The following is a 72089-nucleotide window of genomic DNA, read 5'->3' as shown; positions in this document are numbered from 1 at the left end:
CCATTTTTGGTGTAACGTCGTGTTGTAGGAACATCGTGCACAACGTATTATCCACTGAGTCGGTGTACAGAAAGGCGCTGGCCTAATGGGCATTGAGTGTTGAGGTTCACAAAAACCAAATTCGATAGGGTTTGCTTATATTTGATACTGCGTGATTATAATGTGTTAGTCGTTTAAAGATCTTCACAGAGGTCATGTTCTGATTTGTTATAATGTACAAATATGCCGACTTAAAATACAATTTACGTCATTGCTTATTTATTGATTTTTGTTATTTAAATTCATAATACTGAAAACGCTGGTGACCCAGTTAATTATTGTCTATTAAAAGTCTCCATGATTTAGTATCGACACAAACAATCCCTAATCGATATCAACAATTTCAACATGTCAGGTAAGTAAGAAATAAAATATATATCAAAATAGTTATGGTCCATTTTTAAACCATGCAAATATTAAAATTGATAATTTATCGTATGAAATACATATACTGATAAAATTACAATATGTATAACTTGAATGGGCACGGTTTGTAAATACTTATTTCTACACCGTTATAAGGTATTTATATTGTAATTATCATGTTAATGTACAGGTAAAAATTGTGAAAATTGCAAAACTTGTGGCGCCAATTTTGAATGTTATCATTCGATTTTGTCTTATAAATGCATAAAACTTATAAGACAAAATACTCCATTAAACTTTAGTCTGCAGTTATTATGGTGATAATATTCTGTATCCAACTGTTTTCAGAACTCTTGAGTCGGGTTGCTAAATTCAGGAAATACGATTGCTCAACTCAGTATAACAGTTGGAATCACAAGTGTGCAATCTTAATATGTGTAATATGTAGTAACTGATAATTTATTTCTCTTGAACATTTTGTAAGTGAAACCGCGTAATATAGGTATTTATACATCAAGAGGAAACGTAAAACGGATTCCGAAGCACAATTAGCATGGGTTTTACTATTGGACAAGGGAAGTAAATATATATATACACGGTAGGTGTAGTGTCCGACGGAGATCGTGTTTTTTTTCAAGTCAAACTTTTTCGAGTGTAAATCAGGTTTTTTCGAGTGAATTTACATGCGATCAGATCGATTAACTGCTATTTCGCGAGTATTATAGTTTTATTCGTGACTGTTCATCTTATTCTAAAGCTATACATGTTTTGAAAACAAACGACATAGAATTTCCTTGTAGTTCACTTACAATATAGTGTTTTATATTGAACGTGTTTTTTTCGAGAGCAACTTTTAAAACGCGTCCGGGTTTTTCAACAAATGGTCCGGAATTTTTGTAGAAAATGTGAATAAGAAAAAAGACATTATTCGGCTTAAAAACTGACTTTTTCTAGTTTGTAACTGTAGTTTATCGAAGGACAGTAATATATAGTTTTATTCTTCGTAAGTCACAAAAACAGATTGCTATGTTGATCAAATTTAACCATTTTCAATTTAATGATAGCTTTTCGTTCTGAAAACATTTTACCATAACCTTGCAGTACTACGATATATAAGAAATCAATGGGTCCTTTTTAAAACGGTCTTAAAATCGAGTACAGGGACTCATAATCTTTTTAATTCCATTGCATGCTACCTTTTTTTTACAGTCAATAATATTTTATGATTGATATATAGTACTGTGCTGAAAAAACATAGGAGCAAAAAAACTAAGGAAAAGGAGTAAACAATCAGAAAAAAACAATATACATGTCATTTCGAGGCCTTTTATAACTGACTATGCGGTATGGGCTTTGCTCATTGTTGAAGGCCGTACGGTCACCTATAGTTGTTAATTTCTGTGTCATTTGGTCTCTTGTGAAGAATTGTCTCATTGGCAATCATACCACATCTTCTTTTTTTTTAATTAATCTATATTTTGGAATAAAGTATCGTAAGGCAAAATTAAACGTTTTTAACTTAACAAAATAATGTGGGGTTGATAATATCTTTTTATCAAAAATACTAATCTACCTTCTATGATCTTGTATATAAGGATCTAGCATATTTTTTACATTTATAACCAGAAAGGAAGTCTGTTTGTTTACATTTTTTATCATATTCACTCGAAAAAAGTGGTCACACTTGAAAAAACCCGATCAAATCACTCGAAAACCACGATCCCAGACGGACACTATACCTACCGTGATATATATATATATATAAACAAGTCTTAATTGAAAACAACGTTCAAACCTTTGATTGCGTTGGATAAAAACCGCAATTTTTAGACGTGTGCATGCAAAACAAATTTCTTGGTAGAGGGGTCTAAATACAGTACAAACAACATTTTCCAAAAGACCAAAAAAGTGAAAAAGTATATTTTAACAAAACGCATTTGACTAACAAGTCGAACAACGGATGTTCTAAAATCCTGCTGACTGCCATGGCGATTGCAAAATACACGGATTACCAGACCTAACAAACTGGATCTTAATTATTAATTTAATACCAAACAGAAAACAATAAACTTGCGGAAAAGTTGGTATACCGCAAACATGAGGTGCAAAAATTTGTACACCATATCTGGATTTCGACAATTAATGTCTCTTTAGTGATGTTAGGGATCGAAACGGTATTTGGAAAGCCATATAATTTTCCTCAATTAAGGATAGACTCTTGAACTTTGAAGAGTCGAAATAGGATGAACGGATCATATAAACCCGAAGGAAAATACAATACAAGCCCAGACGAAAAAAATATAAACAAGTCTAAATTGAAAACAGCGTTCAAACCTATGATTACGTTGGATAAAAACCGTAATTTTTATACGTGTGCATGCAAAACAAATTTCTTGGTAGAGGGGTCTAAATACAGCACAAACAGCATTTTCCAAAAGACCAAAAAAGTGAAAAAGTATATTTTAACAAAAAGCATTTGACTAACAGGTCCTGACTGAAGACCGGAGTAAATCTATAATATAAAAATAAGATGTGCATGGTATGAGACAACTCTCCACAACATTTTAATGCTGTAGAAGTTAGCAACTATGGGTCGTCACCGTTCGGCCTATAATACCGATAAATACACACACACACAAAAAACTAAACACAGATACATATAAAACAAAACTAAACCTGAAGAAACTGTATCAACTAGTGAACTAACATATGCCCCTTCGTCTATAGAAGCCACGCCAGTAATGAAAATTTAAAACAAATGTATGTCTGTTCTGTTAGGTCCCCCTTATTATGTTTCCAATGGTTTGTGTGTATATCAATGCTCATGAATCTGTTATTTGAATTGTTGTTGCACTATTAACAAGATAAAAGTATCACACTCATCACGTGACGTTACATTTGTGCCCTGACAGAGATATTGTACAGAATATCTACCCGATTGAATCATCTGATTTTTTTATTTTTTTATTTTGTAGACGTACGAATAACACTCAACCCAAATCAGGCATCGAAAATGCTTGAAGTTTTGTCAGCATTTCCAAATTTTAAGAGGCCAACAGACTTACCAGGTTTGTAAATAGTATGGTCCGTTCAAAAATCACACGAAGCGTATAGTTAAATTGTAAAATTGTATAATCTTCTACAGTAAAGAGGGTCTGGATAGGGGTCCTTCGTTTCTGTATTCTTCATTAGTTACTCTTCTTTATTCTTGATACCTTTGCCCATTATTCTCTATTCTTTCTGTTTTATGCCTTTTTTTCTCTATTCTTTATTTTTCAACCCATTTTTCTGGAGTATTGGCCCATTTTTCTCTATTCTGTAAACCCCTTCCAGACCCTCAGTAAAGTACGGTAAAGTAATACACCTATAGACAGCTATTAACGTTAACAATTGGCTGGTAACATTTGATATTTTATTGTATCCACTTATTAAAACTAATAGAAGATTTGTTGATATTCAGTAAGTTGTACCAAGTTTTCATTTATGTGTAAGATGAATTGTGGCATCAAAAGACCTTATTAAAGGATATATGAAAATAACCTTTTTACATTCGCCTAGAGTATATGTTATTTACTTTCTTCTTTGGTTTGCCTAATGCTAATGATTTGTATAGTGAGAAGGATTGGAATCTCGCGGGCAGTTTGCATAGATTGTATATAAAAAGCTGCGTATGATGAGATTTTGGCGAGATTAACCGTGATGCATCTCGTTTATCGTTTTAAGACATCCATTACCCGTTGAATCCGTGTCACTTCAAGATTAAAGTCAATATGTTGTGAGTATAATATATATATTTGCATGATAATGATACTTTTATATGTAAGTTTATGTCAGTTCTGATTAAGAAATCAGTAAACATCGTTACAATACACATTATTTGCAACAAAATTGACTATGCATTTTCTCTCCTGGTCATCGTCATAATCCTGCTCAAAAAGGCTGTCCAAACCCCAACTTTGAGTTCAATCTCCTCCTTCAAAATTAGGAATTGTGTTAAAAAACTTTGATAATATGAAATAACTATGTTTGATACTTGAACTTTTCAAATTATATAGTGAAAGGTGCTTTTGTTGTTGTTATTTTGATGACTGTTTCTCACTATACAAATCCTTGGTTTAAACCCTATTTTAAAAAGTGAAATTTGAAGAGTAAAATGACTACGCATGCAATTATTTCAAATATTTCGCAAAAGAGAGGCGGAAGATATCAAAAAGATAGTCAAACTCATTAGTCGAAAATAACAGACTACAAAACACAACATAGAAATCTAAAGATTAAACAACAGTCTACAAAACACAGCATAGAAATCTAAAGATTAAACAACAGTCTACAAAACACAGGATAGAAATCTAAAGATTAAACAACAGTCTACAAAACACAGCATAGAAATCTAAAGATTAAACAACAGTCTACAAAACACAACATAGAAATCTAAAGATTAAACAACAGTCTACAAAACACAGCATAGAAATCTAAAGATTAAACAACAGTCTACAAAACACAGCATAGAAATATAAAGATTAAACAACAGTCTGTAAAACACAGCATAGAAATATAAAGATTAAACAACAGTCTACAAAACACAGGATAGAAATATAAAGATTAAACAACAGTCTATAAAACACAGCATAGAAATATAAAGATTAAACTACAGTCTATAAAACACAGCATAGAAATATAAAGATTAAACAACAGTCTACAAAACACAGCATAGAAATATAAAGATTAAACAACAGTCTACAAAACACAGCATAGAAATATAAAGATTGAACAACAGTCTACAAAACACAGCATAGAAATATAAAGATTAAACAACATTCTACAAAACACAGCATAGAAATCTAAAGATTAAACAACAGTCTACAAAACACAGCATAGAAATCTTAAGATTAAACAACAGTCTACAAAACACAGGATAGAAATCTAAAGATTAAACAACAGTCTACAAAACACAGGATAGAAATATAAAGATTAAACAACAGTCTACAAAACACAGCATAGAAATCTAAAGATTAAACAACAGTCTACAAAACACAGCATAGAAATCTAAAGATTAAACAACAGTCTACAAAACACAACATAGAAATCTAAAGATTAAACAACAGTCTACAAAACACAGCATAGAAATATAAAGATTAAACAACACGAACCCTAACAAAACCCGGCGGTGATCTCAGGCGCCCCGGAGAGGTAAGCAGATCCTGCTCTACATTTGACTTGACATGAAAGATGTCAATATGAAAATGTTAGTTATCATTTTGCTTATTTTATATATAAACATACTTATCTATTATTCTGTTGTTATATGTGATGTCTCAGCGACGTGTCAATCGTCTCCTATACTTGTGTAATTTCTTTTTGAAGTAAAGAATGTTGCGGAAATATATGACACAATGCCTTCTGTAATTTGCGTAGATTTAAATTTTTCTGTTGATCGTCGTAGGAAAATATTCAATCATAACAAGCAGTCCATAGCGGCTTCAGCTTTTCTAATGAATTTTACAACGAATTAATCATGTTAGTATTTAAGACAAAAGATAAAAGTGCCTTTGTAATAACATTTACATTTTTTTTTCAATTATGTGTTGGAATTTGTGTCATGAAGTTATGTTTCCCGTCTTTTCCATCACAATTAAAAACCAAGGTCAATTACCATTGCATTTTTTTCATAAACTATAATTCTTTAAATCTTATCTAACAATCAAAACATCACAACTTTGCTTGAATCAAGTCGAAGGTTGTGTTAAAAAATGTACAATTCGTACAATTGTCAAATTTGTTTTACAAACATTGAATATGTATACTGGTACTCAATATCGTTTTGATTTTGGACGATTGTAAAACTTAAAAAAAAAACCCGGTACCTCTAATGTTGACTCTTTGGATGAAATAAATACGAAGACAATTGCTATTCCTCTTTCAGATCATTTAAGACTATCTAAAAAACAAATCAAAAGGATAAGGACATGGCAGAAAACGGCGGCAGAGAATGCGGAGAATGCAAGTATTTATAACTGTGTGTTTGCAGAGCGAGCAACATCATGTTACTATATTCTTACAAAGTAACTCATTTTTAATACAAATTGAGTTATAATGTAGATCGATGACTTGCACTTAGAGCGGACTTTCGAGTTTCAAAGAATGCTCTAATATTGTAGAAGTCCAAGTTGTAATATCTGTTATATCTAAAGTCTAATACTATTGGTAAAAAATATTATATAAAGTTGTTTTTTCTTTCAAAATTAGTGTGTAATCTGAATACATGGACAACGTTGTCTTTCAAAAATAGTGTGTAACTTTATACATGAATAATATCTGAAACCTACGCATATTTGTCTATATTGTCATATTGTGTTGGTATACTACTAGTAATATGAAAATAAGATGTGGTATGATATCCAAATCAGACAACTCTCAACCAGAGACCAAATGACACCAGAAGTTAGCATTTATGTCATTCTATATTCAATTATAGCCATCATTTTCTCGGACAAATAAATTAACAGCTGGAGCTTTCAGAATATTCCAAGACAAGCAGTTACTCAGTGATGACGATGACAAAAAAAGTGAAGAAAAAGAGAAAAAAAGCGACAAGAAGACGGATTCACAAGTTGACGATGACGCGGATGACTCTGATGAAGATTTCGATGGCGATTTTGGAAAACTTTTCGGTGGTTTGGCAGGTCCTTCTGGAAAAATAAATTTAACTACAACGGTTGGAGGCAAACCCAAAGGTAACATATGCCATCTATTACCGTTTGTTCAAAATATAAATTCAAAAGATAAAATCAACGTCCTACTTTCTGCTTATTATAATAAACGAAACATTTATGGCAGACAGCAACCAACTTCAAAACGAAAATAGCACTTTTTCAATTTTGTGCATCCGAAGCGCCTTTATTTTTACTTTCAATGGGAACGTTCAACCCCCCCCCCCCCTTTTGTGGGCAAAAGGAAATATGGAGTATACATCAATTGGAAGTTGGTAAGACATGAATCAACAGTTGAAGCATGACACTTTTGAATCGTATTCTAACGTGTGGTCATTATTTAGGTAAGCTCGATGACAAACAATCACATGATTTAATTGACTGGCTTAGCCATTGCATGGTAGTTGAAATACAAAACGGAATTCATTTTTTGTAAATATTGAAATGATAACTGATATAATTCCTAATTCAGTTCCAAGCAACCATGAGACTTAATACAAATGATATTGCATAAATCCAAAACACTGTGTTCAATGACAGGGTAAGTGTCTACTGTCATGTATGCGATGCCTGTCCTGCAATTCCAAAGTCATTTCTAGTGGATAACAGTACAAAAAGCCAATCATGAAAGGTCTTCATTGAAACTTTCCTGTTTTTTCAGTGGACAAAGACACACCTCCAGAAGTTATCCCTTTGATGACGAGTATGGTCAATAAGAATTTGATGTACGCACCATACAAAGCTAATGCAGAAGCAGTAAGATTCTAATTTTTTTAATACAATTTCATAAGTAATTATTTCCCTGCCTTTTTGTCCCTTGAACTGACTTTGACGCCAGATTTATTATTACTTATTTTATTCTTCAGAAGAAAACAATAATTTTTTGCTCAAACTTTTTAAAAAAATATTTTTTTAATAATAAAGAGGACGTAATTTACTGAAACTTTTGGACGGTGGCGTAAGAGATATCTTGTAGGACTAAACCATTAGACTTCCAGCTATATGGCTTTAAAAAGACTTGCATGAAATAGTATTGAATAATCATATTAAGTTGATAAATACGCAAATTCTAAATTTTAATTTCTAATCAAATTAATCTCTTTTCGTCAGTGTTTGGCTAGTAATAACCCTAACAGTAGAAAAAAATAAACTTTCAACTCTGTGTTATGGACTTCACATTTTCAACTAAATTGAATGATTAAATGAGGATAGCTTATTGTCCGGTAGCACATATTACATGCATATTCTGAATTATAACTTTCTTTATATATAAAATACACTGCTTAGTTCTTGGGTGAAACGCTGACTTGAATTTAACGTTCACCGTAAAATATCACATGAATATTCGGGACGATAACATGCTGTTTACCTATATCATACGCTGAATCTTACTAGACTGAAACCCTAAGTCGAATTCAAATGTGCTAGCTTACACATTAACAGTCCGCAGAAATATATATCACTCTATTCAACCAATCTCTGCTCCTACTCATAAACACTGTATGTCTAACGGATAACAGTAGTTAACAATTCTAAAGTTTTGTTTTGAATCCACAATGTTCATCAAACGATTAAATTAAAAAAAGATGTTGTTTGCTCGACCTCCAGTCGCATATGTAACGTGCATTTACAGGACAAAAACAAAATCACGACAAAGTGGTTCGACCGGAATGAAGGACGGGAAATTTGTACTGCCACTTATTGTAGAAGGAATATTGAATAGGGGCAGAAACTTTACCTTGCAAAAGGCCAACTACGAACCCCTTTAAATAGTTGTTGCAATGTATCTTTAACATTTAGACCGCAAGGAACTCTTCCTCGACGAGGCATCTGATTTAACGTCACACATCTTACTGGATTATTCTGTTTTTTTACCACTCACACCGACAAAAGCACCTATTTAGCACGATGGATGAACTCCATATGATATGTTTCTATTTTCAAGTCATCGGTGGCATCACACGCTTCTTATCTTTTGTAGTGGTATAATATTACTATGATATATTGAACTTGAAAACTTTTATGTTAAAAGAAAAAATATAGGAATATTATAAGGTTTAGTCTTCCAATGTAAGTAGGTAACTACGGATAAGATTAATTTTCGGAAGTTAATGTACAAGATTTCAAAAATATATGAAATAAAAATGTAAGAACAAATTCTGAGTCAGTTGTTTTCAATACTGTCTAGTTTAAACATTTTCAATAGCTAATAAGGCCACATATTCATATCATGTTCAGACAGGAATCAAAATTGCAAATTATATAGCCAGGGCATTCTGAATGTAAGTTATACAATGGTATTGTAATACACAATTTATGTTATCCTTTCTTAGCTCGAAGAATGGATTGCAGAAAACAGACACACAGTTACTACGCAAGAAATACAAAAAAGAGAAAAACAGTTAAAGATCATTAAACGCATATTAATGTTGTATGATCAAGAGAAAGAAGGTGAAACACGTAAAATCAAAGAAGCAAGGAATATGAAAATTTTAGAACTCAATGCCGCATTCGACGATCTGGGAGATTTGCCACCTGAAGTTGAAACAAAATCTGTAAGTAAAATAAATGCCTTGTTTGTTCAATTACATACCATAAAGAATTATTTCGTGCAAATACGATGCAATATTTGGCCTATGAATTACCATAGGAATTAAATGATGAAACAATATATAAAGGAGAAATTTTATAACACAATATTACAGTCAGAGGAACCGTATATATCTGTTTCGTTTCTCTTGAAGTTGTACCGTTTTCATTTTTAACGCATATGCGCACAGCACATGGAATATCCTTCCGGTACGCTAGCTATAGAGGTCGTTAACAAAAGGATGGGAAGCCAAACACATGACACTTCTGTTGGCATCAAAACCAAATAAAAATAATAAGAACAACCAAAATGTCGTAATCGCACAAGACAAAAATGTGCATGTGACATCGATGTGAGTGTTACAATTGATCAGTAAGGAAGCAATATAAGAGCATGTTTCATATGCATTAGTATTTCAATCTTAGCTACTAGGGCAAACTACTTTAAAACTTGAATTCCGTTCTTATACATCGTTGTCTTTCAAATATTCGGCCTTGAGTGTCCCTGATGAAGGTAAATCCAGAAAAGCACCTTGGACGCATGAAATTTATAAAAGTGTTGTTTTCATTTTTTACAGCGGCTTGTGGACTATCAGTCTCCGATGGAATCATCAGCTCATGATTTATAATAAACCTTTCTAAAATTATCCGTTTAGTAATTTATAATTTATTAAGAAAGTAGGGTTTCAACTCCCTCAGACAAAGTTGGCTTAAGATATATTTGTTTATTATTTTATGTCCTTTTTGGTCATATAGCTCTCCGACTGTTTCAGTTCTTATGTCATCCTTGGCTTTCAAATAATCGGCTTTGTGTGTTCTTGATGAAGGTAAATCCAGAAAATCGCTTCGGACGCATGAAATTTATAAATTGTTGTTTTCATGCTTTTAACTAAGCTTACAGATGGATTACAGAAGTTGACGAATTTATTCTTCAAAAGGAGATATTCAAACAAATAAATCACGATTGAATCAGTATCTTTTGAAAGTTAGTTATTGGGAAGACTAGAGAAAAAAATATGTCATGACTACACGAAAAAATCTCAATGAATTTTGTTTTGTTTTGTAGAAAGAGTACTATCAGGAGGCCGATTTTAGCAAACTTATCCCGGGAATGATGGAAACATTACAAGGAACAATGTCATCACTTTTAATGGGTCTCGGGAATTCCTTGAACCCCAAAAAGGCATCAGGAAAAAAGGGAGGAGAAGAAGAATGTGCAGTTATGTGAAAGAAAAAGACATAAAACATTTCTCTATCTTTTTACCTGCATTTATTATGTATGCGACTGACATTTTACCTTTAAAAAGGGGGATAACATGTATCGTAAACTTGTTTCATATACCGTCTAGCATTGTACCTGTCCTAAGGAGAGAATCACATATTCATCGATTGTTTTATACTTTTTTAATATATTCATTTTGTATATTAAATTTTTTTTTGATTTTGTAGTTTTGCTTAAAATATATTATCGCTGTTGTTTATACATTTTTTTTGTACTCGATTTAATTTTGAATTGGTAAGCTCTTTGTTTTATGTGTGAGCTTATGCTTGTTACTAGTTACGAGCGAAACCCTGAGTGCTTGGTAAAGTTATATATTCCCTTAATCTTCTCTTGTCTCACAGCACGACATGCTGATGAGCGCTAGTTTCACTGTGCATAATATATAGGTACATCTTATGAAATATTACTAGATTACCCTGCGTAGGATTTCATCATTTTAGAGTTATATCCCCTTGAACCAATTTCTTTTATTTGCATATATCTTAAACATTGTTACAGATAGAATCGATCTTAAAATGACAACATTACAGGAAAAGATGGCAATGCTAACAAACATAAACAATTATTTTGTTATCAACCCTGATGCGAGTTATTTCCCTTGAAATAATATGCACAATTTTGAAAAATTATATTTCGAGAACTGGAAGTCGTAGAGACAAGGGACCTTCAGATTAATCTGTATGCCCTAGGTACTTCTAAATGTTGCTCATTTTCCTACGCAACCATGATTTTTTTTCTAGAAATATCTTTCCAAATGACCGCAGATATATGGAAGAAATCATGCTAGAGGCAAATACTACCAGCTACTAGAGTTGAAACAGGTACGTATTATTACAAGGAATAGAACAGTTGTAGGACATAAGCATAGATAAGATGACATCTGAAAATTGTAAAGTTATAAAGTTTAAAAGAGGTTTACTTGATGTCTTTTATATTTTTCAGGAAAGACCATCATAAGTATTACAAACAACAGCACACAAACTAAACAAATAAATAAACTAACAAAATCTGGTCCTTTTCGTATAAATCCGTGGTAAGTTAACGCGGTGTAAAATGGCTTTTCGTCTCAAAAACTTTTTTTTCATAAAACGAAGCCATTTTCACTTAGGAATATATATTCGTATATATATACGAATCCGTAAACTTGATAGTCGCATATTCCCACAACAATACTAAATTAAACAAACATCTGGGGTTCAAATGCCAAATTTTGAATGGGGCACTATCACGATAAGATACCTTACTATGGAACGCCACAGCTGTCTTATGTGGAACTCTGATATAACTTTATGTTGTTTTATTATTACTTGATGATATTTTGTCTTTACTTAATATGGTTTTGACATTACGTAATGATGTTTTGATATAACTCAATATGGAATAGTCATTACTTAATGATATTTCGATATTACACGATATGGTTTCGTATTGACTTGATATAGTTTTGTCATTACTCAATATGGTTTTGTCATTACTCGATGTGGTTTCACCATTATTTAATGTGGTTGTGTCATTAGTCAATGTGGTTTTAACATTACTTGATGTGAATGTGACTTGACGTTATGTAGTTGTTTCATTACATGATGTGGTTTTGTTATTTTGTAATGATGATTTGCCTATTCTTTATATGGTTTTAACATTACGTAATGATGTTTCAAAATTTGACGATTTTACACTACATGATGTGTTTGTTTCATTATTTGAAGTGGTCCTGTCATTCTTTGATGTGGTTATCCCATTACTTGATGAGGTAAAATCACGTGACTAGTTCGGAAAAAACCTGTTCTATTTTTAGATAGATTTACATGTTGTATGTGCCTTGGATTAGTGTGGCCATCCATCGAATTAGAGTTCAAAGTTCGGGTTACTGTTTGAGTTAAACTTTGAGTTAGTCTTCGATTTCGAATTCAAGTCATTATTAGAATTAAAGTTTTAATTAGCATTGAGTTTCGAGTTGGACTTCGAGTTTGAGTCACATTTAAAGGTAGAGTTCTAGTTACAACATTAAATTTGAGTCACTTTTTGAGGTAGAGTTTGAGTAAGATTCGAATTTAAGTCTCATTTAGATTAATTAAGATTTTGAGTTGAAATTCGAGCTATCTTATATGAGTTCGTAATTAAATTTTCTATCGCGGAACAAGGACTTTTGCTCGGGCTTCCAAAAAGAGGGCTCCGGGGTATGCGTACAAAAGATAACCAATGTTACAGTATACAAAATGCAACATAGAAGTTGAAATAAAGTTAGATGTGGTGTGATTGACAATGAGACAACTATCCACCAGAGTTTAAATGCAGTGGATGTAAGAAATCATATATAGGCAACCGTACAGCCTTCAACACACCGTATAGTCAGCTACAAAAGGCCACCATGCACCATGTGAAAAAATTCAAACGTAAAAACAAACGGTCTTATTTTTAAATAAACAATCTACAAAAAAAAAATGACACACATTTATACAACGACAACAATTGAACTTCATGCTCCTGACTTGGGGCAGGTACATAAAGAAAGTGCACGTGGCGGCATTTTACATGTATGTGAGCGCTAAATCCTAACCTTACATCGGACTGTTACAGTTGTGTAACAGCACAACACGAGAAAACAAAATGTAAACTAGACAAAGTGATGCCCCGCACTCAACTCATTTAACCGCTTATACCCCAAAAATGACAAAAAAAAAGTTCAATTATCTCCCAAAAGAGCAAAAGATAATAAAAATAAAAACCCTGACCACATGCACACCTTCAATATATGTACAAACAGACAGTAAAGAGAAAACTTCCCAGGATTCAAACTGTAGGAGGAGTTATGCGGAATAACTACAAAATGTATATACCCATAATGGGACGGACGGACGGACGGACGGACGGACGGACGGACAGGGGTAAAACAAAATGCCCCCCAACTTTCAGTTGCGGTGGCATACAAAAGAGTTTCATTTGGCTGATTTAATAGATCGGTATGACTGGGTAATATAAATCCATCGGGGTGATCTCGGATGCTCCAGAAAGGCACCCGTCGTGTTATTTGAGAAAGTACAAACCCAGTGATTTGGTTTTATTTGGTAGTTTACATTCAAGGAAAAGATGACGGTATTATGGTTACGACCACTGGAACATGTCCGTCGTCATATGTGAAAGAGATATTCCAAAAAGTTTATTTTTCAATTAGTGCGAGGTAGATCAGGGAATTCAATTGATTACAAATAAAAGATTGATATTCGTATAAGTTCAAATGATCATTTACGCTAAAAAAAATTCGGAGAATTCTTATTTTATAGTATTGATGCTTGATCGCTTAGTCCGAGCCCCCCTCCCCCCGTTTCCCTGTAACTTTAGTGTGAGTTGATTTGAAGTGTTTCATTTGTTAACAATAAAGTTCAAGTCTTTTGATTTGTGTCGAGCCTGCAATATCAATGTAGCGGCAGTGAGACACAACAAACCTATATTTCGTCGTCGATAGTGGCGTCGGCGTCTCCATCTCCATTTTTTTATTTCTATTGAGTTTAACCTTTCATTATACATGTTACTAAACATGTATGCCATCATAATTTTGTACTTTTAGAATATCATACTGTATTTGTTTACCTCGACTATTGTATCTGTATTTATATTGTATGTTTCTCTGTAAACTTGTATTTAGTTTTTAGAGAATAAAGTATCTCTCTATCTATCTATCTATCTATAGATCGTTAGGTTTCTAGTTTTTTACATTTTTCATTTCGGGACCTTTTATAGCTTACTATAGGGTATGGGTTTTGCTCATTGTTGAAAACCATACAGTTTTGTTTTAGTTAAATAAAACCGATTTAAACTGTTTTGACATGATAAATTTGTAAACCTCCATGAAGTGTTTTAAAACTTGTATAGGAGTTATTCCTCAATTTCATGAAAAAGCATCTACAGAAAAACATTTTTTTTTTTTTTTTTTTTTTTTACCAACAAATTTATACTAGTAGATAAATGTACAACCGATCAACATGACGCTTTTATACTTACAGCAGCAATATCAGGCGAGACACAGGGTTCCGTGGAATATTTTACAAATTTATTACAAAAATACTGCTTCCGTTTGAGAACTTAGGATAAAAACAACAGGACCAAGTGGTTTGGGGATATCTCAATTATGTCCGAAATACTGTAAACTTTTTAATACTTTTTTTCTTATTATTGTCTGCCGTTCCCCTTTTTCATACCAAATAACTCTGAACAACCACTCGAACTTTAATTTGAACTTTAACTCAATGGATAGCGATACCCATCCAAAGCACATTAAACAAACGATATATTGAAATCTGTTTAAAAATAGAACATATTTTTCCGAATTGGTCTCGTAGTTTTACCTCATCAAGTAATGGGATAACCACATCAAAGAATGACAGGACCACATCAAAGAATGACAGGACCACATCAAATAATGAAACAAACACACCATGTAGTGTAAAATCGTCAAATTTTGAAACATCATTACGTAATGTTAAAACCATATAAAGAATAGGCAAATCATCATTACGAAATAACTAACCACATCATGTAATGAAACAACTACATAACGTTAAGTCACATTCACATCAAGTAATGTTAAAACCACATTGACTAATGACACAACCACATTAAATAATTAAATAATGGTGAAACCACATCGAGTAATGACAAAACCATATTGAGTAATGACAAAACTATATCAAGTCAATACAAAACCATATCGTGTAATATCGAAATATCATTAAGTAATGACTATTCCATATTGAGTTATATCAAAACATCATTACGTAATGTCAAAACCATATTAAGTCAAGACAAAATATCATCAAGTAATAATAAAACAACATAAAGTAATATCAGAGTTCCACATAAGACAGCTGTGGCGTTCCATACCTTACGCACACTATTTATTATTATTATCGTCACAATACACATTATAATAATTCTTAATCTCTTCCAATTTACAAATATAATTTGGTATTGTTTTTTCTGCAAATGGTAGAAGAAACTTGTATGTTCTAACTTTTTCAGAGGTCTGTGAAATCTTGAAAATATGACGTTCCCGGAAATCACAAGTCGCTATATAGAATGCTTGTAAAATTCAGAAACTTGCAGTACGCTCATATTTAATACTTTTCTGTTAAAAAAGACAGTGTAAAAATAAGAAGGCGAAAACGGGAAAAGGGGAGGGTTGTTACACGAACACTTTCTTCGCAATTTAATTCTAAACGAATAGTGATTATCTAACTTTTTGTTCAAATATCGAATACACAATCAAATCTCTAACTTATCCACGCTTGCAATAACCTTTTTATTGACAGGTTTCTGCTGGCATTTGATTGGACAACAGTTTAATGTAGGAGTGACAATCTACACATTTATCCAATCAGCTGTCTTGTTAAACAAACCTGTGTGCGATGACCCACTGTCCACATAGTTTAGTTTAGAGAGTTTAGTTGTTTTTTTTATAATGAATTGATCATCAAAAGGACGTTGTTGCTATTGTTGGCCAGGGACTTTCTATACTAATGAAAAAGTTCATGTGTGTGCTTGTCAGATAGAAATAGACAACGCTTATATTTAAGAATAAAAAAGTGATGAAAAAGAAATATTACTATGCATTGGATGGATATTTAGACTAATTCACTAGCTGTGTTATACAGACGGAGAAATAACGCCACGTGTAGCAAGGATAAAAAAAATGATGATTTTAATTATGCTAAAAATGATATATTATCCAATCAAAGGGGAAGCGATATGTCGGCTCCTGAATCCGCCACTGACCAAGCAAATTACGACATAATTAAACAATTAACAACCTTGTAAAAAAAATAATAGAAAAGCGTCTTTTTTATCCCTTATATTTTATGATATTTTGTGGACAATATAAATCTTAAATCAGTGTTTCAAAGTCATATCAGATAAAAAAAAATAATTGCAATTTCTGCCACAAAAAAAAACGTATTTTAGAATCACGAAATAATTGAAATCGAATTTGGATTAGTTTTGTGCTCAATGGAATTTATTAAGACTTTAAAATATCTGTTCCTTTATATTCGCTATTTTGAGATCGAATTTAATGAGGTTCATATATAAGTATGTGCCAAAACAGAAAAAATACAGTTGCAAATCAACGGGTACGTCTAAACAATGCCCAGGACCTCCTGAGTGCACTCAGGACATACAAAGTGCACCCAGGACTCTTTTAAAGTCATCGTATATGCACACAGGAAAAATGTTTAGTACATTCTTTTCACGTTGTCTATTTTAGTGGAAACTTTTGGAATATTTTGAAAACGAACTTAAATAGATATTCAATATTTTTATAAAATAATGAGGGCACGTGTCACTGATTCACAACTACTCAGCCGTGAATAATCCAATCAACAAAATTGATTGGATTATCCTAATTGCTTATGAATATTCAGATTCAATATTTTATTAATCTATCTTATGAATATTATGTTATTAAAACAGTGTTTTTTATTAAAATTTAATAATGCGAAATTTTAAAGTTTTTTCGAAATTGATTTATGTAATTAAATACTTTGTGTATTGACTTTAACGATAATGGAGAAAAAAACCTCAAAAGTCCCATTTAATGTATTTTTATACAGTTTATGTGTAATGAGTCAGCTAAATTAATTTTGTTATTATACGTTCTGCAGTTCTAAAGTAAAAGAAATAACAATTGATATTGTTTTATAGTTTGTCTATTATCAGTTCGTTTTTTTGTTTTTCTTCGTGAATTTTTTCTCCTTTCCAACATCAATTAAATAAACGAATATCATATTTTATTTAATATAAACATACAAAGTGTTTTTTGTTTTGTTTTGATAAGTCTAATATCTGGGTAGAGTACGTGCTTTTATTGGTTTCTTTCTTTGGTTTGGCTTATGGGCAAGTTTTTGTTTTATCTTTATTTAACATCTGTGCATAAGGACTTATTCGTTGTAAGAACGGACTGAGTATCTTTCAACAGTCTGCGAAATAGTCTTTCTCGCTGTTCTTGATTATGAGTCTTGCAAAAACAACATTAAATTGATATGAAATAACATGTTTTCTGTAAGACCAAAAAGTTCATAATTTCTCATGAGCTCGATTTAAAACCAAATCTTACTACCTGAAAATGTTAAGAAAAAAAACCAAATATGATAAATGACGGGAGTTCAATGTACGCATTATTTTAGCCCGTTTGTGAAAGGGGGGTCGGTCTTGATTGGGACAGAAAACTGACAGAAAAATGGAGTCAAATTCATTATTCAGAATTTATTTTCTCATTGAAATTCGTTCAGGCTTGTAATCATGGTAATACTGGAGAAGAACGATTTTAAGGAGAAACAAAACTTTACTGTTTGAGTTTGATTATTTGAAAATCGTATTTTGATAAGTACGGCAACAAATACAGATAAGAACGGGCTTCATTCAAAACCAAATATTGCCTTATTAAAATGTTGATGACAAATTCCTTCTTCAGATTTTATTTCCCTATTCAAACTCGTTTGAGGAATTTATTACTCACTCATCGGTACAGCGGATATAGCTTAATAGGTACTTCGAAGGGTGAAAAGCTATATACCGTACATTCATTTAACTATGCACCGTACAGAAGGATTTATGTGGTCAGCTATACACTGTACACAACGCTTCTTTTCGGAATAAAATATCGAAAAATAACATTTGTATGAAAGATTTCAATGCCAATTATTGAAACAGCTATACTTATTACGTACACACAGTGCATGGCCTTCTATCAGAAAAAGAGTTGCAATATTGAATATAGAATCATATCGGATGAGACGAGCGCCAACTTCTTTGACAAGTATTTGTTTTAGTAAGCGTTCTTGTTTTAGGAAAATAATGAGACTTCTCTAATCATCAACCTACGACCAAATCATTTCTTAAAACAACAATTATGTTTAGATTGAGTACACATTGATATTATGTAAACAAAACAAAGACTTTCTTACCGTGTCAGAAGAAAAATCGATCAGGTTAGTACCTATATCCGCTGTACCGATGATACACGGTGTTACTGGACAAGAACGAGTGAAAAAAGCGACAGTGTCTTGTAAATATGTGGATACACTTTCAATAGTCACACACATATTTTATATACATTTATTTCGGGAATTATTTTTTAATTTATTATGCGCTCTATTGATGCCAGATTTTCCTTTTTTTACTATCAATGTTCAACCACACCTATATATGCATTCTTATATTATAGGACTTTCCTCGTAGATGAAACAGGGGTTTTATCCAAAAAGGACGTCACGTTTTGCAATGAATAAGATCTATATTATTTTTAACGTTTTCAAATGAAATGAATTGAATTGAAAATTTCCCGACTATAGACAAGACAAGACGTATACATGTACATATACGAAGACTTCGTTTGGATGTGACATGTCTTTAAAATTAATACAGTTGAAATAAGACTGAGAATGAAACTTTTTTCTGTTAACTATGTACCATAAATTTAGGTACATCTCTCTACGATTAATCAGTTCAGTTCAGTTCAGTTTCTTGTATATTCCTCCATTAATTGTGGAGCACTACCCATAGGGTATAATTGTAGCAACTATATACACCTTAGAACATAAGGAAACATTTAATTATGTACAGATGACTGAATTTAGGCAATAATAATTACTAAATAATTAATATTATAACTAATTCATAGGATTGTCATCATAAAATTTTAAAAATAATATTCATAATGTGCTGAAGTGTAAGAATAAGTTAAGTAAGAACTGGATATATTTACAAATAAGAATTTAGAATTTAAGTGGTCTTAAATTAAACTTTCTTATAATTGTTAGTTAAAGGTGCTATACGTACATCAGAATTTATAATGAGAAGGTTATTTTATAAGACTTATGTAAAAGGGTTGGGGTTTAGAACGATTCATCATATATACATGTTTTCCTTCACAGTTTAAAGTTACCTTATTTCGGATCTTCTCATTATTCTTTAAAGGTAACTGGATATTTTAAAACTTTGCAAAAAATTTTATTTAATTTAGGTCCTAATACGTCATAAAATAGTAAGATGGTAAAGTAGGGAACTATTTTAAAAAAAAATTTACTTATACTGTACTTGTGTTCAAGTTTTTTATCCTTTTTGTCCTCTGAGTATATGCATGGCTTGGGTGAAAGAAAAGCAATTGATCTATACTCATGCAAATAACCCTTTCAATTATGAATTCTTATAAACTGAACAAGTAATAGCTTTTCTAAAAAGCTAGCCGTCTCATAGCTGATGAAAGTGGAAAATGTTTTCTCTTTGTAGTTCAATTCGTTCAAAATTGTATGTAAATTGTAGTAGATAACAAAAATTATAAAAGGCTTATACCTTTTTTTAGATTTACCAATTTTTTATTTGGGGGGGGGGGGGGGGGGGGGGAGTATTAAAACTGGAAATTGGGGGTAATGTCGTTTTATCGATTATTTTTTTTCAAACAGATATCGGAGTTGATCGTTGGCTTTTTCTTTGGTTGTTTGCTTGTTTTTTGTGTTAGAAAAGTATGGGCGCTTCCACCTGAAAGTTTTTCGTTCATAATAGGCATCGAAAAGTGTAGAGACTAGAGAGTGAAACGTAGTAAAATTTAAACATATAAGAACACAATTAATATATTTCCAACGGTATCTCACATCTTTTCAAAAATGATCCTTAAATGTAAAGCTTCACATATATGTATGGTTATTTTTGTTGTCGATGAAGATTTTGTCTATTCATTGTAGTTGGACTGCAATGTGGAATGCCCCACGCCTTAACAATTAAATGTTTCTTTTTTCAGATTATTTGGTTTTATTGGACTTCTTGATTTTATTTTTTGATGAAAAATACTCAGAGACGTGAGACGGGTAATTTGTTATATAAGACCTATTGTAACCGCCTGAAAACAAAGTAGTTTCGCCGCCATTTTTTTTCAAATCATAATAGACGTCGTTGGTTATAAAGAAGGTGATAAGTTCTGCAAAGCTACTTTAAGTTCACTATGAGGCCATCAACATAAGAGAATCAGCAAATTTGACCAAAACTTAATCAAGCATACAGCTTGATACTGTATCTTTTGTTATTGTTTTACTTGTACATATCTTCATATTTATTTACTATACCATTTAATGTTGGATGACGAATAAGGCCCTTATCATACTTACCCTTAAAAGCTTGACATACTGGATTGACATAATCTTTTGTGGGAGACCGTTCGTATGTTGACATATAAATGTCTTTTTGTTTTATGATCATAGTATATGTATGTTTATACTTGTTTTTACAATTCTTGTAGAAAACATACAATTAAGAATAATCTTTTAAAGTGCCAACAGTATTTTCGTCTTTTAAATTTATAATTTTCTTTTATTTCTCTTTCTCTCATTTAGCATGTCTAGTATAAATAGTCAATAAACCTCAAAACAAACATAAGAAGTTTGTTCCTGACCCTGCTCATAGTTCCAAGTAATATCTGAATTATTTTTTGCTATTAAGATTTTTTTTTGTAACAAAAAAAATGTTCCGGCGTGACATTTGTTCCGCTGGAACTTATTTCATAGGAAATATGTTCCACCGGAATTTATATCACAGAAAATTTTTACCCGGAATATATATTTTAAGAAAATATGTTCCAGCACTGTAAAATTTGTTCCGGAACTAATTTTTTTACTAAATGTTAAATAAGTTCCGGGTGTTATAGATTTACATGATGCATTAACTTTATATCAAGCAAAACATTCTATAGTTGTACCTGACAAGTTTAATATTCAACATTGAAGTCTTTAAACAGCACGACAACGTTCAAAATAAGGTAAATCTTTGAGAAATTCAAATTAAGTCAGCATATATATTGTACGTAGATAATATGATTAAAAAACAAATGCACAACTATGATTAACAACTGCGATAAATATTTAAAACACAATATTTAATTTTTTGTCTCGCCTTGACGGAGTCAAAAAGCGAGACAAAGGTATGCTGTTTCCGGCGTCGGCGGCGGCGGCGTCGTCAACAATGTATTAGTTTGTGATTAGGTCTAGTTTATGGCGAACCACAAGTGGTAGGTCAATCATATTTGGTATGCAGTTGTATTAGCATTGGCACATCTCATTTCCATGGAGATTATTTGGCCCTGCCCCCTCAGTCATGGTCTATTGACTTTGAAACTTTTGCTTATTTTACATGTATTAGTTTGTGATTAGGTCAGTTTATGGGGAACCACTAGTGGTAGGTCAATGATATTTGGTATGCAGTTGTATAAGCATTGGCATATCTTATTTCCATGGAGATTATTTGGCTCCCTTAGTCATGGTCTATTGACTTTGAGAATTTTGCTAAGTTAACATGTATTAGTTTGTAATTAGGTCAGTTCAAGGGGAACCATTTAGGGTAGGCAAATGTTAATTGGTATTCAGTTGTATAAGCATTAGCACATCTCATTACCATGGAGAATATTTGGCCCCGCTCCCTCAGTCATTGTCTATCGACTTAGAAACTTTTGCTTAGTTTACATGTATTAGTTTGTGATTAGATCAGTTTAAGATGAACTGCTAATGTTAAGTAAACGATATTTGGTATGCAAATTTATTGGCATTTGCAAATATCGTTTCCATGGATATTATATAGCCTCACCCCCTCTTCATGGTATTGACTTTGAAACTTTTACATAGTTTATAAGTTAATGTTTGTGTTTAGGTTTGTTTAAAGGGAACGACTTATAATAATTCAATGGTATTTGGTATGCAGTTGTATTAGCTTTGGCACATCTCATTTACATGGAAATTGTTTAGCCATGTACCTCAGTCATGGTTCATTGACTTTGAATATTTGCATAACTTATGAAACATGTTAAAGTATTGCTATTTTAATTTCAACATTTGCATAATCAAAATTACAAAAGGATGAGACATATTTCTGTGATAACAGTTTATCTACAAATTCTGATATGAAGTAACATATGTTGAATTGCAATATTCATAAATAAATGATTGATCTATAAAAAATTTCTGACGGATTTTTCTTATTCTTCGCTTATCTGCCTCATTAAATTATTGTCATTTGGATATTTTTGTATGGATAATGTAATTAAACATTTTGCTATACTCCACAGAATCCATATTGGATGTTTACACCTTTTATTTATTACATTATCAATATAATACATGTTTTTATAATGTACTTGAATTATAACTTTAAGCTCACTGATAACAATGCTCAGTATAAAAGATAACTTGTATAACCAGTGGAACATATTTCACAGACAAGGAACTTATTTCACCAGGTAAGGAACAAATCTCACAAACCTGGAACTTATTTCACTAGGTAAGGAACAAATTTCACAAACCCAGAACTTATTTCACCAGGTAAATTGTGAAACTTATTTTATAGAGATGGAACAAATCATATAGAAATTATCTGTGAAAAAAGTTCTCCCAGAATATATTTCCTGTGATATTTGTTCCACTGGAACTTTTTTCACAGGAACTAATTTTGGCTCACATATTCACAACTATTCTATATATTATAGTTAGACTTGGGAGGATAAAAAACTTTAAAATGTTGTAATGACATGTCCATTGAAGAAGACCGTAGATTGAACTTTAGAAGTAAATTGTCACGTTTTGTTTGTTGCTTAATTGGGTTGCTGTCTAAATTAATTATGTATACTTCACATCTCCTTTAAAATCATTCATAGAAATTAAACATTGCTTAAAATATGTTAGCATACATCGTCTGAGAGTAGTTTTTTTGCTCTTCTTATATTCCCTTTTAGATATATTTTTAGTCTTCTGTTCTTCAACCTCTGCTATATCTTGCTAGGAAGAGCTAGCTAGGTAGATCTAGACAACATCCAACTCAGCCAAACGATCTTGGGGTGTGTGTGGGGGCACTTATTATGTAATGAGTGGAAAGGATGAGTCGCTGGGATAGGTCACTATTTGAAGCTTCATGGAATTGCATGAGGTCGAGAAATTTAGGTGAAATATAAGACAAGGTTGATGATTGAATCTGAAACTAATCAGATGTCGATATTTTTTTACAGATGCAATTAAAATCACCAGAGATTGTGTATATATGTCTCTAAAATCACTTTCGTAAATGTTTAAGATATTTGTCAAATCTATTTACTAGTATCTCCCCATGAAATAGCGTAACAATGATAGCTATGTGCAGGTATATATACTTATTGTAAAAAATATATGATAGCTAGGGTAACTACATGTATGTTCTTTTATCATTCAATATATATAGTCAAATGCGTTTTGTTAAAATATACTTTTTCACTCATTTGGTCTTTTGGAAAATGTTGTTTGTGCTGTATTTAGACCCCTCTACCAAGGAATTTGTTTTGCATGCACACGTATAAAAATTGCGGTTTTTATCCAACGCAATCATAGGTTTGAACGTTGTTTTTAATTTAGACTTGTTTATATTTTTTCGTTTGGGCTTGTATTATATTTGCCTTCGGACTTATATGATCCGTTCATCCTATTTTGACTCTTTTAAAATTCAAGAGTCTATCCTAAATTGAGGTAAATTATATGGCCTTCCAAATACCGTTTCGATTCCTAACATCACTGAAGAGACATTAATTGTCGAAATCCGGATATGGTGTACAAATGTTTGCACCTCATGTTTGCGGTATACCATCTTTTCCGCAAGTTTATTGTTTTCTGTTTGGTAATAAATTAATGATAAGATCTAATTGTTACATCTTGTGATCCGTTTATTTGTCAATCGCCAATGGCAGTCAGCAGGGTTTAAGCACATCAGTTGTTCGACCTGCTAGTCAAATGCGTTTTGTTAAAATATACTTTTTCACTCATTTGGTCTTTTGGAAAATGTTGTTTGTGCTGTATTTAGACCCCTCTACAAAGAAATTTGTTTTGCATGCACACGTATAAAAATTGCGGTTTTATACGTGTGCATGCAAAACAAATTTCTTTGTAGAGGGGTCTAAATATATATATATATATATAAAGGGTGGGGTATTGGATGTCTCAGCTGCTCACCTCTGCCAAAGAAAGGTCGAAGTGCCGCCGCCGCCGCCCCCGCCCCCTGAGATAAAAATTCTTGTGTAAATTAATATTAATCGAACAGAAATTATTTGATATCTCCGTTTTAAAATGTTTGTGTTGCCTTTAGATTATCTTACTGAGTAGGGGGCCTCGGTGGCCGAGTGGTCTAAGTAGTTACTACTGTAATAACTAGCCAGTCAACACTGAGGTTGTGAGTTCGAACCCCGCTCGTGAGGGTGCACTCGACTCCAATCTTAATTGACTAGGATTGTCAGTTTTCCTATCGAAGGTCGGTGGTTTTCTCCGGGCGCTCCGGCTTCCTCCACCAATAAAAACTGGCCGCCACGAAATAGCCCAAAAGCGGTGCTTAAAAGTGGCGTTAAAACACCAAAAATCAAATCAAATCAAATCTTACTGAGTATAAATAAATATAACCTAAGAAAAAGGCATTTTCCTAAAAGTTTTCTTATGTTTTCACGTATAAAATGTACGTAACATGAAATAATCACGTGTGTTTACAAATCTTCAGGAGATTTGGCTATTTATAGATAAGTGTTACCTGTGTACCGATATGCATGATTGGTAACCAGGCAAATCTATTTACTAAAATAAAGAGTTCAGATCCGACACTCTACGGGATTAAAAGACATTTACTAGGTTTGAATTGTCCCAACCAATGAACGAAATTTAATTATGACAGCGTCAGTAATATCTTCCAATTAGGTAGTAAGAAAGCTTTCAGCCCGCAGACTGTCCATCGTTCAACTCTTAATACCGTCTCCGAGGAGACGGTAATAAAAAGTAATCAAACAGAACTCAAACTATAGGAGATGTGGAATAAACTTCAATTTGACAGCAACCAAACGACAAAAACGCCATAGGTAAATCAGATATGTCTTTGAGTAAAAGCCAGTTTCTATTGTTTCACTGTTTTTATTTCAAATAGCGCAATTAAACAATCACTTTTTCCAAATATATTTTTTCTAACAAAGCATCAAAGAAAAGATCAACAGCCCTTTTATCATTACTACTTAGCAACAAGGAAACATAATTTACCAGTTAAAGATTGGTTGGATCAATTTTCAAGGTGATCAGACATTACACAAGAAGAGCGCGTGCCCCGTAAAAATGTTAACTTGTATTTGTAGTATTTGTATTTTTATCCATCTGATGAGTTAAGCCTCTTTCAACTGATTTTTATAGTTCGTTCTTATGTTGTAGTTACACCACTGTCCCAGGTTAGGGGGAGGGTTGGGATCCCGCTAACATGTTTAACTCCACATTCTGTATGTATGTGCCTGTCCCAAGTCAGGAACCTGTAATTCAGTGGTTGTCGTTTATTTATGTGTTACATATTTGTTTTTTGTTCATTTTTTGTACATAAATTAGGCCGTCAGTTTTCTCGTTTGAATTGTTTTACATTGTCATTTCCGGGCCTTTATTAGCTGACTGTGCAGTATGGACTTTGCTCATTGTTGAAGGCCGTACGGTGACCTATAGTTGTTAATTTCTGTGTCATTTGGTCTCTTGTGGAGAGTTGTCTCATTGGCAATCATACCACATCTTCTTTTTTATGATAACTTTTAAATCTCTTAAGATTTTCGAACCAACTTTGAACATATTTTTTTACATTATAATAATCAATCTTAATTTACAATCTTGGTGCATATTTAACCTTTCCATTCATATCCTTAGTTCAGACGACATAGTACTATTGGCAGAAAGTGCTGATGATTTACAGAAACAGCTGGATTCTTTCAGTGAATACTGTAATATTTGGAAGCTTAAAGTTAACTAAAGTGATGATTTTTTGTAGAGGCAGAATGCCGTCAAATTTACATTTTTATATAGCTATAGACGGCACTGACATTGAAAATATTAAAAGAATTTAACTATTTGGGCATATTATTATCTAGAACTGGTAATACTAAAATAGCACAGAAACACCTAGCAGAAAAAGCCACACAAGCTATGTTTAAGGTGTTGAAATCAGGCCGCATACATGATCTTTCCACTCAGTGTCACTTAGATCTTTTCTATAAAGTTGTGAAACCCATACTTTTGTATGGATGTGAAATTTGGGGGCATGGTGATGTTGAAATTATAGAAAGAATCCATCAGAAATTCTGTAAACTTCTTTTGAAACTGAAAATTCCACACCTAGCTATATGGTATACGGAGAACTTGGTAGATATCCTTTAAATTAAAAATAGTATCTTATTGGTGTAAATTAGTATCTGCTAAAGAGACTAAGTTATCTTCTATCGCATATACACTATTAAAAACACTATTTACTGTTAATAATGTATGTACATTTTTTGTGAGTGAAGATAAAAATATATTGGATGAATGTGGTTTTTCAAATATTTGGATTTCTCAATGTTTTGGTAATGATATATGATTAAAAAATGCACTAAAGTTGCGATTACAAGACCAATACAAACAGTTGTGGAATACACAATTTCAAGAGTCTACATAATCAGTAAATTATAGAATTTTTAAGTTAGAATTAAATTTTGAAAAAAAATATTTTGATATGTTGGATATGCACGAAAGTATTATTTTATGTAGATATAGAACCACAAACTACAGACTCTCAATAGAGACAGGGAGGTGGAAAAATGTTAATAGAAATGAGAGAAAATGTCATCTTTGTAATATTGGTAGCATTGGAGACGAATTTCATTATCTGCTAGAATGTCCATTTTTTAACGACAGTAGAAAATTATACCTTGATAAGTACTATTTGGCTTATGTTAATACACTAAAGTTTAGAAAATTGATGAGCAAATTAAACAAAAATATAGAGCTAAAAAGATTATGTAAGTTTATAAAGTGTATAAATAAACATGTGGGTCTTCCTAGCTAAAATGTATATTATTTGGAAACCACTGTATTGTATATATGTTTTGTAAATAGATGCATATTCATGTACATATTTTGCACTCTCTCTGTACCTATGTATCTGCAATGGTTATGGGAATAAAGATATTGGTATTGGTTTATATGAACTCGTCAAGCTTCGGTGGATTCAACCAACACTATGATAACTGGACACATTATACAAAAGTCGGCGCGTGCCATGTAAAATGTTAATAACTCTTTCATTTCTAAATACATTTACACCAAAATTTAAATATATGCTCTTTATTTACAACATTATCATACTGAATGATCTTGGTACTTATATGACTGTTCCATCATGGGCTCAGTGCAGTTTTCAGAGCTTAGTGCACCAAGGCGGCCTAGGTGGTGTTTAGACGTACCGGGTAAATCAGTCTTCAACAAGAAACAGGGGCGTGTTTTTTTGTTCTTCGGTAGTGAGCCAGAAGAGGTCCATTTCTGTTTTTTTGCATAGGGAAGATCTTCTGGCCCTCTTCCACCTCTTCGTTTTTGATAGGTAGTTTAGACGGCAGAGGCACATAACAAACATGGCGTCGTTTAGTCTAAATGACATTAATAAATTTATGAATGCAGATATATTGGAATGTGAGCTGTGTTATTAACGTTTTTATGGTATGACAGTCTTAATAGGACATCCCTGTACGACGATAAGCTGGATAAATATAAGAACTACACGGACAATAAAAGTTAAGGGACGACCTATTTGATATTCTAGGGAAGGGATTTTGATTGATTGGTGTTTAACGCTACTTTCAACACTAAGTTGGGCTATTCCGTGGTGGTCAGTTTAAATTTATAGAGGGCATTATTAACATTTTTAATCTGTCGCTTATTATGCATATTTTTCAGCTCTTAATTACCAGCCCACCCCACTAAATGAATGAATATCAAATGGATTTTCTTCTTATTTAACACAAGTTTAATTGGTTGATTGTTTATTGCTAATTATTAACGCCCAGTGACAAATATGTCATGCATGTTCCGGACTGTCAAAACACGAGTTTAAAAGTCAGGTAAATAAATAAAAACGAAGAAATGTATGATTGCTAATGAGGCAACTATCCACCGGAGTTCAAATATGAAGTGGATGTAAGCAATTATAGACAACCGTAATTAAGGCCTTCAACAATGACAAAACCCGATACTGTCAAAAGGCCCGACGAGAAAACTTATATTGTAATTTTTTTATAATTAAAATGTATCATCCACATGAAGGGGCGTAACTCCTAATATCATTCTGACACACTAAACGGATCTTAACCCGATCTGAAAATTTTGAACATTACTTTTTATGTTTGGTCTGAATTCGTCTAAAACCGTCTTAACATATCTTGTTTAACAGCCAGAGCCTTCTGTCTTGTTTATCTTGACATGAATGAACGGACTGAACACGACATATCTGAACAGCGTCTGAAAGTCTTAAAAAGTCTTAACGTTTTCCCTAGCGGTAAATTCAGTTGATTCAGACTTGATCAGACCAAAATGACCGTTTCAGACTGAAATCTTGCTACTAGTGCTAATGCGTCTTTAATAATTATGAGAATCATATGTATTTTTATTTTTGTGGAGAACATGGCTGTTAGAGGCAATCTTTGATTCAGATTTGGTAATTTTAAACAATGTTCTTCTCTTTTACTACAGGGTAACTTGCTCTTAAACTTTGAGGATATATGAAACCTAAATATCTATAACCGAATTTGTCAAACTATTATCAGTAAAATCATAATTTCCCTTAAATCAATGGATTGATTAAACATACCAATGGATCGGAACCTCTGCTGATGGACTTTTGGTTCCTTATGGTAGTATCCGCCCATTAAAATATGTTTTGGTATAAGCATAATTAACTTGATTGATTGATTGTTGGTTGTTTGATGTCCAGTGGATGAATAATTTGATAATTTTGTTTGTAGATTTCAATCACATAGTATCATGTAATTATATTTCAACTTGCTGTAAATTCCCTGGAGAAAAGTTACCTAAACGGTGTAGTTTATCTTATTGCGACCTACTGGTTTTTTGCTTTCAAAACTGTTAGTTACATTCGTACAAGATGATAGCCTGAAAATTAAAGCAGAAACTTTTGAAAGATAATTTTTCAGTTAAAAACATCGCCTATACAGCGGAAAGTGAAGTTAAAGGATTCTGCTAAATATTTGCATTCTTCTTCAATAGACTCTGTATGACGCATATTAATGACGAATACGCTTACTTGTGATTTTTCCATTTGTATGTTTCTGGATTCAAATAAAACCTGCATATTGAGTATGTATCTCCAAGTTGATACACAGAAAAAGTGTCGTAAAGTCATCATTGACACGTTATTTTTTTTTTACCGCCAACCTTGTTGCAGAGAAGAAAACGATTAAAAAAAAGTTTATTTCTTTTTTTAATGTAGGGTTCTGTTCATAAACTAAATAAATATAGTTCTTTGATACACATTTATCTAATATTAATCAGAATAAACATTCATAACCAAACCAAACATGTTTATTGAAAGTAAAATAATTCATTTGTTTGGTATATCTTTCGATGCATGACTTAACAAAACCAGTATGTAAAATGTAAAATATAAATCAACAGCGTTACAAGGTTAATATATGTTTTTTCTAAAATTCCTTAAATATAATTCAAAGTTAATTTTTGTAGATGCAATTCACATGATTTCGTTAAATTTCGGATATCTTTAAGAAATGAATATGAAAGGGATCTCAACTTCTATAACATAGTATACCTTTATTTAGATGAACCCAAGTTTCAGAACTCACGATTCCCGTGAGTGACAGGGGAATAGAAATATGGTCACTTTGGTCTTCTTCCGATCGGGAGAAAATCCTTGATAAAGTGGGGCGTCCGTTTGGCTGTGTGTGATGTACAAGTAAACAGCCACGTCCGGTCAGAATGGGGACGTTAAATCCGATGTATCGTGTAAAGATAATGGTGCCACGCTCTCTGCACATTAAGAACCCTTGCAACAACTATTTGAGTGGTTCGTATCTATCTGTTCCTATCCAATATACTTTCATTTTCCAGTGGCAGTCCAAATTTTCTGCACCAGATGCACATTTCGAGAATAAATTGTCTCTTCAGAGATGCTTGAAGCCAACAAAATTGAAAATCCACAATGAAGGGATTATAAACCAAAAAAGGACAAAACGTATAGCCAAAACCGGCCATAGTATCAGAGCTTTGCAGTAGGAAGATATATTCTATAATTGTAAATCTTTTATAACAGCAAATTTTATTATCAATATCCGTAATTTCATGCCAGTAACGAAGTACTGGCTACTGGGCTGGTGGTACCCTCAGGGACAAACAGTCCACCAGCAGAGGTATCGACTCAGTGGTGGTTTTTAACATTGACGGTACCAATGTTGCTGCATTGCAGTTGATTGTGGCCAAGTTTGATTAAATTTGGCCTAGTAGTTTCAGAGAAGATTTTTGTAAAATTTAACTGACGCCGACGACGGACGCCAAAGGATGAGAAAAGTGCTGAATAATAAATAACCAAAAATTGTTTCCCAGTATCGTGTACACAAGGGTCCAGTGTCGGGTTAACAAATGTTAGTTTTAGAATTGTACATGCTTGGATTAAATTTTAAAATAGAACTATAAATCTTGCTAAAAAGATGATTTTTGATTTCGTCGTGTTTATAACATCAAGCTGAAATGTTCAAAAGTGTAATGTTGGATAAAAAGAGCATTCTTTTATAAAAAAATAAAGTAGAAAAAACAGACACAATCTAATAGTGAAAGACCTACAAAGTTTATAAAATCAACAATATTTTTCTAATGACCATACTCTATTATGAAGAGATTAAAAGTACACTGTTTCGATATTTCAAATAATTCATTATTTTTATTTTTTAACAATCTTTAGTGCAAATTTTCTCATGATATGCCAGACTAGAGAGTCTCTTGAATTGTTTTCCTCATTTGAAACATATAAGAAATCTACCATTATGAATGGCGTTGGTGTGTTTTTTGAGAGAACATTTAGACAAAAGAACCAGATTACATACTGGATACTCATAGGTGGACGAGGTCTCATCCTTGCGTCAATAGCACGTATTTTGATGATTCACCAAAGGTTTGTTGTATTGAAAAGTAGCGTTACAAACAAAACATTTTTCCTTTAGTGCAGCATCTTGAGAACTCTCCACTAAATTTGAGCATCTTGATGTTTCACCAAAGGTTTGTTGTATTGAAAAGTAGCGTTACAAACAAAACATTTTTCCTTTAGTGCAGCATCTTGAGAACTCTCCACTAAATTTGAGCATCTTGATGTTTCACCAAAGGTTTGTTGTATTGAAAAGTAGCGTTACAAACAAAACATTTTTCCTTTAGTGCAGCATCTTGAGAACTCTCCACTAAATTTGAGCATCTTAACCTCCGGTGATTCGTCATTAACTAATGATGAAAATGAAAGAATTTTAAAGAATGTATATGAATTTATTAAAGAGTCAAAGAGGTTTCTGGTTGTATAATATAGCACAATAAAGTGCATATATATATGTATATTGTGTACAACCATTCACATCATCACACATCATCTTTTTTACATATCCAATATATATAATGTATTGTATTGTTTGCATGAATGCTTTGTTCATATTTTATTGCTATAAATTGTTCATGGGAGAACACTTTAAAAGTCCTTAGTTTGATTAACTTGTGTTTCATCCCTTTTGCACATGTAAGCAAAAAAAATATATTTAAACTAATCATGAGAGGCATTTTTACTCTTGTAATTGTGTTGTAAACCCTATCCGACAAACGTAAACGTTGTACTAAACTATATGCAGACAAATTCCGTACTTGGACTTGTCTTATTTCATACATATGATTCTGTTTCGGATTTGTCTTCATTTCCAGGGGTAGGACGGCTCTAATGATGTGGCGTTTCAGATTGTGTTGGTAACGGGTGGACAATTGGCAAACATTGCAACTAAATTCTTTTATATTTTCACTCTGTACTTCAATTCTGACAAGAGATTCGGCAAGCAATCGGATTTCGAATGATTCGTCAATATCTTATTTCTGAAAATCGAAAGAATTGAAACATTAATTTTAATTGTTTAATATTTTATTAAATCAACTTTTCAATATGTAGGTACAATATTTTGAGTCTCAAGAAGATTGTGAATTATAAAATAACATTACCATCTGGTTAACCAAGCTTAAATGTCCAAATGTTTTGTATTTGAGGGCTCGCAATTTCACCAGACAATGGAAAAACAAATATTTCAAAATGTTTATGTCGATAAAATGTTTTACTCGAAGTAGTTGATAAAACATTTCTGAAGGTTTGGCGTAGTAGTTAAGGACTAGAAAACTAGACTAATAACCTCTGCATTCTGTGTCTCGCCTTCAGTGACATTTGTTGTATGCAGGACAAATATATCGGGATGAACCTCAACGGTTATGGCAATATGAATAAGAGGAGATCCGTTGAAAAAGTACCGAAAGCTCTCAACCAAACACCTTTATTAAGCATTTTTGATGAAAATAAAAAGTCAATGCACCTTAAAAATTTCCAATTTTCTAAGCCAGTTTTGTCATTTTTCACAAACAATCAGTGTGTCGATTTTAATTTTCCTTTGTTTTTTACAGCTTTTCTTTAACCATTGTATCAAGTTTGTGTATTTGAGGGCTCGCAAACATGTTTAATCCCTTCATATTATGTATCTGCCTGTCCCTATGTCAACAGCCTATAGTTCAGTGGTTGCCATTTGTAAATGTCTGTCGTAATTGTTTTCCGTTTAACTTTTTGTACCTTAATCAGGTCGTTGGATTTTTGATTCGAATTGGTTTGTATTTTTTGTATGTCGGGTCATTTTGTGGCTTACAAATATACTTGTACATGCAATATGAGTTTTGCTCATTGTTGAAAACCATACCTATGGTTTCTTAAATCTACGTTTGACTGGTTGATAATTGTCCTATTTGCGATCATACAACATTTCCTTATTTTCATTTAATTTAAACATATTGTACTATAAGACCTGAAAAATTGGGGTAGTGGAATTTTCAAACAACACAACCATAATAAAAGTTGCACAACATAAATAGATTTAAAACATTCTGTAAAATTGTAAAATCTGGGTTTAAAAATGTAGGATATGTTAATTATCCAAAATAGGCACCAGTTTTTGTAAAAGTTACTGAATAAAATAGGGAAACAATCTCAAACAGTTTAAATACATGTTCAATATTTCAAAACGAGTATCATAAAGCTGTGAAGTTTCAAGGACATTGGTTGTAAAAGAGGGGCGAAAGATACCAGAGAGACATTCAAACTCATAAATCGAAAATAAACTGACAACGCCATGGCTAAAAAAGAAAAAAGACAAACAGACACACAATAGTACACAAAACACAACATAGAAAACTAAAGACTAAGCAACCCGAATCCCACCAAAAACTGGGGGTTATCTCAGGTTGTAAACTATAGGAGCAGTCGATTACACAGAATACTAGCAGGTACTGTCTTTTATACATTTTATTGAAAAGGATTTAGTTCCCAAGTATGGAAAATAGGGAAAATGTCCCCAAACAGTTCGATACATGTAATACTATTACTAAGTCCAAATTTCCAATGATAGTGTGCAATCTATCTGTGAAGTTTCAATAATCTTGGTTGACAACTAGGGCGAGTTGGTTACACAAATTAGATACCGTCTTTTGTAAATTATGCTAAAAAAAGTTCCCAAGTTGGGGAGTGGTAGGAAAACAGGTGCACAACTTATATATGCGTGCAATATATATAAAGTTTCAAGAATCTTGACTGAAAATGGAGTTGATTACAAAAAGTAACCAACTTTTCAACTCCCGCCTGTCCGATACAACTATACCATAAGCAAAATAAAATTTATGGATAACGATTAGGTATTACTAAAACGGATTGTAATAACTACTTCAATTTAAAATAAAATAGGTACTTTGACCTCAGAGTAGATAAAAACCCAATCCCGCCCCACACCAACCACTTCATACTTTCCAAAAGCTAAAAAAAAAATGCTATCTACTATTTTCGGATGATTTTCAAAAAAGGGATTTGTAGACTTTAAAACAATCATAAGTATAACAAAATACAATGCCCTGTTTGCTATTGGAACCCCTATACAAGATCAAACAACTTTTTCAATTAAAAAGCACAATGCGACTCATTGCTGAGAAATCCCTGAAATTTCATTGAATTTTATTATATTGTTTGTAAAGAGTGGCGGATGGGTGGGTGACTCGTACACCATTTCAAAACAAATTGTATAAAATAAAAAACAACATTCTGTAATACGTTAAGAAACAACAAATAAAAAATTAAAGATGCACTATGCAAAGTCTGTTCATCAAGAATCCGTGAGAGTTTAATTCCCGTCAATAATTGTGGACAAGAGATGCCTAATCCAATAAAGAAACTCTGGAGTCTACTCTTTTTATACGGGAAAACAATCCGAAAATTATTGGGATCGAAATAAAAAACAACATGAAAAATAAAACTCGTTTAAAAGTTTAAAAGGGAGCATGTGGGGGCGCGGTCTATATACCATTAAATGTATTTACACATCAGACCGTACTGGTTACCGGAACCTTGGATATACCAAATCAGGTACTTCATATCTGAGAAACATTTAACATATGCCCTCCTTTTTAGATTTATCCATATATTTTTGTATGATTCAAAATTATCAATCTGAAGTAGTTCCACAAGGATCACCAGTTCTTCACCTTTCATTTGATACCTATATTACCAAAATATATTCAACATAGTTTGATATTTACACCTATGCGTAAGAACTATTTTGTTTAAAATACGTACTAGTATATTCTTTTTGACCGGACCCGATGTAGTGGTGTTACATCTTACAATGTCTACCCGAATGCAAAGAATTAAGCTCAAACCGGTGCTAAAGGCCGTCTAAAACTTCAAGTGCAGTGAGGTGCGAGTTTTTTTTTTTTGCTTCGTGTTGAAGGCTTCACTGTGACTTTAAGATAAAGAACAGCAATAAAAGCGCTGTTATTTTGCTTTTTGTGTGTTTTTGCTGTGCATTAACCGATTTTGTGTCATGGATGGATACCCCATATTCTTTGTTCTTTTATTATTGTTTTCTTCTTTACGATGGGTTGTCTGTTTTTTTCATTGATAACGTTATCTAGTAGCTACCTGCCTAGAAAATTTCAGGGCAAAAAAAAATTTCAATTTCTGTCAACTGTCCGATTCATTTATAGGCCAAATTCTGAAAAACTTTTCCCTCTATATGCATGAAATATTAGTCACTGAACAGTAAGCAAGCACCAATCGGTCTGAACAAGCAGAATGATGAATGAATTTTTGCAACTGCAAGGTAGGATATGCCAACGATTATCCAAAACATGTAAATAAACCATGGTTGATGAGGGTAGAGGATTACAAAATTTCTATCTTTGTATAAAGGTTTTGTCGACATAACAATATGCCACAAACATTTACGTGCCTGGTATTTATGATGAACATACCAATGCTTAAACTTGGGTATATAAATGAGGTCATCCCGTGGACTTCTAAAGTCTGGTAGTAAAACCCTTGCGAAAGTTGGGTGTCCTGTTGGCGGTGATGGATGTATAAATACGCAGCCACGTCTGGTCGAAGTAGACGTTATATACGATGCATGTGTAGAGATTGCATTTTTAAATGTGTATGACAAACGAAATGAGGATTGAAATAATCCATCCGAATTGGTTTACCCCTAAACAGTATCTCTAATCGTGAGAAATATTCTAACTCCGTTATAGGTACCGCAGTCATGTCCACTATCTATCTGACCATACCATTTTTGTCGGAATCATTGCCATGGAATATACCAGCTACTTGAATAACTGATATCACATGACAAGTGATAACACGAATAGCAGAGTTGCTTACTCGTTCGGCCTGATCTTTCTTTGATTTAGAATTCATGCAGAGCTATTTGTAATCACTTCCATGTTTATTTGTTTTAACCTGGACTTATTGCTTTGGAACTGACCTCGGAATATTTCCATTTTAATAGATATAATACATAAAATTTCGAAGTACAAAACTTTATTAATGATTCTTATCCGGACTGTAGCAGATACCATATGAAAAAAGACATTAAATTTAAAATATGCAAAGAACTAAAATGTTCTTTAAAAATGCAAGACATGGAATATTGAAGAAAACACGTCTGTCTAAAATCACTTAATTTAAACAAAAAGTCGAGGAGGTGAATAAAACTATCAAATTCAAATATTATTGATATAATTTCCATCCGGAGAATGTTGTTCTGGTCTGACTCTCCTTGCTCAAGATTTTTCCTTGGTGAGCATAATTATTCCTGACGTAAACTTCCGTACCTTCAGATACGTACTTGATGACAAAACCTGTTGAGCATGCGTCATCGTTTTTCGTTTCCGTGTCTGTATGCAATACGCCAATTACGGAATTGCCCCTCATTAGTTCTGTACCGTATTCTCCGTATTTCAAAGCACCGCCGTCAGTAGTACGCGAATCGACGCAAAAGGTCCATGTAAGCCCGTAAACACCTGAGGAAGGTGCTGTAAACTTTCCTGTATTTGTACTATATCCCAGTCCGTAATTTGCCTCGATTCTATTGAATTTGATTATGGCTCCGTCTGTCATAGATGCACTTTGCGAATTTGCACTGGCTTCGGTCATGTACGATGAAAATGCAACGTTGCAAGAACAACCTGGATGAAAAAAAATAGAAACTTAAAGCATCCTAGCTACCTGTTGATATATAATTTAAGGGACTTCGTGTCTGAATATTCTGCTGATATAATATGTGTCCATAGCCAAAAGTTTATTTTTTGGCAAAACATGGTAGACATAAATTTAAAAAGAATGTTCACATTAGGATATGATATATTTCGATTGTACACGTAAAAGGACAACATAGAATTGTTGTAATAGACCTATATGATTGGAGGAATAACGTGTCCTTTCTAGGATAAATTGTATTCTTACAGAATGTTACTGTTTGAGCTGATACCCGAAAAAGATCCGACTTAAAATTCATATTCATATGACATTTAATTTAAAAAGATCTCGTCCTTAATCTTTTTGAAATATCGCCTACTGGACGTTAAATATTAATCAATCCCACGCTTTATTTTAGAATGATGTTCTTGTGATTTCTAGTAGGACGCAAAAACCCAGTTAAGCGTGTCAAAATAGTACCAAGCATATCCATATGACACAAACATGTTATCATCCTGACATTACATATACATGCATTTACCGCTAGACGTTACGTATCCATGTATTATGGCAATGAAGGGTAACTACGATGTTCAATCATGAAATCAAGGAAACCCAGATTAATTGATTGAAGAGAGAAAGACAAATACAGTATAATAAAAACTGTATTTTTAATATCGTCAATCGTTATAATGAATCTATGAAATTTAGCGCTATAAAAAACCCGCCTTCATGGAGTAGTTGTCTTTTTAACGAGGAGGGTCGTTGGCTCGAACCAACCCTGTGACCTAGTCAACCGCTGAGAGAGAGAGAGAGAGAGAGAGAGAGAGAGAGAGAGAGAGAGAGAGAGAGAGAGAGTAATAATCTTACCATAACATCTGGTTATAAGCATCATCCCAATCAAGATGAAAAACGCTGTATTTGTTGACAGTTCCATTCTTTGATCACTGGCGTTAAATCCTGTTCATACAAAGTAGTTGCTTTTCTGATTGAAAAAGACGTACACTCATATTAAAAACCAATTAGGTTATATTAATAATATTAACCTTATTTACAAAATCACATTTTCCTCTTTTGATCCAATTTTGTATATACGTGTAAAGGTTAACTGAACACGATATCTGCCACACACCAATTTTGGTACCCGTTATTCTGTTACATGTATACATGTATGTATTTATTAAGTTTTAAAAACATCGTGGGTAATGGAAATATGTTTTACTATAAAAATTTAAATTTCCATTACTTAAATCATATCTTAAAGGAGCATTAGCTACGAGATATAAAAAAATTAAAATATTTTTTTTTTGTTCAATCATTAATGAAAGTGAAATAGTGAAATAATAATTCGCTTTTAGCAGCCAATTTGGTTCAAATTTGTCAAAATAAGCTAAGAAACATCGCTGATGAATTATTCACTTGCAAGTAAATAATTCGACCTCATTGAATCCGTATTCATTTGATCTTCAATTTAACCCCTTAGCTGGACATGGGGTCAAGACAAAAATACACACGAACTGTTGAAACATATTATCGAGTCCATACATTGTTAATTGTTTATTTTAGACTTTTTGTAATTTGGATATACGTTTTAGTATGTTATAAATCAAATATGAGAACTTGAGTAAAATCGGTGAACATGAATTTGACAGCTAATGCCCCTTTAATTTAAGATTCAAAATCATATTTTTTTAAGTATTGTATAAATAAAACAAACACACATGGTACTACTTACGTATATGTATTTTCCAGAAGGCACTGGTACCACATACATGGGTACGAGTCAATTTATAGTATACTTGTTATTGTCGTCATCAACTTTTGCGCATTTAATTTAGATGAACTTTTCCGGTTGGACAAGACCGCCAAAGGAAACATTTCTTTTGGTCGTCCAATTATATGTACCAAAGATTAATATCAGTGTTGTTGTTTTCAATAAACAACTTTTTTTGGGACAAATTCACTTTCACCGTGGCACCATTAAAAATCATTTCCGTGTAAATCGGATAAATATTTATTTTCTAGCTATAAACCTATAATCTCTTCAGATCATCAAGTCTATTTATAAATAATTGAAAAATGTACTGTAAACAATTATTTGTATAGTTTTAAAAGCACTGCAAAAAATATATATTTTGTTTCCGTTTACGATGGATATATCAACTGATAAAAATATGTTTTATCTTAAAATAAAGATATAATACAAGTCATTTCATCCTTCGTCGAATTTTAGTCTCGAAGCGTTAAACCAACAGAGTGAAGCGCTCATTAGGGGAGAGAACAGGAAATACCGATAGAAAATAATGATATAGTACTAGCTTTACAGATTTTAATGTTTTCTATCAATCAGATTAAGTTTGCAGTAATTGTAACTTAGTATTATCAGAAAAATATTTTGTCTAGTATATCCGAAGCTCTTTATTTACCGTAATTTGTACAAATTGGTGAAAAAGCAACGTGAATGCTATATTTTTTTTTGGTTCATCGTGAAATAGCCATTTTATCTCCCCATTCGTCTGTGTACATACCCCTCTTTATGACCCTCATTTAAGGAAAATAACTCCGATAAGTCACCAAACGGTAGATATCGTACTGTCATTTTTTTGGCCGTTTCAATTTAAGTTTCTGTCTTAAGATATTTGTTTTCAAGATAAAAGGAAGAAATAGTCAAAATTGGTTAAAAAAAGAGAGAGAATAACTCCTTTTACGAATCAAGCGATTGTTTCATTCATGTTAGTATTTTTGATTATTTTGCTTTTTATAGTTTCTGTTTACCTATTATAAATTTAGGGATAATAAACAAAAACACTAAAACTGGTCAAATATCCTCATTTAAAGACAATAACAACTAGAATAAGTTCATTGATGGGTTTCATAATATGAATTCAATTTTAGAAGATCTTATTTTGCCGATCATTTAACTGATTATATATTTATGATTGCCAATTAGATTGATAGTTTTCAAAATAATGAATAGAAAATAGGGCGAATTGATGAGCAGTAACTCCTATAATGAATCGTTTGATGATTTTGGTAGAAATATACAGTATGTAGATCTTAACATTTGAACAGCATTTTTACTTCTATAAGACCATTACCCTAAATCCACTTGAATTTGAATGTGTACTGATTGATATATTTGTCTTAGATATATGATCGTTTGTTGCTGTTTATCATATTTGTTTTTCGTGTATTGTTTAAAAAAAATCAGGCCGTTAGTTTTCTCGTATGCATTGTTTTACATTAGTCATTTCAAAGCCTTTTATAGCTTGGTATTCAGTATGGTTTTCGTTCATTGTTTAACGCCGTACGGTGACCTATAGTTGCTAACATTCTATGTTATTTGGTCCCTGGTTGAGAGTTGTCTCATTGGCAATCATACCACATCTTCTTATTTTTTGTTATGATACAGATACTTTTAAATGAAAAAATTAATACTAAACAATAAAATTGAGAATGGAAACGGGCAGAAACAGCAGTAAACAGCCCAAGGCCACCAATGGGTCTTCAACACAGCGATAAAATCCCGCACCCGGAGGCGGGCTTCAGCTGGCCCCTAAACAATAATGTTACTAGTTCATCGAAAATGGAAGTCACACCAAACTCCGAATAAATATTTCTTTGATATCATTTGAATTTTTGAATGTCCCTTTGCACTAGAAAAAAGGGGTTTCAAAATGAAAATACAACTTGTAAATATTTGCAGTGAAAATGATTATAGCTATTAGTCAAATTCCTATAAACACAAATATTTTCATGTTTGGAAAACATCATAATGCACTATTATTGTACACCTTAAATATAAACTGTGAAGCCTTGGGCACAATAACTGATGCTAATCAGTTTAGAGAAGTGAAAGAATTATACAGTTGAATTAACAAGTACTGCTATGCATGGAGGACAAATTTAGTGCTTAACCCTCTAATCCCGATCATATTTTATTTTATAAATATACAAATGATGGTTGCAGACTGTTAAATGTCTGTTCACCTTTTTCTGTCGCCCTTGGTATTGGCTGTCTTTCTTCGAATTTCGATATGAGATTAATGACTTTGTAATCTATATATTTTTCAATCTTTGCAAGATACTGTCTATATGAAATATCTTCTTAGACGTCCCAAATGATAACCTTTGTCAGTTTGTTTTCGACTTATGAGTTTGAATGTCCTTTTGGTATCTTTCGCCTCTCTTTTAGAATACTCACAAAAATTTATACTGCCACTAGTATGTTCGACAGGTTTAGAAATAATTTCGGCATTCTTATACTTTTGGTTCTAAATCCATATAGAGATATACTTAACTCACCCTAACACCAGCCTTAACCCTAAAATCTAACCATTAATTTACTCTAATAGTAGAGGGACCCTTAAAGGAAATGTGGTCAACCTACTGACATCCAGGCAGTTCTTGCATTGTTTTTTTGCGAGCATATGCTAATAATATTCTAGGGAACCCGACATTCTTTTTTGTTCCGAAATATTTTGTAGTTTCCAGTACCACTCTGCAAAATTTGGGACTTGCCTCTTTAGTGAAAGACATTCGATTCCTTGTACCGCATTGAAATACAAGCATTACTATCGGAGAGTCCCTTTACTTAATAGGATTTGCATTTTCACCTTAAAACCAGTGATATGTTCAAATCTTCTTATTTGAAATAAAGTAGTGACTTTATCAAGGAAAAGATTTTATTTTATCGTTGAACAAGAATTTTATTTGGGGTTTTCATAGCATTACTTTACAGTGTATTTAAAATAAGCTATCCTTGAATGAGTTTATAATCTAATTGATTTATACTTTTATTGTTTATTACTGCACACAGTATATTTTAAGTACTTTTAAAAAGGAATTAATTTTTATATGAAATTAAATAGTGCCATGGTGAATTCTATTAACTCCAAAAATGAGAAAATAAAAGAATAAAAACGACAAAAAATAAAAACAACACAAAAACCTAAAAATTAGTCATATCCATCTATAACAACCAACTTTGCTTGAGTGACTTGAATTCTTCGTTTCTTTATAATTTTTTACTTTATAAGCGGACTATTTTAAGACAGCTTTGTTATAAATCATGTCAGCGCTGAGCTGATGATACCCTCGAGGACTGATAGTCCACCAGCAGCGGTATCGATGCAGTCCTGTAACAATGATAAAAGAACAGAATTCCAATGTCCCCCGCGTTGCACATATTTTATCTATCCAGTGGCAATAACTAAAAAAAAACCACTTTTTTTTGTGTTGTTCTTTAAAATTTAAAACAATTTGTAAATAAAAAGCGTGAGCGGGGGACAAAAAAGTTTTTTATATTGTATACTAAATATTTCAAACAGACTTTCAAGGACATTACTTATAGTATATATTGTATACTATAAGATTCATAAAAAAATTGTACCCGTGAGAGCGCTAACGAGGCCATTTTTCATAAATTTAATATTTCCAAGGGTCATAATATTTAAAAAAAAAGTCGATCGTCCACCAATATAGAATTTGTCCGAGATATTGCTAATATTAATCTGTAGTATAAGTTTTTATAAAAATCTGGCAAGAATTGTACCCGTGAGAGCGCTAACGAGGCCATTTTCTATAAATTTAATTTTTCCAAGGGGCATTACTCTTTTAAAAAAAGTCGATCGTCCACCATTATAGAACTTGTGCGAGATATTGCTGATATTAATCTATAGTATAAGTTTTATAAAAATCTGGCAAGAATTGTACCCGCGAGAGCAATAACAAGACCGGACGGACGGACACCCGGTATTTCCTTATCCCCCGCAACGCGTTACGCGGGGGACAAAAATAACAGTTTATAAATGTCATGTGTTTGAAGCGCTTTTCGCGATTTAAATCATCATGAACGCTCAAAGCCAAATATTTGAAAGGCAACAATGCCTATAAAGAAAAAAGGAAAACAACATATTATTAATATATAATTATGCTAAATTCTGATTGGATGAAGATGTCGTCTTTTACGTAAATGTTTATCTGGCCTACCCGGAAAGTCCGTGTTTAAGTTAATGGAGCAGTTAAAGGCCTACTATAAATTAGCTGACGCGTTAACCTTTTGGTACTAGAATCCTCTGGACGAACTACCCAATTCAGATTTTGATAGTAATTTATGTTATGATTTTTTATATAGTTTAATTCTATACGATGCTATAATTTATATAACTCAGTATTTTCACTGAAGATACTATGACAAAAAATGTATTGTTAACCTTTAAACAAAAATGAAAGTGAGAAAATAATCTTTTATATAGTATCTCTTCAACAGCACTTATGTGTCGACATGAATTGTCATTGATATGGTCATAATTATTTTACAAAATTTTGAATTTTTCGAAATACTAAGGATCAAGAACCGATTACCGTAGCTGTATTCGGCAAAACTTTAAGGAATTTTGGGTCCTCAATGCTCTTCAACTTCGTACTTTATTTGGTTCGAGCGCCACTGATGAGTCTTTTGTAGACGAAAGGCGCGTCTGGCGTACATCATCGTGTGGTATCTATGATAAGTTTATTTATATTCAAACACAAGTTTGCTAAATGCATATAAAAAGTGTTATTTTTGTTGTATAACACCAATTTAAATGCCTTCTTTCTTCACCAATAGTAACAAAATTTTATTCATCTTTAAGGTTTGAAGCAACCAGTACAGAAGCAGTCAAAATGAGAGTAACATGCTATATAACTACATGTTTCGTCCTGATAGGAATAACACTTGTGAACAGAAGCTATGGTAAGTAGAAATCGATTTAACGATTTATCTACTTTAAAAATACAAAATAACTCTGCCCTATAATTAATTAGACAGCGAAGGTCTGATCGCGAAATTAGTACACTTTATAAAAAAATTGTATAATAAACGACAGCCTGCAAAACATTTGTTAAAAAAACCCTCAGTTAACTTATGATAATTTGAAAATACTTGATGTCTTTTAATGATGTGCATGCATTAAAGGAATTTATACCCTTTTTGCAATTTTATAGAAAATTTTGTATTATAATATTTTTTTTGTTGCAAATATAATGATAATTGACATGTGTCTTTATTCTGTGCAAATCTTTTATTCAATCTACCGACTTACAAAATAACACGTCTTCATGTTTCTAGGTCTCGCTCGGACTTTTCGAGAACCCATGTTTTACACAACAAAAAATAAATGGAGTTATCTTATTCATACGAAAAAGACATAAATCCGACATAATTATTCCCTTAAAACAGTATCAATATGAAAAACTAGCCGTTTTAACTGTGATATAAATATAAAACTATTATTAAATGTACAACAAATAATGTTAATTTTTTTTATTACATGCCCCGAAGAGCATGTGTGACTTTTATTTACACCCATATTAACATTCATTGTGACGCCATGACTCTTTGGCTACCTTCTTTTGATTTATGGTACAAGAGAGGGAGAAAGAGGAAATAATAACAAAAAGGCCCTTATCGCAAAAACAATTTGGCAACACGAATACCACAAAATATTAAGATAAATGAAATACAATGCATACATGCATAGTTCATTTTTTCTTTATTTTCTTTTTACAGGTTGTGCTTGCAACGTTGCTTTTTCAGCGTACATGACCGAAAGCAGTGCAAATACACAAAGTGCGTCTATGGCTAATGGAAACACAATTGTATTTAATAGAATAGAAGCAAATACTGGTGGAGGATACAACACTACCACGGGAAATTTTACCGCTCCTTCTTCGGGCGTCTACGGCTTTTCATGGACCTTCTGTGTCGATTCTCGTACCAATGATGGCGGCCACCCTTTGTTTTACGGAGAATACGGCACAGAATTAATGAGGGGAACGTCTGTGATTGGCGTACTGCATACAGATACGGAAACAAAGTACAATGACGCATGCTCAACAGGCTTCGTCATTAAATACATACCTGAAGGCTGGGAAGTTTACGTCAGGAATAATTACGCTCACCAAGGAAAAATCCTGAGCAAGGAGAGTCAGACCAGAACAACATTCTCTGGATGGAAAATAAATAGTTGAAACGTTTGTTGAGCATTGTTGATCGGATATGATTGACATTCTGACATCGCAGTACATGTCTTCATTTTTATCATTAAAATATTTTTAATTTAAAGATAGCTGTTTCAAGTATTTAAAAAAAAAAAAACAGACGTTTCTAATGTCCGATGCTAGTAAGTAGACAATAATATTGAAAATGAAGAAAAAAACATCTCTGATTTGTTTCCTCTTTATTCTTACATAGAATTTCGCCGTTTCGGAATCCAAGGACTATGGGTAATTTCATGGGAAACGGCGAATTATTTAATGGAAAAGGAATGATAAGAGCCATTTTTCAGCCTCTGTAAAATAGTAAAATTATTCAAGCTTTCCAAATTATTTTAATTTCATTATTAATCAGTAGGTTGATATAATCTGGAAACAGAAATGCAGAAAGGTAACTTTTTATGTCATAAACATGTCAAAATTGACATATTGAACTAAAATAGTCATTCTACACGTTGTATTTGGACAAAATATGTAATGAACTAAGGCTTCACCAAAAATTTTTCACACATTAACATCTTTGAAAAGTACATCATGTTGCCAAATTTCTTTTTGGGTAAAGAATTTGCTCATATTCATATATTTATATCTGAAAATCAGGATTTTCCCCCAGTTTTTCAGTAATTGCAATAAGTTTGAAGCCATGATGAAAATATCTCAGATACGATTAAAAAAAATATTGATACCGACATCTGACAGACTAATGTTTAATTAATAAACATCTGCATGGAATTTTATAATACTTTTTGATTAATGAATTCAAGGGACCAAAAAGTGTGAATATCATACCTTTGCCTTTGTATATTGAATCGTTCGTATAATTAAGTTATAATTATCAAATAAAATTGAAACTAATAAACACAATTTATAGCAAATAGTTGTTATTCACACTCTATATATTATTATAGAAAATAAGTGATTTTGTGAGCACGTACCCAATATTAAGATATTATTTTTTAGACCCCATGAGATAAGCATCAAAACGGAAATGAGAGTCTAAACTATATATTCAAAATGATAGATTGAGTGCTATCGGCTTTATGTTCCGTGGCATACATTTCAAGCATATTCAGACTTCCTTAAAATACAATGCTCAATCGGTTAAGTATGTTTTAAATAATGCCCTAAGTCGGTATTCCTGTTCAAATTAATGGGACACTATATACAACATAAACAGAAATTACAAAAAAACACAGGACAGTAAAACAGATCACATTAACATCAAACTCCTCCGAACAAAACCAAACGTACAATCAAAGACAACCAACAACGAACACCATATAGTACCCATCAAACACGTTCAAAGTTTTTATTTCCCAAAGACGCCAACAGGGGTATGTAAATAGTAACAAGCAAGTTATTTATACTTATTGACTGGGTATGCGTGGAATAGTAAGTTAATTGTCCTCCGAGCTGCAACTATTGCCCTGAGGCGTAGCCGAGGGCAATAGTTGTTTCCGAGGGGACAATAAAGTTACTATTCCACGAATATCCAGTCAGTAAGTGTTTTATTATACCGAAAGAGACAACAGACACAAAGTTATGCCAAGGACTGAGCGACACAGCTGACCAAAATTTTTTTACATTTGTAAGAGACAACGGACACATAGTGATGACAATTATCCGATTGTAAATATGCATTCAAATAACAAGCAGGCAATTGTAAGTTTAAAGCTTCATTTTTTTTGAAACAACAGAATAAATTCAATAACTGAACAACGATTTCAACGAATTCATTTGATCTGTCATTACTTTTGTTGAAAGTAAATATTTACAGAACCATTGTTTATACTGCTGATAGCGAAACATGAGGGAGACTGAAATACAGCTGGGATCTGAAATGTGTTAAATTACAAGTTGGTGCATTTGTCACTGTCTGAGAATTATTTTGAACGGGCACTTGATGCGTTTCAAAGTTGGTAATGTCATTCAAAACATAAGCAATCAACAGTCTCCGGGACAAGTTTGCACTTCCGCTGAGTGCAAAAGTTGTCACATTAATTTTTGGAGTTAAGTCAAAATGAAGTTGATAACTTGGTTGGTATTGGTTCCCTGATATTTGTCCTAAAAAATTTTGGCTCTAGCACCACTGTTGAAAAAGTTATGCCCCTTTTTTCAACAATTTCCTCAGAGGAAAAGTAGTTTTCCTCAAGGGAAATCAAATTTCCCTAAAGGAAAAAGATTTTTCCTTAAGGGAAATTGTATTTTCCTCAAGGGAAAAAGATTTCCCTTAGGGAATTTGCTGCATTAATATTTCCTTTGAGGAAATTCTATTTCCTGTGAGGAAATTTGCGGCTTCAAATTTTCCTTTGAGGAAATTTTATTTCCTCTGAGGAAATTTGAGGCTTCAAATTTTCCTCTGAGGAAATTTGCAGCTTCAAATTTTCCTTGGAGGAAATACTTTTTCCTGTGAGGAAATTTTGTCAACTGCAATTTCCTTTGAGGAAATATTTAACAAACACTTTTCCTTGAGGGAAAATTCAATACCACAAATTTCCTCTAAGGAAAACATTGTTCTCCAAATTTCCTCTAAGGAAATTTCCGTACATCAACTTTCCCTGTAGGAAATGCTTTCCCCTATTTTTACTCATTGTAAATTTCTTCACTATACAAACAGTATGAACATAATGTTTACAAGACTTAATAAATGATACAAATGATATTTAAACTTTAATAAATTTTTGACTCAAAATTATCATGACATACAAAAACAATATAGTGAGTCTGACTGTTTAGGTCAAGGTATTGTACATACTTTATATGACTTTAACTTTAATTTTTAAAATATTTTTTGTAGCAAAGTATTCTGTTTTCTTTGTTATTGTTTCAATTGTATACATTAATAAGCAACCAATTTGAATGTCAAACCATTTGTGGAGTTCTTAAGAATGCGTTCATATTTGCAAATTAAATAATAAAATAAACACTTTTCTTGTAAATTTTAATTTTCCTCTGTTTCAGCTGCTGTGTACAGTTATTCAATTCACTACGTAAAAGTTCATAACATAAATTATTCCATTCACTAAACAATTTCCTTCAATTCTTAGAGAAAACATTTTTGCAATTTGTTCTTCGAAGATCTTCTTCAGTATATTTGATATGAGGGAGCGATGTAAATGAGTGGATAAAGCTGGTGTTCCTTTCAACAACAAAATACTATTTTTTTCTTCATTTCTCCCTTCTTTCGACGAATATATATAATATGTTGTTGCATTTATACAATTGTGTTTTTCTGCATCTATGATAGAACTCCATTTTGTTTATAGCCATTATCATGTGATTATGATGAAATTTCCTATTTCTTTTTTGCAGGAAAGCACACATTCCATTTCACATTAATCCAATTAGCGCACCATGTAGATAGGTATCAACTTTCAGTTTCCTCTTCAGTATTGACCTATTGATCATGAAAACCAAGATGTCTGATCACCTATAAATACACAAAACAAACAAATAAAATGTTATAAATGGAGAGAGAAACAGCAATAAAAAAGCTTATTTTGTCATGTTTATGAACATTTTAAGAATATTTCCTTTCTTACTTGCATGACTTGTGAGTTCTCTTAATTCCGTGCTTTTTGTCTATGGGTTTTTATATTACCCCGGTAGTTGATTTTGTGCATTTTATCAATCTTTCGAGTTGAGGCAATTGCAACGGTTATTTTTACAGTTTGTTCTTTATATGTTGAGCTGTTAAACCACTGTCCAAGGTTAAGGTAGGGTTGAGTGCTCACAAACCTGATTTTTTTATTACATGTATTAGTTTTTATTGATTTTTAACTAGCTGTCAGTAGCTGTGAGTACTAACAGATCTTTGTGTCTTTTCGATTAAGAGAAAGGTATACATTTCCTGCTTAGTTCAGACTGTTTATTTTTTTGCAGGAAATCTACCGGTATGTCATTTGTTGTCTGGTGAAGAGTTGTCTTATTGGCAATCATGCCACATCTTCTTATTTTTATATAACCTTGCCATATTCTGATTGTGCCTGTTCCAAGTTCGGAGCCTGTAGTTTATTCTGACACTCAAATTTAGTGGTTGTAGTTGTTTCATATCTGTCATATTTATTTTTTTTTAATTTGTTTTGTTATAAACTAGGCAATTAGTTCTACAGTTGGGATTATTTCAATTTTTCGTCTGAGGGCCTTTTATAGCTGACTACTTTGACAATAGGGTATGGACTTTCTCATTATTGAAGGCCGTCACTGGCCTATAATTGCTTTCTTAGAGCAATGATCAATAGTTTTCATATTTAATATGCCACATCTTTTTATTTTTATAATAATCATGATAATCATCTTTCAAGGGCAATAACTTTTATAAAAGTGGCCTTATGAGTCTTATCGAGCATCACTGATGAGTGTTTTGTAGACGAAACGCGCATCTGGCGTAAATACAAAATTTAATCCTGGTATCTATGATGAGTTTACTTACCATTTAGGTTTTGTTGACTTCTGCAAATTTTAAATTGCCTATCATTTCTGCTGTTTATAATTTCTCTGCATCTTCTATAGTTCTTGTTTTACACATAAAAAGAGTAAAAATTATTATTTAATGACATCTTGCATCAATAATTATTTTGCTGTTTAATGTATATATCAATACGTGTTTAATAAAAAGCTGTACCATGAGTGCTTGATAAGCTTGTTGCCCTTTTAGCTTGGGTTTATGCTTTAAATGAATTTTAATGATCAACTACATTATAGAAAACCCACCCCCCCCCACCCCACCTACAAAAAACAAAACTAATGAGCCTGTGTCGCTCACCTGACTCTATTTGGGTTTTTGAAATCATATAAAAAAGATAAAAATCATAACAGATACTTTAATAATGATTGAGGCCATATTTGGTTTAATATTGTCCTACTCCGCTGGCGGCCGTCTTGGATGATGCATCAGCTACAGAGTAACAACACTTGGTCAACACCTCATAAGGAACATTCATGCTATGTTTGGTTTCATTCCATTCAGTGGTTCTCTAAAAGAAGACATTTGTATGTATTTCCTATAGGGTCCTACCTTAAACTAAGTCCCCCGCTGCCGGCCATCTTGGATGATAGATCGGCAACAAAGTAACAACTCTTGGTCAGCACCTCATAAGGAATTCAGTGGTTCTCTAGAAGTTCAAAACGTAAAAAGTTAACAACGGCAACGGACGACGACGGACGCCAAGTGATGAGAAAAGCTCACTTGGCCATTCGAGCCAGATGAGCTAAAAAAGGACATGCACACAGAGTGGTATTCATTGAAACAAAACATGAAAATAATTTGGCTCCATTTTAAGGGATATTACAAGTGTATATACATTTTGTTAGTTTAAGGCCGTGATTTTTGAACAAATACAATTCTAAAACCTTCCAAAGTGTGAAAATGGACAATTTTAAACAATTTTCCAACAACTAAAATTCCATAACTCTGCATCTTATATAAAAATAAATAGGGGATGATACTCCGGCTTGCATATCATATAAAGTTATAAAGGAAGATAACTGAAGAACGGTAAAATTTATACTACTAAAATTATAACTTGATCTGATTTTGTGGTAAAAAGTATTGCGTTAAAGTATAATAAAATTTGGTTGAGGCAAACTTAATTTAGAGGACGGAAACGTAAACTTCATCATTTTTTCCATCTGTAAAGGACATAACTCTAGAACAGACTGAGTCAGTAAAAGTGAAACCACCAAAATTCAAACTGTTTTTTGTGGTAATAAGCATTGTGTGCAAGTTTCATAACATTTGGTTGAGGCAAACTAAAGTTAAAGATAGAGAGCCGGAAACCAAAAATTCAGCAATTTTCCATTTGTAAAGGGGCATAACTCTAGAACGGTAACACTGACACCACCAAAATTCACACTTGATCTGAGTATTGTGGTAATAAGTTTTTGTAAAAGTTTTATAACATTTGGTTGAGGCAAACTAAATTAGAGAACAAAAACCAATGACTTTGGGACAGACGGACAGACGGTCAAGGGTTGACCCACTATCACATGACTATGGGTCATAAAAATGTAAAGGGAGTTTATGTCAATATTTAAAATCAATTCACCAAAGTTTCATAAAAATTGGTGAAAGCATTCTTGAGACTATCCAAAGTCTCAATATACAATAAAAACTTAAATCAGAATTTTTTTTTTAAATTGAAAGGGAAATTATCATGATTATGTTAATTGGCAATATTAATAAATGCATGCAACAATTTCTGAAATTTACAGTATATAGGCTTTTAACCCCACCATATTTTTGCACCTGTCCCAAGTCAGGAGCCTATATGTGGCATTTGTCAGTTTTGTATGATTTTTAATTTTAGTTTCTTTTATATATTTCGGAGTTTAGTATGACGTCCATTATCACTGAACTAGTATACATTTTTGTTAAGGAGCCAGCTGAAGCACGCCTCAGGCTGTGGGATTTTCTCGCTGCATTGAAGTCACATTGGTGACCGACTCATCTGCTCTTTGGGCAGGTTGTTGTCTCTCTGACACATTCCCCATTTCTATTTTCAATTCTATTTTAAATTCAATTATAAATGTAAGGCTTCTTGTTGATTTGTATTACATTTATCATTTCGAGGCCTTTTATTATATTTACAGCTTTGTATATGCATAGGTGCCGGAGGACAGGATCCTGTTTTGAGGCCCCCCCCCATAGTCCCTCCCCCTTATTATCATAAATCTTAGATTTTTCAATATATATCACTTATTTGTACCATATTCATACTAATATACCATATTTTTACTCTGAATATGCATGTTTACTATCAACTTGAATCTCGACTCCTGTCCTCAAGCACCTATGTCTATATGGTGTGAATTTTGCTCATTGTTGATGGTCGTACGGTTATCTATAGCTCAGCGAAGAAACATCACAACTGTTTCCAAGTTTGTGAAGTCAGAGGACTATATTCATCTTTCCGACTTTCAGATCATTTGTTGATTTTTCATGAATATGTGCCATTCCTATATGAAATAGCTAAATCATGTATATATTAAAAAAAAACTTTAAACTAGGATACTCATTTGGGGAACTAATGATTTGTTGGTTTTTCCCTAGTCCAAATAATTATGACGTCTGGCAAGGCTATTTTTTTTTTTCTGGGACGCCTAAATAGCCTTGCAAGACGTCATAATTATTTGGACTAAGTTTTCCCCACCATCGACATCGTCCTGTGGACGAAACGAGTTTGGCGCATTAACAAAAAGATCATGTCTGTAGTGACAAGTTAGTGTGTGTGCTTACCAATATTTGAATTTTATGAGCCTTCTTTTTGAATATTTTTTCATTTTTTAGTACAATACTGGCGTCGAGTGCTGTTGTTGTTGTGCTGTTTATTTTTTACAAAAGCGATCAAGTAATGCAGGGGAAGGAAACTTACTTAAAAGACCAAAATGAGTCGCAACTAATGGTACATAAATATTTTACTATGCAGTCAGTATCCTGATATACATGTATATACTCTTAGACTCATTTCACAGAAAAATCGTACAAGTGAAGATACTCGTTAGTCATGAACATTTTAGATCACTTAAAATTTAGATTTTATAACTTAGATTACGAAAGATGATAATTTGTCAAATAAGCCCTTGTAACCAGGTGCTGCATTTTTTAGCACGTGTCAAAAAAACAGTTAAAAGTGCCGGGATCTGATAGAGCTTTCAAGAGCTATTTCTGTTACTGTGAGTTTATTATATATTTATCACAAAAAGCTAATGCTAATTTCTTTTCATTTAATATGGGTCTATATGAAGCCCCCACCCCTCCTCCAGCTTATCTGATTAATTTACGATCACTCTGAGTAAAGAAAGTAAGTCACAATTGCTTATATAAGGTATTTTAAATTCTGGTTGATAGTTGTCTCATCACCAATCATACTACATCTCCTTATTTTTTTTACAATAAAGCTATATTTAGATGCGGTATAGTGAGTGATGAATGTGTAAACATGCAGCATGCTTGTAAATAATTGTTAAAATACAGCACAAAAGATGCATAATATATCAAACTCGAGTCAACGCCATGTCAAAAACTAAAAAAACAACAACAACAAAAAAAGGCAAAATGACAAATAGTCTATAAAAACAACTATAGCATACCAAAATATATTATTTGTAAAGACTTGCATGCAACTAGGCCTATACAGTAGCTCTATGTTCTTATAGATCTCATAACATTACGATTAAAAGTCAGATTATGTGTGTGTAAGTTTATTAGAAAATTCAACGAGACACGTCCTAATCAGGTAAAATCCAAAATAACAATTTACAAATTCAGATCTACTGCCTGTTGTATATTGCTTACATGATTGTATATTGCCAAACGAATAAATATGTCTGGTACGGGATGGCGGCTTCGAAGCGGAGACAAAAAGACCCAGATAAATGAAAGTGTAGAATTTTTGTTGTGGAGAATTTTTTTTTAAAGAACTAGATTCATATCTCAGAATTTGAATATAGCATCTCGTTTTCTTTAGATAAATTGTTAGCTATTACTGACTATAATAATTACCCCCTTATAAGTATTCGCAAAACATGAAGTTAATGATCAATGAATATGAAAACATTTTATAAAGTATAAATATTGGTAAACGGACAGCAAGTCATAGGACTATTATAGTTCGAATAAATTAGTTTACAATAACTGTTGAAAGGTTATGAGAGAAAAATCTGGATGAATTTATTTTTATTAGAATGATTTATTTTACAGTAAAGGCTTCATATTTTTAATCAGTTATTTGTAAAAGAAAGGTGACATGTTTAACACCATGGAGCCAGTAAATTAACAAACTACTATGATGGATTTTTTTCTTTACAATCATTGATCATTATTAATATTTGAGAATAACTTTTGTTTACAATTCGTTTTCATAAATAATGGTTCAAGAAAAAAACTTTTTGAAAATTAGTCTGTTAGTTTCCAAAGAAAAAAATATCTTAAAAACTGAACTGTGAGTTTTCAATCGTTACGTTTTGTTAAACTTTTTTAGTGTTAATCTCAGCAAAGACAAATTTGGTGATAAAAATCGATTTGTTGGTCTTTAAAAAAAAACATACGTCATAATGTAATCTTCATCTGGAGATATTCATTCCCTACTGTAAAATATTGAGTTTTTGGTTGATTAATGTCGGGTGTGTCTGACGTACCGAATAATATATGATAGGTACATGTAGGTCTTGTAATTGAGACCGCCCGTGATACGGTCGGAAAATTTCGACTGCCAACGAAAAAGGATGGACAGAAAATTGGCCTAATACATGTACCAGGCTACTTATAGTCCACTTGAAGAGTTGCTGCAAGGATTCAGCGTCCCCATTCGGACGTGTCTGAGCACAACCCAATGGACGTTCCACTATCATTACTGCTAAGGATTTATTGCCGGTCAGAAGAAGACCTGTAACGACGCTATTTCTATAGTTACTCTAGTTCGCTAACGAATTCGCTTCTTGTTCCATTGAATATAAAGGAAAGAGTTATCTAATATATATGTATATATATAGAAGTCTATAAAAAGGACCAACCAGCAAATTTACTATGTACCGGATCGTCTAGAATGGACGATACTGTGCAGATAAGGAAAAAAATTATATAAGTCTAGAGATTTGCACAACGATACTAATATAAGATGGTATTATACGTCAACACGATTTATTAACAACATCTTCGTATAATACCATCTTATATTAGTATCGTTGTGCAAATCTCTAGACTTATATGTATATATATATATATACACGTCTAAATTGAAAACAACGTTCAAACCTATGATTGCGTTGGATAAAAACCGCAATTTTTATACGTGTGCATGTAAAACAAATTTCTTGGTAGAGGGGTCTAAATACAGCACAAACAACATTTTCCAAAAGACCAAAAAGTGAAAAAGTATATTTTAACAAAACGCATTTGACTAACAGGTCGAACAACTGATGTTCTTAAACCCTGCTGACTGCCATTGGCTATTACTAAATAAATTGATCACCAGATGTAAAAAATGGATCTTACATATTAATTAAATACCAAACAGAAAACAATAAACTTACCGCAAACATGAGGTGCAAAAATTTGTACACCATATCCGGATTTCGACATTTAATGTCTCTTCAGTGATGTTAGGGATCGAAACGGTATTTGGAAGGCCATATAATATATATAGGAAAAAAAATAAGACTGAAAATGCACCAAATATTTATATTCAATATGAATACTCACATTTTGTCTATTACAACAACAAGTTGTTCAAAAATTGTTGTAATGGACAAAATGTGAATATTCATATTGAATATAAATATTTGGTGCATTTTCAGCCTTATTTTTTTCCCCTATTTTATGCACAGCATGGACAAAATTTAAAACTTTTTAATATATATATATATTTTTCTTGAACTACTATAAATAAAGTAGTTCATTTTAAAATGTATTCTTTAAAGGTTAAGAAAACAATAAGTTAAAATGGCTGGTACATACATGGCTTCATGGCTAATACCAAAAAGGTATAGCCAATTTCCCGTTTATTTTTTTTCGTTGTTTGGTTCACATGTTCAAATTTAATAAATTGATGAATTTAATAATTTATTGATATCCTAAATCTTTGTTAATATATTTACTTCGGTAGAAAAGAAAGTGAATCTTCTCATCGGGACTTTAATTAATCTGCATATCTCTTATCTATTTTAGTGAGAAAAAAATATCCTTAAAAAATGCGGTTTCGAGCCTATTTCTTCATTTTAATTTGGTTACACGTTCAGCAATAACTGATACAAATATGATACATTACCAATGATAAGGCCATATATTTGAAGCTGTTCAAAATTTTGTACATTATAGCTGGGACTATTATACTAAAAAAATAGTTAGTACATGTATAATCAGAGACATATATACACATATATATGTGTATATATATGTCTCTGGTATAATAGTCCCAGATTATAGGTACGTGTATCAGATTGGACATTTTTTTTTTATTGTTCTATATAAATAATCTTACTATAAGTTATCTCAGGTCTAAACAAAATGTTACTATGAGTTTTCTAATGAGTTTTGTTTGATAATTTTTTGTTTAATTCAGTTAAAAGTTTGTTTTTTTTACACGAGAAGGTCTGCTAAAAAATATATGATGATCTCTTTTTTTCAGCATAACAAACGGATACTCTTTAATGTACACTAGGTGGACTTTCCTCTATTCCGATGAAGGCAGTGCACGTCTTTCATTTAAAAGATTAAATCGTTGTTTTGCAACAGACGGCGGCACATCGGGCATTGACTTACCATTTTATAATTTGTAACAATTATGATTAACCATATATTTATGAGTTATAACAAAATTATTTTTTATACATCTTTATTTAAGATGATCGAGATTTGAGAATGATATGAAAATAATAAAATATATATTACAAAAAAAAAGTTATCTCAGGTCTAGTTATCTAGTATAAAAAATATTCACTGGAAATAAGCCCTTTAAAACACAAATCCCCGTTTACTCATTGCGAAGTTTATTTGCTAGTGTTTTTTTAATCTTTTTTTTTTAATGATTTTATTATATTATCTTTTTTGTGAAAATTTTGAGTGGTTGAACATGAAATGGACACCGATGCTACAAAGAAAATTTGTTTAATGTCATTTGTTGCAATATATACTAAGTATTACACGTGGACAGGATGTTCCCCAGAAAATTAAGGTATTCAAAATAAGTTATACACACCCCAAGGGTACACGCCACTGTCATATGGAAAATTACTGGGTCACCAGTAAACTGATAATCAGCCATGCAACTAATCAGTTGACTGACCATGCCACTACAATTTAAAAAGTTTGTCGTTAGATCAAAATGAAATATTTATTTTAATTTAAAATTGAAGAACTAAAAGGATTTATCATAATTATGAAAGGAAATAATTCAACAAAATCGGATTATTTCCCAAAAGATTATATATTTTTTATTTTTTTTCCGGGGAAAATAAAAAACTGTATCAGAGACATATATATATAAATGGTCCCATCAAGGATTTTATAGAAATCCTTGGTCTCATGAAATGGATCTCACACAGACATGCATAATTGAAATTTATACATTGATTGATTCTATGATTTCTTGAGAAATCAGGAGCGGAATATAACAAATATTTAGTTTTGATATTAAATTAAATTTACTTTTCCTCGCTATAATTCATTTGACATAACATTGAGGGATTTAAGGGTTTGCCCGTACAACGTTATTATTTCACATGACTTATTTTCGCGCTTCGCCTTGAAGCTCATTATTCAGACTGTTTCAGACAAGATGATGAAAATAACATGCAAGGCACTTTCTTTTCGATCATCGTGAAGTGCACTCTCCCCCTCTTCAAGAATTGTATATTTATAAATCATCGTCCTTTTTAAAATTACCACACTCTTTGTGATTACCGTTATGCTATTATGCTAACAGTAATTAACCCGGGACTTGATTTACATGTAATATCAGGGGCGATTCTAGCCAGGATAAAGGGGGTCTTAATACATAGGCAGATCCAGGGGGGGGGGGGCCTGCCCCCCCCCCCTTGGGTGGGAAAAATTTGGTTGATTATATAGTGAATCACTGAAGCATGACTGGAGCGGGCCCCCCTTAGATCAGTCAGCGCCCCCCCCCCCCTTACAAAAAGTTCTGGGTCCGCCACTGAAATATATGTCTCCATTAAATCAGAGACATATATGTCTCTGATTAAATGCAATGATCGTTCACAAAAAGGGGAATCAAACCCCCGGATCCCATCCCCCTTCGATCCGCCACTGATTGTGAATATAAATATAATTGTTACTTAAAAGTCATAGACTAGTACTAGCTCCGAGCACCTGTTTTGGGATATATACAGCTAATTAACCGTAAATAACTGCGAGATAATGAATAACAAGTTGATAATTGTCTATTCTCTGCTAATTAATGTACCTGCAATTCACCCTGATTCATTTGTGAGACCACCGACACTAATAATATTACCTCAAAGTTAGAGGTTCTCCGTTACTGGGAACTTCATATCGGATCGGATCAATTTATTGGTTCCATTCCCCCTAGTAATAATGATCCATTTGCAGTGACGATGACAATCAAAGGTATACTCATTACTGTTGATTTTGCATGATAATATACATGTTATGTCAACTCACTTCTCCTTCCTACGGCGTCAGAGAGAGAAAAAAAAAGCCTTGCAATGCGTCATAATTATTTGAACTACTTCCATATGACTTTAAAAAAAAACAAACAATAGTTTATTTCACTGATTGAGATTGGACTGACGAGACATTGAACAGCATGTGAAATCTTAATTGTTAGTCCAAGTACACAGTTATCATCCGTTGATTTTCATTTTTTACAAAAAGATTTCCTAGTGTGGACCATATATTACTTTAAAATTTATTTATTTATATTTTTTATGCATAAAAAGTAAGTACAATGAAGTACATGAAGTAGGGGGATGAAATTATTTTATTTTAGTTTGAGAATCACTCATACTTCTTGTATGATGTCACCTTAGCCTACAAATTACCAAAAAGAAACACTTTTTTATTTCCTCTAGCTTATGTGTATGCCTTTTCATATAATGTAAAAATGTGTTACTGCCTATATATTGACCTTAAATGTTATTCAGTCTTCCATGGCCTAATGGATCCTTGTTCTACTCATGTGGTATGCTATAAGCAGATAAGTAACTTTCTTTCCTTTTGAAATACAAATAATTTTTTAAATATACATGAAGAATTTTTATATTTTAAAATTAGTATTTCTACTCTATTAGGTCTCTAGTGTGGATATAGTGTATAACTTGCAAATTATTTTCATACACCTTCCAAATTTATTGCGGATGAATGACATTTTTACCAGATATTCGGAATCCTCTGGTTTTATCCATGCAGTGCCATTAAAAAATTTTGCAAGCAAACCCCTACTTTTCTTTTCATATTTTTATTACATAGTTTAAAAAACCATATTTGAAAATCTTATAAAATCCTTGTTATTTTTCCATAGCTTTTGAAAGAAAAAGGTGCCAGTGTTAAGTGTATGAAAAATCTAGAGAGAATCACTTCCCGCCAAATTTTTAATGGCTGATATCTAAAAAACAAGCACACGGACCCTTCATTTTTTCTGTTTTTTTAGTTCCTTTATTCATATTCTTTTAAAAAGCTTGTTATTTTGAAACGGAGTAGCGAACATCCTTAAGGCCAAACAAAACTATATGTCTGTTTACGGTTACCCGACCGACAGTCCTTTTGAGCGCCGACCCTAAGTCATTTTATTTCCGTCGTAAAAGCAAAAATTAACTGAACTGGTGTCAAAAATGAAGTTTGTGTCGCCAATAATATAAATCAATTGCCTGATACATCCCAATGTTCACAATCCTGAATATGACAGCTGTTATAAGGAAATTCGTGACTCATGTGATGAAATAAACACTTTGCCGCCATTTTTTCCCCAACCAATAACCAAGGGAAATAATCCAATCATTAAAATAACGGGTAAAATTTGCCAAGGATCAACTCAGACCACGACAAGACGAAACGGCATGACTCAAAATCATGTCGCAAAAAATAAAATGAAAAAATAAAATAAAATGGAAATACCGACCTACCTAGCCTTTTTTTTAAAGTATGTAACCTTAAACAGACATATATTTTTTGGGGCCTAAGTAGTGATTTGGTATAGTTTGAAAAGGTCAAATATTAGTATGTCTGTGAAGTTGTCAAACTAAATTAAAGACCCTTTAAACATAAAATTGTCCATATTTTGAGTTATAGCTTATAGATTTTTCTATTATGTTAATATGTCCTGTCCCAAAAGTAGTACACTACACTGCTAAAATCTCTTTTGGATAGAGCCAGCGCAATTTTTTAAATTTGCCTTTTTGCTCATCGTTCAGAAGGAACAGTGCGATTTTGCCATCACTTGGCGTCCGTCGTTGTCTGTCGTTGTTTTTCGTCAACCATTGGCTTCCGTCGGGTTTTAACTATTTCATACATCTTCTCCTCTACTGAACCAATTCCTACCAAACTTAAGCTGAATGATCTTTAGGGTATTTACAATAAAGTTTGTGTTTTGTTACGTGGTTGTCATGGCTAAATATGAACCTAGGGGTAAATGCAGTTTTTGGCTTTTATCTCAAAACCCAAAGCATTTAGAGCAAATCTGACACAGAGTTAATTATGCATTAGGTATTCAAAGTTCTATCAGCCCTGAAATTTTATGATGAATGTAATAACCCATTGTCATGATTGTTGGGTTGCTGTCACTTAATTGGTAATTTCAAGAAATATTTGCAGTTTTTGGTTATTATCTTTAATATTATTAATGATAAAGATAAACTGTAAACAGCAAAAATGTTCAGCAAAGTAAGATCTACAGATAAGTTTCTATAACCAAAATTGTCAATGGACCTCTTAAGGAGTAATTGCACTTTAACGACAATTTTACACAATTTGTTTATCATGTTTTCTAACTTTAAAAAAATCTTCTCCTCTGAAACTACTGAACCAATTCCAACCAAACTGATGCTGAATGATCCTTAGGGTATTTTGAATAAAGCTTGTGTTTTATTTTCTGTTTCATCAATAAACATGGCTGCCATGTCTAAAAATAGAACATAGGGGTAAAATGCAGTTTTTGGATTATATCTCAAACACTAAAGCATTTAGAGCAAATCTTATGTGAGGTAAAATTGTTCATTATGTCAAGTTCTATCAGCCATTAAATTTTCAGATGAATCTAACAATCCATTGTTGGGTTGCTGCCACTAGATTGGTAATTTTAAGGAAACTGCAGTTTTTATTTTGTGGTCAAAATATTGGTATGACGCTGACGTTGGCGGCGTCATCGTCGTCCAAAGACACATTGGTTTTCACACTCAAACTTTAGTTGAAGTTAATGGATCTCGATGAAATTTTACCTTAAGGTTCAATACCACAAAAGGAAGGTTGGGATTGATTTTGGGGGTTATGGTACCAACAGTTAAGGAATAAGGGGCCAAAAATAAGCATTTTTGTAACTTCCGGACATAACTTGTGTGTTAGTGTATGGATCTCTCTGACATTGTACTACAAGATTCCATATCACAAAGGGAATGCTGGGATTGATTTTGGGGGTAATTGCCTCAAAATTTTAGGAATTAGGGGCCAAAAAAAAAGGGGTAAAAAACAAGCATTTTTCTAGTTTCATGACAATAACTTGTGTGTAAGTGTATGGATCTTTCTGAAATTGTACTACAAGGTTCCATATCACAAAGGGAAAGCTGGAATTGATTTGGGGGGTAATTGCCCAAAATGTTTAGGAATAAGGGGCCAAAAATAAGCATTTTTCTAGTTTCCAGACAATAACTTGTGTTCAAGTGTATGGATCTCTCTGAAATTGTACTGCAAGGTACGATACCACAAAGGGAAGGCTGGGATTGATTTTGGGGGTAATTGCCTCAAAATTTTAGGAATTAGGGGCAAAAAAGGGGCAAAAAACAAGCATTTTGCTAGTTTTAGGACAATAACTTGTGTGTAAGTGTATGGATCTTTATGAAATTGTACTACAAGCAGTGATCTGGAAGGATTTTTTCTCTATGGGCCCAGGGCCCCCCAAAAATAAATTCAATGGGCCATTTTTAGAATTAAGGGGCCATGTTGTCAAATGAGTGGGCCATTCGTTTACAATAAAAAAAAAAAAGTGTATATTTCACTGTACTTACAAGTATGATTCTAATTAATATCATGGATATTGTTCCTGTGGTTTTGTAATTTCAATTTCAATGAATATACAAAAACTTCTTCCAAACCAGGCAATATTTACGATAACCTTTATTTACAATGTTAAAACTGGTACTGTTCCTTTGTTCATGTTCATGGTTTTTTTACATTAAATTTGTGTCTTCGTCGATACCATACTTACTCCAAATGTTCCTTATTAGAGGACGTTTCTGGCATTTCCTCTGCACTTGTATTATTATTACTTCATCACGATAACAAGAATAACAGTAGAGAGCAACGTTAATTAATAAGACACAACAACAATTCGCTGAAGGCATGTTTACAAAATGTCAAAACGAGCCAAAGACCAAACAAATTGACAAGGACAGTTAAGCCCGTTTATTGAGACAAATACTATGGTATTCATAAAAGGCTTTTGGGTTTTTCAATCGAAATAATAGCAAGCTTACTTAAAAGATTATAATTAGAGAAGAATTCTCGCCTGTACTAGCCAATTTTCACAAATTTAAAGTTGTTTATAAAAAAATATATCATGAATGATGGTTAATTACGTTTTTTTGGTAATCAGTCATATCGCATGTTGCTATTATTACCATAGGAAAACACCCGAGACGTCCCAAAAATATATAGGTGCTCCTATAATTGGAGTAAACACTACACAGTTGTGTACTCACACATGGCGGCACGAAATACAATCGGAAATCCATTTGACGATATCTCAACGTTTCAAAACGAAGTGAAAAATATCATGCGCCACGCGGGCGCTTACATTTGTCACTCTATGCGCCATTTCTGGTCGATAAGCGCAATTGGCGCAAGGCGCACGTCCTTCCCGATCACTGTACAAGGTTCCATATCAAAGGGGGAAAGCTGGGATTGAGTTTGGGGGTAATTGCCCTAAACGTTTAGGAATTTTGGGCCAAAAAGGGGCCAAAAAACAAGCATTTTTCTTGTTTCCAGACAATAACTTTGTGTTCAAGTGTATGGATCTCTCTGAAATTGTACTGCAAGGTACCGTACCACATAGGGAAGGCTGGGATTGAGTTTGGGGATGATGAATCATAAGGGGTTCAAAAAATTTGGGGGGATTTTGTTTACTTTTTTTCCTTTTGTTTTCTTTAAAATTTTCCATTTTAAATTGGTTATTTCTGATTTATATATAAAAGCAAATAATAATGATACGGTTTGAATAGGTAAATTAGAAATTTTTAAGTTCTTAGACCACATTCATTTTGTGAGCCTCTTGTTTTAATTGCTTCTGTAAGTAATATATTAATTTGAAATTTTGACGACAGACACATACAGATTATACTGTTAACAATATTTCAGAGTTTAATGTTGTCAAGCACACAAATCATAGAAAAATAGTTAATCACGTCATTGTTGTCCATTGAAAAATTAGTATGAACACGATGAAAAAGTACGGGAATGTTTGTTTGTTAAACTATTGACCGTGGTTATGTCTTTGAAACTGTTGACTGGCAAATAGTCTGTGAAATGAAATAGCACAAATATTTCATTCTTTTTTATATCATGGTATATAGAAAAACACATACTGATGTATCATAATAGTTATAGTGACTGTCATTAAATTATAGTTTTTACCTTTTTTAAGTTTAGGGCAAGAAATATAGAAGATAAAGAAAAATATAAACAATTACAACTGTACAGTAAAATGATCGGCAAAACAAGATAAACAGAAAACAACAAGGCCTAAATGGTAAGACCACTTCTATATAATAAAAGTGATTGCCCTTGAATGATGACTATTATAAAAATAAGAAGATGTGGTATGGTAAATGAGTTATCTATCCACCAGAATTCAATGAAGTGGATGCAAGCAATTAAAGACCAATGACGGCCTTCGATAATGAGAAAACAATCATGTCTGTGAGCACTCCACCTAACCATAATCTAGGACAGTGGTTCAAATAGCACAACATATGAACAAACTGTAAAAACTGTTGAAAGTGGCTCAACTCATTATCACTGCAAGGCACTAAAACGACTGATATTAAGTCGTGGACACAAAGCACTGAAATAACAGAACTCATAATCATGATTAGTAGGAATATAAATTTAAGTTTCTCAAAATGTTCATATTAAACATGATAAAATAAGCTTATTTCATATTGCTGTTTTTTTCTCAATTTATATTTTGTGTATTTATAGGTGCAGAGACTTCTTGGTTTTCATGATCATCAACAGATCAATACAGAAGAGGAAACTTAAGGTTAATACTTTTCTACATTGTGTGCTAATTGGATTAATGTGAAATGAAATGTGTGCTTACCTGGAAAAAGAAAATAGGAAATTTCTACAAAATGGCTGTAAACAAAATGGAGTACAATCATAGATGCACAAGAACACAATTGTGTAATTGCAACAACCTACACTGAAGGATTAGGGAGAAATGTAGAAAAAAAAGTATTTTTTTGTCGAAATAAACACCTGCTTTATCCATTCATGTACATAGCTCTGTCATATCAACTATATAGAGGAAGATGTTTGAAGAACAAATTGCAAAAATGTATTCTCTACCAATTGAAGGAAGATGTCTGGAGGATGGAATTATTTATGCACTGAACTGTTTTGTAGGGGATTGAATAATTGTATGCAGCAGAAAAGTTAAATTAACATGAAAAGTGGTTATTTTATTTAATCCGCAAATATGAGCACAATATTAATAACATCACAAATAGTATGATATTCATAGCGTTTTGCTTATTATTGTATTGTCTCAAACAGCTAGCCTATTGTTTTTGTATGTCATGTTACTCATCAGTGAACATTTTATTAAAGTTTTAATTATCTTTTGTATCAATTATTCAGTCTCAGGAAAAATTATATTCATACTGTTTTTACTGTTATGAAATTTTCACAGAGGAAAATTGAATGAGAGAAATTTCCATAGAGGAAATTTGGAGAACAATGTTTTCCTTAGAGGAAATTTGTGGTCTTGAATTTTCCCTCAAGGAAAAGTGTTTGTCAAAAATTTCCTCACAGGAAAAAGTATTTCCTCAAAGGAAAATTTGAAGCTGCAAATTTCCTCACAGGAAAAAGTATTTCCTCAGAGGAAAATTTGAAGCCTCAAATTTCCTCAGAGGAAATAGAATTTCCTCAGAGGAAATAGAATTTCCTCAAAGGAAAATTTGAAGCCGCAAATTTCCTCACAGGAAATAGAATTTCCTCAAAGGAAATATTAATGCAGCAAATTCCCTAAGGGAAATCTTTTTCCCTTGAGGAAAATACAATTTCCCTTAAGGAAAAATCTTTTTCCTTCAGGGAAATTTGATTTCCCTTGAGGAAAACTACTTTTCCTCTGAGGAAATTGTTGAAAAAAGGGGCATAACTTTTTCAACAGTGGTGCTAGAGCCAAAATTTTTTAGGACAAATATCAGGGAACCAATACCAACAAAGTTATCAACTTCATTTTGACTTAACTCCAAAAATTAAGGTGACAACTTTTGCACTCAGCGGAAGTGCAAACTTGTCCCGGAGACTGTTAATAGCTTCATCATCAGACAAAAAGTCTGGTAGTTCAACATCATTCACGTCATTTGGCATACTGGAACAAGAAGCAGTTCATGATGTAGACGGCACTGGTTTTGGACCAATTACGGTATTTGTAGATTTCTTTGAGGAGATATATACTCCTTTCATTGCGGTGCTTAACACGTCAGACATTTGCCGTTTTTTCTTCTCACCGAGTATACGACTGTACGAAGCAAGAGGCTTCTCTGACTAATGCCCACTAAGGCCCATACTATGTCTACTGTTAATGCCCCCATCGTCAAGGGCTGTGATGCAGGTACTACGTACATGTATGCAGTGATTTGTACATCTTTAAGAAAGTTCGCAATCGGTACTTATATTGGACATCATGCTACCAAGTGAATTTTTTTCCACGGGAACATTATCATACCATAGATCACCGGTAGACGAAACTCTGGACGCAAGCTTCGGTCTCTACCAAAAAATATTATTTAGCGGGTTAAGTTTGCTCATGTACTTTGTAAATGTGATAACTGGACAATTTACGTCACCTGAAATTAGAAATAAAAAATATGCTTTTTAGGAAATTTTATGTATAATATAGTTCAAATAAACAATGTACATGCAGATGCGAAAACTGCGTACAAAATGTAGCTACATTTTTGTATTGCAGGTCCTTTCGATATATTTTGTTTTGTCCTTGTGGAGTCTAGAAGTCTATAGATACTAGTTTTCGTTTTAATTTGACCTGTTGATACAATTTGTAATGTATTTTTGTTATTTAATTTTACTTATTTAATGTTATATCTCGTCGCACTATTTTAATATATACCACCTTTGATAAGTGTTTAGTATGACGATAAATTTTCACTTTTGTTCTCGTACTAGGAACAAAAAATTATTTCCGTACTCCATGTATACCTTACAACAAAATTATTTTTATTTACCTGTGTACGTTATTTTATTTGGCGGCATTTTGTCCAATGTTATGGTTGTCTTTCTGATATTGTTTTACATCTAACCCCCTTGTTTTATTAATTTTGTATTTACATTGGGTCGTAGATCAAATTTATTCGTTCAGTGTATGTTCACCTGTTTTTGTTGATGTCTTTTGATTGAGTTAAGCCATTTCAATTGATATTTTAAAGTGTGTCTTTCTATGTTGTGATGTTACACTATTGTTTCAGGTAGGGTAAAGTTTGGCGTCTATTAAAACGTTTAACCCCGCCACATTCTATATGTGCCTGTCTCAAGTTAGGAGCCTGTAATTGAGTGGTTGTCTTTGTTGCTGTTTCTCATATTTGTTTTTCTTTTATTGTTTTGCATAGTTTGTTCTTATGTTTTACCGTTACATCACTGTCCCAGGTTAGGGGCAGGGTTTAGCGCCAAGAAACTAGTTCAAATCCGCTGCAGTTGTTTGCACCTGTCCTAAGTCAGGAACCTGATGTTCAGTGGTTGTCGTTTATTGATGTGGTTCATAAGTGTTTCTCGTTCCTCGTTTTATATGTAGATTAGACCGTTGGTTTTCCTGTTTAAATGGTTTTACACTAGTCATTTTGGGGGCCCTTTATAGCTTGCTGTTCGGTGTGAGCCAAGGCTCCGTGTTGAAAGCCGTACTTTGACCTATAATGGTTTACTTTTACAAATTGTGACTTAGATGGAGAGTTGTCTCATTGGCACTCATACCACATCTTCTTATATCTATAAGCTTTCTTCTGTAATTCTACATAAGTTAATGTACATGTACTGTGCATTCTCGACATTTCTACATGTGTATGAATCATTGTTATTTCATTTCTTTTAGTTTGTTTGTTTGGTTTGCCGTGTTTGTTACAATTACAAATAATGCGACAATAAAAGTTCAAACTTGATCAAGGTGCATGGACAGTCTGCAAAAATGAAAAAGACAAATGTATTGTACTGCTTTTAAATTAAGAAGATTTTACCTGGTAGTTCTTACATTTTGCCACCACTGTGGTCGAAGTTAGCCAAGTTTTCACCTCAGTAATTCTTCGTTTGACGTCTTATATATTTTCAGGACAACATACTTTCTATCCTGTTTGTCTCGTCCCAGTTCAAAGTCACCCTTCTGCACTTCTTTAAGATTCTCATCTCCGCCATTAAAGAAGTAAAATTAAATTGATATTAAAAAATGTTCGTTTCTGCAGGGAGTCTGGAGTATCACGTGAAAATTTCTCACGACTGTACAGTTTTTGCAGGTCCTCAGGTATAATTACATCTTAATGTGTGACAGTTCCTAAGCCAATTTTTGACAATTTAACCATTACTGCCTTGAATATTACATTGGATGTTGCAAAAATGTCATTATTTACAATATCTAAGTTTCTAGACTGAATGAATTGTTGTAATCCAAAACGTATTGTCGACATTGATTTGTAAGCATAATTGTTTCCGTCTGACTTGCGAATTTCTCCATAGAACTTCCTAAGTAAGGAATTAAAACAGTTGGTTCCACCTCGTTTAACTCCTCTAAGGTTTTTAGATCGCCGTCGTTTTCTTTATGGTAGTCGGAAATAATCTTTTCAGCAGTTCGGACGACTGATTTTGTATTTTTGGCGTCCTTGTACGTAATTAATCCTTCCAGATCTCCATCGGTGTGTTCGAACGACTCGGGAATCGACGTTAATAATTGAGATGAATTCCGACAGTCCCGAATGATTTGTTAAAAACCCGTTAGCCAATACCGTGGCTGCAGTTGAAATTCCGCGAAATATAATGACCCTTGCGGTCAAATAGTTTCATCGAGGGCAAATAGTTGAAACTATTGACCGGTCAAATAGTTAAACGCTTGCAATTTGAAAAATAGTGAAAATATTGTGTACTTATTTTATATAGAAAATGATAACTGAGGTAAAATAAATATTCATAATATAAAAAGTAACGCAGTAAACATTATAGTTATTCATTAGCATATATACTTGAACAAAAAGTTATAAATCTTTATTTAAAGACAGCCAAATTGAAATCTACATAATATGCGTTCAACTTTGTAACAGTATGAGTTAACAACTGATAGTATAATTTTGTGATTTTGCAAATTAAGGTGGCTCGTACCCATAAGGACCCCTGGTAGTTTTTTTTCACATATTTTGTAGATTGTTTTATGTAATGCTAAATTCAAAAATGCAAATAAAAAGGGGCTCACCAGGCTTGTTTTTTCGCTAGAGTGCTTTGAAATGTGACAAGGTTGCAATGGGTTTAGATACATACGTGTTTGTCCCACTTCTGAACTTACTGTTGATCGAGTCCAGTAAAGGTTTGTGCTGAACAATGAAGTCCTGCTTGATACAGAAGGAAGTGAATTTAATAATTGAGGATTTGAAGAAGTCGACATTGGAGACCTTAAGAATTTTGGCCAGTGTAGTAACATCATGTAGTACATTAAGTAAATCTGCTTCATTGTACCCATGTACAAATTTTTTGGCTAATGTGCCTTGTGTATAATTTGGTAAATCTTTCGTTTTCTTCTGAAGTGTGGTAGGCCTTGGACTATTTGTAAGCTTTCCTGAAGTAGATTCATTTTTTTTCTTCATGTGATTATATAAAAAAACGGAAAATCAAAAGCATATGAATTGTGTCCAACCAGAGTGATTTTAGTTGTTTGTTCTTCTTGTATTGTAGTCAGCCATTCTAAAAATTCCTTGGTCATTGTGATGGGAGTAACGGTATCTACCCAGGCTCCATTTAAATCTAATTTTTTTAAACCATCTTTGTCATATTCTACAGATAATTTGGTTAGTTTGATGCACCTATTGTTATGTCTTTTTCGGGGATTGTATATCTATTGAATGATTTAGTTTCGTCAAGAGTGTTTGCTTCAATTTGTACTATGTCTGCATCCCTCCCTGAAATACATACATAAATATGATTCAATCTTAATAAGAAATTGCAAATGATAATCTAAAATTTTGGTACATGTATAGTATTTCAGATGGAAATGGATGCAAGGTGTTTTGGGTTGTAGTTTTTCTTTTAAAAAAAATTTGTTTATGGTTTCTGATAGATCCTCGTTTTAATTACCAAACACATCTTTTTTTATGAGGAATTATCAACCATATTTTCAGTGTTCATTTGTCAATTTTTGTTGTTGTTGATAAAATATCTTTTGTATATACTGTAATAAAAATGTGTGAACGCATTGCAGGTACAATGTATGTTAAAACAATTATGAGTGTTTTTCCCATAAAATCAGCGATATTCTTTTCATCAGATTTTTGTATTTAAACTCACGATATTTCTTAAACTTTATTATAAAGAAAAATGTTCATACTGATGCTAGAAAAAAATTTCGGATCATCAGATCATATTTACACACACCTGTAGGTTCATATCACGTGATTTATGTGGTATGTCTAATGACTTTTATAAAATGGGAATAGCACAAGTTGTTCCTCGCCATTAAATTTTGATTTTGTTAACAAATCAATTCAGAAATACACACACTTTAGAAAAATTGATACTAGCAGACCTGACAACCTCGAGTATTTGGAAAATAAAAATGCATTCTGTAAATTGGCTGTTAATGTGTATGCATATAAATTTTTCACCACTTTCCCTTTGTCTATTGGCGTTTTTGAGTATATTTTTTTTCTCTGTGTAGGAAGGGGCCCTTGTACCCCTTGTGGAGATCTTTCAAGGACAAAGCAGCCATACTGATCACAGAAGTCAAATTTGGTTAAATTCTGTCCTTACTTACCACAATAGCAATTAATGTGTATTCCATTATTTTGTATTGTTAATCCATCAATGACACACGTAGCAACATGAATTACTACAACTTTGCAAAGTTTATTTTGGCAAAATCAACAAAAGACATTGCAGCAATTGATTTCTTTAATAATTATGATAATTCAAAAAGTACATCAAATTTTTTCAAAGCAAATTATATAAATAGTATATCAATTCAGCAGAGACATGAAAACTACAACATTTTATGACAAAATACAGAAATGTACAGATACCATCATATAACATAGTTAAAAACCAGCTCCCTAAACTGCAAAATTATGTAACAAACAGCAAATATTTTGCGCATAATGGCAAAGCCGGTGAAAAATGAAGTTCACTGACAACTTCTCTCTATTCAACTGGCTTAAACTTCCTGAAAATGAAAAGCAGAAACACAAATTGCAAGATTGCTCTACTTGTTTGACCACTCATGGCAGCATATCATCTCTACATAAATCCTATTCTCATGCTTCATCATTAGTACAGCCATGTAAAGACCTTGTAAACAACATCAACGAGATTATTGTGATTGTGTCGCCGTCTTCATCACTTGGGAAAAACTGTTCAAAATGTTATAAAAATGTTAGAACCAGTTATTGAAAACAAATATAACATTAATTTTAAGAAAACGTTAGCGGAAGTAAAGAACATTGTCACCTAGAGAATCGGCTGTTGAAAAAAACAACAAAATTATGACATCAATTCGAGAGACAACTCAACAAATAGAAGAATCAATGACGGAAAATGACAGCAACATTCAACATTTGCTTGCCAGTGGGAAGTCCTTTCTACAGTATGAAAGGGAGCGACTTCAGATCTGCTATGTGACAACCGACCAAGCCGAAAGACGAGCAAACGACCTACAGACCAAACTTGCCTCGGGTAAAAAAAATAATATAAAGAGACACATAGGCACATATGCTAATTATGATTTTAATCAACAGTAATTTCTCACTGAAGTAAAACATTGCAAATCAACCATCATGAATTGGACCAGACTGGCTATGACATACAATGTTACTTTAAACGGAAAGCTTGCTGGCAATGGGGGGCAAATTCTTAAGCAATTTGCAAAGGACAACGATATTGACATCTTCAGATTTAACCCGCATTTAAGAATAAGCGGAAGGGACCATCTTCAACCAATTAGGAGGGCAAAAATAGGAGTCTTCAAGGGAAAACTTGCTATTCCAAATAAAAGAACAGCTAAAAAAAATTAAATCCATCATTAAACATAAATTGGAATAAAAAAATTACGACATTGGCCTGAAAATTGCCCCAAAGGAAGTCCGAAAGAACACCATTTAATCGTCCGGTAAAATACAAGAAACAGCAATTGAAGTGTATGGCAGGAAAATTCCCCTAAAAGATATGCTCAAAGAAATACAAAAGCTAACAAAATCTGGCATCTTAGTATATAGGAGTGACGAGCACTACCAATCTCTCTCAAAGGAGGCTGTCCATACTCGATTAAAACAAATTT

At 32.6% G+C, this 72089-nt stretch overlaps 1 protein-coding gene and 3 long non-coding RNA genes across 4 annotated transcripts; 3 read left to right on the top strand and 1 right to left on the bottom strand.

Moving 5' to 3' along the window:
• Positions 1 to 288: 288 nt before the first annotated feature.
• Positions 289 to 11185, top strand: LOC127701046 (uncharacterized). Its single transcript, XM_052204818.1, has 7 exons — positions 289 to 394; positions 3381 to 3473; positions 6329 to 6405; positions 6881 to 7139; positions 7777 to 7871; positions 9449 to 9670; positions 10771 to 11185. The coding sequence occupies exons 1-7, from the start codon at positions 388 to 390 to the stop codon at positions 10930 to 10932; spliced, it is 915 nt and encodes a 304-aa protein (XP_052060778.1). The 5' UTR covers positions 289 to 387; the 3' UTR covers positions 10933 to 11185.
• An 11207-nt stretch (positions 11186 to 22392) lies between these two features.
• On the top strand, positions 22393 to 45721 carry LOC127701043 (uncharacterized). The gene is made up of 3 exons (XR_007981808.1): positions 22393 to 23254; positions 44250 to 44350; positions 45167 to 45721. It is a non-coding gene; the product is annotated as an uncharacterized LOC127701043 (long non-coding RNA).
• LOC127701044 (uncharacterized) lies at positions 36941 to 39405 on the bottom strand. The gene is made up of 3 exons (XR_007981809.1): positions 39350 to 39405; positions 38485 to 38599; positions 36941 to 37604 (listed from the first exon to the last, which is right to left on the bottom strand). It is a non-coding gene; the product is annotated as an uncharacterized LOC127701044 (long non-coding RNA).
• A 12476-nt stretch (positions 45722 to 58197) lies between the features above and the next one.
• LOC127701417 (uncharacterized) lies at positions 58198 to 65175 on the top strand. The gene is made up of 3 exons (XR_007982025.1): positions 58198 to 58735; positions 63978 to 64082; positions 64535 to 65175. It is a non-coding gene; the product is annotated as an uncharacterized LOC127701417 (long non-coding RNA).
• The last annotated feature ends 6914 nt before the right edge of the window (positions 65176 to 72089 follow it).

The sequence above is a fragment of the Mytilus californianus genome, unplaced genomic scaffold (assembly GCF_021869535.1).
Source record: "Mytilus californianus isolate M0D057914Y unplaced genomic scaffold, xbMytCali1.0.p SCAF_5, whole genome shotgun sequence".
Classification (NCBI taxonomy): domain Eukaryota; kingdom Metazoa; phylum Mollusca; class Bivalvia; order Mytilida; family Mytilidae; genus Mytilus; species Mytilus californianus.
This window is presented reverse-complemented; position numbering and strand designations above follow the sequence as displayed.

Coding starts and splice junctions, on each gene's coding strand:
- LOC127701046 (XM_052204818.1), top strand. Junction 3,474..6,328: donor GAGGCCAACAGACTTACCAG/GTTTGTAAATAG, acceptor TTCCTCTTTCAG/ATCATTTAAGACTATCTAAA. Junction 7,140..7,776: donor GGTTGGAGGCAAACCCAAAG/GTAACATATGCC, acceptor CTGTTTTTTCAG/TGGACAAAGACACACCTCCA.